The sequence below is a fragment of the Garra rufa genome, chromosome 21 (genome assembly GCF_049309525.1).
Source record: "Garra rufa chromosome 21, GarRuf1.0, whole genome shotgun sequence".
NCBI classification, from domain to species: domain Eukaryota; kingdom Metazoa; phylum Chordata; class Actinopteri; order Cypriniformes; family Cyprinidae; genus Garra; species Garra rufa.
In genome coordinates this window covers 3,778,179-3,837,122 of record NC_133381.1, presented here as the reverse complement: position 1 = coordinate 3,837,122, position 58,944 = coordinate 3,778,179, and the positions used below count along the sequence as shown (strand labels likewise).

The following is a 58,944-nucleotide window of genomic DNA, read 5'->3' as shown; positions in this document are numbered from 1 at the left end:
AAACTGTATGTCCTTTATCTTATTTTTTCGTTCTGTTAACCCAGCAACACAAAAAAAATCATTACTAGTTAAATCATGAGAACCACAAGTTTATAGTTTAACCATGGTATCTGTAGTTAAAAAAAAAACAATCAAATTATTCACAAACCCGTTCAAAGTTCCGATCTAAATCAAATGATTCACGATTCACACTCCATAGTTCTGATCTGAATCAATTAATTTGTGATCAAGCTCCAAAGTTCCAATCTGAATAATAATTCGCTATCCATCATTTTAGATTAGGACTCATGGATCGGCAATCATTTAATTCCCGAAATGATTTGCGAACCCGCTCCGAAGTTCGGATCCAAATCAAATGATTCGTGAACAAGTTCTAAAGTTCCAATCTGAATAATTATTTGTAAAACATCATTTCAGATTAGGAATTGAATTGAGAAAATGATTCACGAACCTGCTCCAAAGGTCCGATCTGAATAATGATTCGTGAGCCATCATTTCAGATTAGGCATCGGAGCGTGGATGGATCGGCAATATTTAATTCTCAAAAATGATTCTCAAACCCGCTCCAAAGTTCCGATCTAAATCAAATGATTCACGAACCCACTCCGAAGTTCCGATCTAAATCAAATGATTCATGAACCCGCACCGAAGTTCCGATCTAAATCAAATTATTCACAAACCCACTCCGAAGTTCCGATCTGAATCAAATTATTCACGAACCCACTCCGAAGTTCCGATTTAAATCAAATTATTCACAAACCCACTCCGAAGTTCCGATCTGAATCGAATGATTAATGAACCCGCACCGAAGTTCCGATCTAAATCAAATTATTCACAAACCCGCACCGAAGTTCCGATCTGAATCAAATGATTAATGAACCCGCACCGAAGTTCCGATCTAAATCAAATTATTCACAAACCCACTCCGAAGTTCCGATCTGAATCAAATGATTAATGAACCCACTCCGAAGTTCCGATCTGAATCAAATGATTAATGAACCCGCACCGAAGTTCCGATCTGAATCAAATGATTAATGAACCCGCACCGAAGTTCCGATCTAAATCAAATGATTCACGAACCTACTCCGAAGTTCCGATCTGAATCAAATGATTAATGAACCCGCAGCGAAGTTCCGATCTGAATCAAATGATTAATGAACCCACTCCGAAGTTCCGATCTGAATCAAATGATTAATGAACCCGCACCGAAGTTCCGATCTGAATCAAATGATTAATGAACCCACTCCGAAGTTCCGATCTGAATCAAATGATTAATGAACCCGCACCGAAGTTCCGATCTGAATCAAATGATTAATGAACCCGCACCGAAGTTCCGATCTGAATCAAATGATTAATGAACCCGCACCGAAGTTCCGATCTGAATCAAATGATTAATGAACCCGCACCGAAGTTCCGATCTAAATCAAATGATTCACGAACCCACTCCGAAGTTCCGATTTAAATCAAATGATTCACGAACCTACTCCGAAGTTCCGATCTGAATCAAATGATTCACAAACCCGCACCGAAGTTCCGATCTGAATTAAATGATTAATGAACCCGCACCGAAGTTCCGATCTAAATCAAATTATTCACAAACCCACTCCGAAGTTCCGATCTGAATCAAATGATTAATGAACCCGCACCGAAGTTCCGATCTAAATCAAATTATTCACAAACCCACTCCGAAGTTCCGATCTGAATCAAATGATTAATGAACCCGCACCGAAGTTCCGATCTGAATCAAATGATTAATGAACCCGCACCGAAGTTCCGATCTAAATCAAATTATTCACAAACCCACTCCGAAGTTCCGATCTGAATCAAATGATTAATGAACCCGCACCGAAGTTCCGATCTAAATCAAATTATTCACAAACCCACTCCGAAGTTCCGATCTGAATCAAATGATTAATGAACCCGCACCGAAGTTCCGATCTGAATCAAATGATTAATGAACCCGCACCGAAGTTCCGATCTAAATCAAATGATTCACGAACCTACTCCGAAGTTCCGATCTAAATCAAATGATTCACGAACCCACTCCGAAGTTCCGATATAAATCAAATTATTCACAAACCCACTCCGAAGTTCCGATCTGAATCAAATGATTAATGAACCCGCACCGAAGTTCCGATCTAAATCAAATGATTCACGAACCTACTCCGAAGTTCCGATCTAAATCAAATGATTCACGAACCCACTCCGAAGTTCCGATCTAAATCAAATGATTCACAAACCCACTCCGAAGTTCCGATCTGAATCAAATGATTAATGAACCCGCACCGAAGTTCCGATCTAAATCAAATTATTCACAAACCCACTCCGAAGTTCCGATCTAAATCAAATGATTAATGAACCCGCACCGAAGTTCCGATCTAAATCAAATGATTTGTGAACAAGCTCTAAAGTTCCATTCTGAATAATGATTCACGAACCATCATTTCAGATTAGGAATCGGAGTGTGGATCGGCAATCTTTAATTCCCAAAAAAATTCACGAACCAGCTCCAAAGATCCGATCTGAATAATGATTCGTGAACCATCATTTCAGATTAGGCATCGGAGCGTGGATGGATCGGCAATCTTTAATTCTCAAAAATGATTCTCAAACCAGCTCCAAAGTTCCGATTTAAATCAAACGATTAATGAACCCGCACCGAAGTTCCGATCTAAATCAAATGATACGTGAACAAGCTCCAAAGTTCCAATCTGAATGATTCACGAACCATCATTTTAGATTAGGACTCGAAGCATGGATCGCTCTGAAGTTCCGATCTAAATAAAGAGTCAAAATTAGAAAATTGATGTCTCTTTTAATATGATGTTTTTTCTAATGAATCAAATGATTGAAGTAACAAATCAATCGGAGCGGTTCCAGCATAAATGACTCACTCCATTGATTCGGTTTATCTATTCCTCTTTTCGCGTCTTCAGCCATGTTTACACAACACTGTCATTAGGCTACTCCTACTAGCTTAGCTTGCAAGTTTTATAACATTAACTCAAATAAGCGTAAAAGTACGATTTTTACAAATAGATATCAATATTTCCAATCAAACGATTACATCCAACACAAATCTAGGAACACATTCTTTGTTCAGACAACTGTCTTTACTAGTTGGTACAGCATTTGTGGTATTCAGTTGATCTAACATTGTTTTTTATGTAGTCTCAAATTAATCATCCATAGCATTTGTGACTATACTAGGAAAATTAGTTGCACTTTTTTCCCAGTCTGCATGACAGACTTTATCGTCCTAAAGAAGGGAAGCCTCATGAATTCTTGAGTTTGCACCGAACGGTTGGTCGCTTTGAACCTCTGAATCAATTTACACTGATCACAAAGCATCGAGATTCGAAGTCCAACGTCAAGCTCCCGCCAAACTGGACTAAGCGTTTGAAGCCAAGATGGTTTTCAGACTCGACGGGGAGTTCGTCTTTCACAGCCTAAAGTCTGACAGCACGAATGAACTTGAGCAAAGCCAGACAAAGACTGAAAAGAGGATGAAAAAGAATATCCTGCCAAATGGAACACCTATTAAAATGTGTTGAAGCGGATCCCCACCTAGTTCACTTCCTTTTATCAAAGCTCAGCTTTAATCCTGATTATCATTACATAAACGTTTGATTTGAGCAAAGCCTTTCCACTTCCATCAGGAGTAAGACTAAGTGAAACAGTGTTTCATTAGAAACATTCTCCTGCAGGAAACGGGCCTCAAGGACAGTGTGCGTGGTTTGTGGGCCACTACTTTTTATTTAAAGAGAACAACAGCAGGTTATTTTCCAAAATATATGAGATGAGGTGACTGGCTGCAGGAAAAAAAAAAAAAAAAACAGATTAACATTAATAGCACGTCAAATCCTTCATTTCTAAGCAATCAGGAGGCTGTTCGGGAAAACCAGCGGCTATGTGAAGGAGCTCACCTTAAATTCATCTTCCTGTGCTGTAATGGGAAGCTGTTCTGAGACTGACTTAACTTACAAGATAGTTAATTCAACAGTTCAACTGGAGTCGAGCTGCTGCTAACAAAATACACTGAAGCCTAGAAAAACTATGAAGAAGTACATTTAAAAAAAAAAGAACACAGTATGCAAGTATATACACTTAAAGGTACAGTTCACCCCAAAAATGAGTGTTATATGTTCTGCCCCATCTTTCTGTTTCAATAGGAAATATCAACACCTCAATAAACATATAGAAATAACATATTAACCATAGCCATTATTTATTTATTTATTTGTGCAATAACCTAGTCAAAGACAGTTTTTTTTGTTATTAATAAATAATCATACACTGAGTACAAAAAATGTAAACAAAAAATAATAAATAATAAAAATACTTTTTTACTTTTATTTTAGTAGAATTGAGATATTATTATAAGTTCTATTAAAATTGTGAACATTTTTTTTTATTTTCAGTTTACATTATTTTTTTTCTACAGTTTATATTTTTTATTTTTTATTCACCTTTAGCTTTAGTTATTTTAGTACATCAAAATGAAACTAAAATAAAATATGAAATGTGAACAGGCGGAAAGATTTATATTATGCATATATTTTATTATAAATAGTTAATGTTTATTTTAAGTAACAAATTTTTTTTTAATGGTTTTAGTTTCAGTTAAGTATTCAGTTAGGGATTCAAATTTGGACTCAATTTTTGTTTTTAGTTTTCAATTAAATTTGTTCTCCTTTAATTTCCTTTTAGTTTGTTATTTTTACTTTATTTGTACTTCAAGTGCAACTACAATAAAATGAGAAGTGTATTTTTATTTTAAGATCATGTTTATTTTATCTCAAGTAACAAAAAAGTTTTTAATTATTTTAGTTTCAGTTTTAGTTAAAAATAATACCCCAGATATAGATAGATATATATATATATATATATATATATATATATATAGATAGATAGTGTAAAAAAAAAACTACAGTAATAAGAAAAAAATAACCTGTTATTTTAGTACTATTGAAATATTAACATTTTAATAAATTATTTTAGTAACATTTAGTTTTTGTAGTACTACAAATGAAACTAAAATATAACTAAATACATATACTGTTTATTTATATTGAATAAATAATTGTACACAAAGTACAAACATTGTATTTAAAAATAATATTAAGAAAATTATATATGACAAGCATGTTCATGTTATTTTAGTACTACGGAGTTATTATTTTTAAAGTTTTATAAAAAATTTGGATTCAGTTTTTATTTTACTTTCTATAGTTTTTATTTTTAATTCAGTTTTAGTTATTTTAGTATATCAAGTGAAACTAAAATAAAATGGAGAAATGTTTTCTTGGCAACTAGCTCTTTTTTCTTTATATTTTATTTTATTTCAGTTAATGTTTATTTTATTTCAAGTAACAAAAAATTGTATTAATGGTTTTGGTTTTAGTTAACAATAATACTTAAATATATACAATATAATGTATAAATATATCTTTTTAATAACTAGTACTTTTATTCAGGAAGGACACATTAAAATTGACCAAAAATCACAATAAAGACATTTATAATGTAAAAAAAAGATTTTAATTTCCAATAAATACTGTTCGATGTGCGTTCTATTCATCAAAGAATACTGAAATAAATTACATATTCCAATAGAAAATATATTAAACTAATAATATTTCATAGTATTGCTGGTTTTTACTGCATTTGTCATTAAATAATGACCATCCTTCAAAAACATTCAAATAAATAAAACAATAAATGATTGATCTTAACTTTTGAGTATTTTTTAAGTTTGTTAACACATGCCGAAATTCAGACAAACTGATCCACTAGATTGCATTCTCTCCAATGTTATGAGAAAGACTAGTTTAATTGAGCGTGTTTGATAATTGACTCTGTGTGCACCAAACAATATTAAAAACACTGATGTAGTTCTATGCCGCTGTTAGTTGTGAAAAGTCAACAGTAGGCCTTTCTAGTTTTATTGAAAAATGCAGTAGGGTTAGTAATCACTACCTGCTGCTATTCCTCCCCAACCCTGCTTCTCTGTCCTGCTCATATCATGGCCAAACACGCCGGGGAGATTTGCTCATCTCTGCCACTGAGGGATGTGCTCCTTGCCTACAGAATGTGGAGCTGTTGGCTGCTAGAACATACAGAGCACTCGGGCCAAAGACTAGAAAGCCCATATGGCGCTCAGCACACACAGACAGAGGCTTCACAGCGCTTTCTGCCTAATGCAAATCCTCAGTGCTTATCAAACACAGGAGTGGGACTATTAGCAGTGATTGGGGTTTGTGTGCTGTGTGTTTTATCTGTATGGGCAGCCCAACACGTCCCGTTCCACTTCAGCTTCTGCCGAAGCACTTCAGTGGCTTCCTCCTTTTCACGCTCACTGTCCATTTGCAGCTTCGCGTTCGGCTTCCACCGGCCCAATTTTTTGCCCTGGTGAAAAAAATCAGCAGTTATGTGACCTGACCGAATCTCTGGTCGCTGCCGGGGGAAATGGACGGCACTTTTAACAGATTCACTGAAATGTTTGCTTGAAAGGTGAAGTGCATGATTTTAGCTCATCTTTTTTAGTGAATGGGCTCTGGGTTATTAACCAAAACCACATGCAAACATGGTAACACATGATAGTAAGGTTCCATTTGTTAACATCAGTTAATTACATTATATGAAAATAAACTAACAATAAAAATACCACTAAAGAAATTGATGTATTATTAAAAACAAAAGTTGTAAAGTTGTAAATAATATTAGCAAAGATATTTAAAAAACAAAACTTTAACTAAATAATTGATCATGGTTAGTTAATACTGTAAACTAATGGGACCTTATTGTAAAGTTTTACCAAAGATATGTTACTTAAAATAAGGTAAATGCCAAGTGCAATCAAATAAAATATTAACATTTAAACTTAATTTCAGCTATTGCCACTGAAACATTTCTCAACTAATACTACAATAACTAAAACTAAAACTGAAATAAAAATATAAAAAATAGGCATTTAAAAAGCATAACAAAATTAGTAAAAATTAAATTAATATTGTATAAGCTGGGAAAGGCTTGTATGCCAGCATGATATTTTGGGACTATTTAAACTAGTGTTCAGCATTAACTAGTTGAATGGGCACTCAAAGAAACTTAGTTTATGAACCTACATTTTTAGTCTGAACATGAAGTCTCCATATAAATGCAATGCTTTTGACCAGGTGAAGTGCATAGACTTCTAATCAACGTGAATGCATGTTCAAAACTACCCTGATTTAGCATTTTCGGAAGAAACTAAAGATCAAGTAATTTTAGAAAACCTGTCAAGAATGCATGAAAGTCATATTTCACTATAAAAAAAAAGTGTAAATAATATATATATTTTTTTCTTTTCAACACTATTTAAACCAGAGATCAACGCAACTAGTCAACTAGGCACTCTAAAAAGTTTATAAAGCTACATCTTTTGTTAAACCTGAGGTTTTCAGCCAAATGCAATGCTTTTGACTGGATGAGGTGCAAAGATCATAAATGCATGCTTGCATTTTGTATTCTCTTTAGAAAATTGAACCTACAGTGATAGATTCAGGTACCTACAGTGCTACATCCACCTACATCACTTCCAAGTCATATTTCACTACAAAACCATAATAAATCTCAAAACACTCTCACAATGATAATTTAAAAGAACAGTTCACCCAAAGATTAAAAAAAAAAAAAAAAAAAAGCTAAAAATGTACTCACCCTCAGGCCATCAGAGATGTAGATGAGTGTTACTTCATCAGATTTGGAGAAATTAGCATTACATCACTTGCTCACCAATGGATGTGAATGGGTGCCGTCAGAACGAGAGTCCAAACGGCTGATAAAAACATCAACAATCCACAAGTAATCCACACCATTCCAGTCCGTCAGCTAAAATCTTGAGAAGCCACAAGCTGCATGTTTATAAGAAATAAATCCATTCTCAACAAAATCCACCCAGATATTTGTTCAGAGCATTTGGCTTGTAAACACGCTTGATTTGTGCAGATTTCTCTCCTGATTCAGACCAGACCACATTTTCACTGGAGGAAGCATTATTATGAATTCATATTTTAGTTAAAAAACATCTTAATAATGGAGTTGCTTCTTACAAACATGCAGCTTTTGTCTTTTTAAGATGTTAATTGATAGACTGGAGGAGTGTGGATTACTTGTTTTTGTGCGATGTTTTTTTTTCAGCTGTTTGGATTCTCATTCTGACGGCACCTGTTCACTCCATTGGTAAGCAAGTTTCTCCAAATCTGATGAAGAAACAAACTCATCTACATCAGGGCAAGCACCAGTTTTCAACACTATTTAAACTACATTTTTAGTTTGAACCTGAAGCCTCCATCCAAATGCAATGCTTTAGACTGGATGAAGTGCAAAGATCATTAAATGCATGTTAGCATTTTGTATTTTCTGAAGAAACCCATCCGAACCTATCACTTCCCAGTCATATTTCACTGCAAAACCAAAATAAACGATTAACACTCTTACGAAATAAAGATTCCAAAAGTGTGTTTTCACAGTGCCTCCAAACAACCTTTCAGTAAAAGGGCATTTTATAATCTAAAGAAACATTTTGCACCATGTAGAATGGAAAGATTCAAAGGATGTTAAAAGTTCTAAATGATCCATAGATTTCAATAAAGAACTTGAAGTGTACATAAATAATTTACAAAAAAAAAAATGGACTCACATTAAGAAAGATTGAAAAGGTCTTGGTGACTTGCATCACCAAAGGATCTCAAAAGTTTAAGGAAGCTCAATTTATAGCATCTCCGAAAACCATGAAGTGCCCTGTTTCCATGGGAACTGCAAAGCAATCGAGATGAGGTTACCCACCTGACATTAGTGAGATCCCACAGCACCATCGCAGTCTGTAGGCAGGAACTTTAAACCTTATGACTCCTAAAACATAGACTTACAAATACACAACGCATCAGATCAAACACAACAAATGCAACTCATTACTGATTCATCACTTTGGCTGTGAATATTGCACTAATGCATTCATGAGGAAAGTTTGTTATATTGTGGATATTTTTTGTGACAAATCCCCAACTGCATTATGTACCAATCTATTACAATTCTGACCTAATTCAATACAGGCAAACCTTTCTCCTCCACGGAGCCTCTTCTGACATCAGAGTGTTTTCACAGGGAATTCTGTGTGGAACAAGTGAGCCGTGAAAACCCACCGCTGTGAATCTATTACTATTGTTACATTCACTGCAGTATTATTGATTAACTGCCTTCCATAACAATTAAAACCTTGAAGGGACTAAACCTAGGCTTTTCTCATTAGGTGAAAACACTTCCAGGTGGCATCTCGGCCCCAAATCTTCATTCTCAGAGGCACAGATCCATCCTCCATTCTCCTCATGCAGTTTACCTAATTTGCCGCGAGTCTAATTTCACAGTCGCTGTTGCGTGGCGGGAAGTTTCCACCTGACGTTGAGATTATTATCTCGTGTGTCAGACGAGGCATTTCAAAAGGAAACTTCAATAGGATTCTTGCCACGCAGTCACTGTCAATAAAAAAAAAAAAAAAAAAAAAACTCAAAACATTATTTAATTTGTATGTTAATGCTTGAATTCAATTTGAATAATGTGGAGGGGCTCGAATGGGTTTGTATTATGAAAAAAAAAAATACAGTAAAAACAATTGAGGATTACTTGAGAAAGATACTGCACAATGAAAGTCGTCTTACATTCATGTGTACGGTGTGAGCCGCATATAACGTAGAAAAGCCATGAATTATTTTATACGGGAGGTTTTGGAAGTGCTAATGAATACTGAAAACTGTCTTTCTCAAATAGAGGATAATAAAAATATCACACAATAGAACATATTCTAGTATTATTTCATCCCAAAATCAAAAAGGAAGGATAATAAAGAGTCTATTATGCATCATTAAAATGATCATTTAAAAGAACAGTGCACCCAAAAATTTTATTTAGCTGAAAATATACTCACCCTCAGGTTTTCCAAGATGTAAATGAGTTTGTTTCTTCATCAGATTTGGAGAAATGTAGCATTACATCATTCGCTCACCAATGGATGAGAATGGGTGCCGTCAGAATGAGAGTCTAAACAGCCGATAAAAACATCACAATAATCCACAAGTAATCCACACCACTCCAGTCCATCAGATAACATCTTGAGAAACCAAAAGCTGCTGTCCAAATTTGTTCAGAGCGGTTTTGGATTGTAAACGGGTGCTTGATGTGCGTAGATTTCTCTCCTGATTCAGACCAGACCACTTTTTTTTTAGTGGAGGAAGCATTATTATGGATTTATATTTTAGTTAAAAATGTCTTAACAATGAATTTGTTTCTTACAAACAAGTAGCTTTTGTCTGGACTGGAGTGGTGTGAATTACTTGTGGATTATTGTGATGTTTTTATCAGCTGTTTGGACTCTCACTCTGATGGCACCCATTCACTCCACTGGTGAGCAAGTGATGCAATGCTACATTTCTCTAAATCTGATGAAGAAACAAACTCATCTACATGTTGGATAGCCTGACGGAGAGTACACTGCAAATGTTTTGGGTGGACTGTTCTTTTAAAATGCCTTGCAGAAACTGATCTGATCCAGATGAAAAAAAACAAAAACACTCCCTGGTAAAAGAGAATAATTTCATTGCGTCAACTCTATGGTGTTGAGCCAAAAATACAGAGTCGAGCCCAGCAAACAAGCAGTCAGAAACCATGTCAGAGAGCTAATTAAAGGCCTGAAGTGTAAAGCGGCTAGTAATCCTGCTCACTTCTGCGTATCAGCATCAAACACTGCAGAAAACCTGGACTTTGCAAAGGTCAGTTGTGTCTAGCAGTGCAATGCATATTTATACAGTCATAGCAAATATATATTTATCCTTGGTCACATGAAAAAAATACTGGTTGAAAACATCTTAAAAACATTTGATTGATATTACTTGGAATTTAACGTTACTTCTAAATTGCGTTCAGAGATTTAGCAGGTTTGCTTGTTTCTATTGTGACAAAATCACAGGCAACTACTGTAGCTTTAATCAATAACGAACCACTTAAATGCTCAATAATCTGTATTAACGGCTGTGCAAGTATAGAAAATAACTTTGTTTATTCATCCAAATCATTCAGTACTAGGCAGAAATCAAGCTGCTTTGATTCCCCCATCAGCTCAGGCTCTTTTCTGCAGATTTTCTCAAGATATCTTCCCTGTGATCCTAACAAACATTGTCGCAGAGATTCAGAAGCCACAGAACAGCAGATGCAACTTAAACAAAACCTCCTTGTAAATGTGTTTTCTTGGGTTGTTTCTGCTTCTTGCATGCTATTTGGGAAGTTCAGTCTTTAGATACTCACAAAAACAGCATGGATTATAACCCAGCTATGACAAAAACGTGACACCTGAGGATATTAGACAGGGATTAGATGCTTCATCTAACAAACCGCATAATGTTTGTCACAATACATTTAGAAAGAGTCCATCATATGCGGCTGCCTGTGATTGAGGGATGCCTGAAAAATGTGATAAGCATTTATTATGCCGAAAAGTCCCTTTCATGTCAAAATAAATGTTCTACATGACAAGTTGAATTAATTTGATGTCAAAGCAAATTTATCTGATTTATCCAAGTCTAATATAAATGTGTGTGTGCGTATATATAATGTGAAAAAGTATTAAAAATCATCTATTAAATGTTATTTTATGTCCTTAAAAATAAAGCTGAATCTCTGCTGCTAAGAGAGGGTCTAATATCTTCACAGGGAACAAAATGTGCAGACATAGACATTGAAAAAAGGGAAAGACTACAGCGCTATCTGGTGGACATTTGGCAAATGACATATTGTTGTCAAAAATGGCCAGCTGGTAACCACTTCCATTTGTGAGTCCCCTAGACTTAATTTAAATGCGTATTTTAAAAAGCACTGTATATATATGCACAATATAGGGTGAATGTGGGTAAACTGAAACATATGCCTTGAAGATGACTGGGGGAAAAAAGTCCCAACTGTAAACTATTGAACATCCCAGCAACTGATCATCTGATAAATTCATGTGCATTTAGTTGAAAGCTTTAAAAACATAACTATAACAACATATTGACAAACTAAGTTTCATAGCATCTTTTTTCATACCTTTTCAATGTTCTGCTGATCCAGTGAGTCGCTGTCCGTGGTGCTGAATCTGAAATGGATCAGACAGCTGTCAATAATTGTACATTCACAAGACAACTTATATTGCATTCAATCATACATTTGATCAATTCAAAGCATGATCAAATCACCACCAACAAAAGAATTGCAATCATAAAAATGACTGGCATTTTAATTGCATCTATGTTAGGTAATAAATTATTAAAAAATTATAAATAAATCACCATGATTTTATTGAACGGAAAATACACCATACACATGACATTAATTTTAGTACAGTCTACATCTAATATTTAAAATGTTTTCTACAAATAATTGTTTTTATCCATTCAACTTCTCACAATAATTTGTCAGTAGTTGTCAAACCAACTCGCCAACTAACTTGATGTTATTAACTAATGATTTAATGATTTAAACTGTAAACCTTTGGACATTCCAGCAATTGACCATCTGATTAATTTATGTCCATTCAGTCAAAATCTTTAACTAGTAAGCAACAAATGTCTTTAGTACTCAAAATACTACTAGAAGCACAGTTGACCCAAAAATGGAAATTCTGTCATTTACCTTCAAGTCGTTCCACACCTGTATGACTTGCTTTTTTGTTTCATAAAATATGTTAAGCATAATGACAACCTCATTTTTATTGCATCTTTTTTCATACCATTTGTCATGCTGCTTTAACGTGTTGCTGTCCGTGGTACTGAATCTGAAATGGGTCAGATAGATGGCTGTCAATCACTTTACTTTAAGTTGGGTGAAAGTGGAATAGAAGTAGTGGGTTTTTTTTGTATAAAATATCAGTTTGTAGAAAACATTTTTTTTTAATATTGGATACAGTATTTAATTTCTTTGATTGCATGAGTGAAATTTTCCCAGGAGCATGTGAATTTATTCTGAAATAATTAAATTCAAATTTGGGTGAAAGTGCATCAAAGGTAGTTACTTAGGTTTAATAATAATGCGAATTATTTTACACTATTTCGAGAAAGCATAATTTCATTCAGGTCCTGGCTACAGTATTTCATTTCTGTGATTGCATGTGTAAATTTCGCCAGAAGCTTGTGAATTTTTATGCGCTCGGTTGTCGACATCTGCTGACAGGAGCTTCACCGAACACCACCACCACCACCATCCTTCTCATCATCCTCCACCCCACCCCTCAACCTCTCCCTGCGGGAACGACAATATCCAGCTCTTAACACTCCCAATTTGGAATTGCAAATCCACGCCAAAGGAGCCAGTTTGAACGGCATAAACCACATTCTTTCTTTAATGGCGTCAGAAACGCGTCTCACGCTCGCGTTATCGCACAGGAGGTATGGCGGCTAATCAGACGCTCTGTGAATCCGTATCAGTCAGATTTTCAATGCATGCGTTGTGAAACGATCATTTAAGCATATTACCGATCTTTATTAATCATTCAAATGATGCATATGCGCGCATACGGTGCACAAATCGCCTAATCAAATCGCAGGTGTTGTTGCAAACAGGATTAAGCGATGAAATTCAATTTCAAAATGCATGACGGAATGGACAGACTGATTTGAAAGCGCTGGTTGCGTTGGTGTGCGTTTGTAATTACTGGATGCTGAAGAGTCTGGGGAGAGTTTGAGGTGGTCCACACCCCGTCATTGTTCCAGACATGTCCCCTCCAGCATCCGCTGCGACAGCCAGTGAAAGCAGCACCACCACTGTGTTCGAGGACGATCCGGACGGCACTAGAGAGGAGGTACTCAATAACTGATGTGCTGTTTTCATTTTGCAGTCATGACGATGCGTGAACAGCGCGTGATACGCGAAACAAAAAATGTAAACATGAGCGTCGATGTTCACAACATGGAAGCATGCGGGTTCATGTGAACACCACTGCAGGGTGAATGCATGAGCAAAGATTGGCTTTATCAAATAGCATCCAGTTCGACAGTCTTTGCTATTGTAAACAATAGAGGTAAAATCCACTAATGCATGATACTACATAACATGTGGCACTTGGTATTATACCTGAAGTAATGCCAGAGCCAGTCATAAACAAATTGATTGATCACATATTCAAGCATTGATAGTGATGAACCAATATACTGGGCAGGCCACTTGACAGATTACTGTAAATGTAATGTAGTAGTGCATACTAAACCAATCTAAGATGGTTTGAATGGTAGCTATGCTGGTCTTAAAGGGTGAAAAATGTGCAAAAACCCTTTAAATAATATCTAACACTGAGCTGGAAGGCCAACAAACCAGTTTTGGCATGATTTATGTATGGTTAATGAACATTCTTAAATTATCAATTTATTTTAAATATTGCTCAAAATAAGTGTTTAATAAAAATAAAAGTAAAAAATAAACAGTAAAATAATTTGGGGAGACCTACAGTCAATGATCTAAGGAGAGGAAGGTTTTACTCTTAGAATATACCAAATATGCATAGGTGACAAGAATAAAAAAAAAAAAAAAAAAAAACAGTAATGAAAAAGGGGATTTTGTATTGTTTTAGTAAATGTCATCTAAAAAAAATAAATCAGAACACCAGATTAATTCAGATTTAGAAAAGAAAGTTCAAGATACATTGAAATATCAAAGAGATATACATGTATTCTTAAAAATAAAAGTGCTTCACGATGTCATAGAAGAACCTTTTTTTGTCTAAATTGTTCCATAAAGCACCTTTCTGTTTTACAAAATGTTTGTTGTGGTGAAGAAAAAAAAAAGTTCTTTAGATTATAAAAAGGCAAGAAAGAGATGGTTCTTCAAAGAACCTTTGACTGAATAGTTCTTTGTGGAATCAAAAATGGTTCTTCTATGACATTGCTGTGAAGAACCTTTTAAAGCACTCTTTTTTTTTATAAGAGTGTAGATTCTGGTTCGATGTATATTTAATACACCAATTTTTTATATTAAAATGATCAAAAAGTGGTTTGAAAGAATGATTCAATGATAAATGTATTTAACAGTTACTTGTTGCCACCTAGTAAGGAAACAATGCAATCAACACAAATGTTATTTGAAGTGCCAATTACTTTTTAAAAGATGACTTGCTCCATTTTGATCACTACCATAGACGTCAATGTTTATATTTGAACTATGACCTTTAATCCTAGTATTTCTGTGATAATATGATTGACTATAAGACAGAAATAATACTGGGTTTAAAAAGGTTTAATAGACACTGGCAATCATTGTCATTTAGTAATGAGATCTCGATCTTTTAACGATTAATCATGCAGCTCCAAGGTGCATAAAAAAATGCTAAAAAAAAGAGCCAATGATGGTACATCTAGCATGCATCTGACATAAACATTACATGAATTTACTATAATGTAATGTGTATGGCAGCATTATGTCATCCATCTCTAGATACTGAAAGAAATGTTGGTCAACAGCTAATAGCCATTAGAAATGTGCTGCTCTGTGATAATGATGGGATACTGCACAAACACTAACCAGTAAAAGGAATACATTTGTGCAAATCCGCATCTCACTTTGAGACATCATGCTTGACATTGCATTTTTATAATTAAAGGATTAGTTCACTTCCAGAAAAGATGTATAGATAATATACTCAGCCCCTCGTCACCCAAGATGTTCATGTCTTTCTTTCTTCAGCCATATAGTGGATTTATATGGTGTCCGTGAGTTTGAACTTCCAAAATGCAGTTTAAATGCAACTTTAAAGAGCTCTAAACGATCCCAGCTGAGGAAAAATTGTCTTATCAAGCAAAACGACTGCTCATTTTCATTAATAAATCAATATTTATACACCTTTTAACCACAAATGCTCATCTTGTCTAGTCCTGCGATGTGCATGCATTGAGTTCATCGCGGCAGAAGTACCAACCCAGTGTGAACACGCAAAGATGGTCAAATGCCCTTTGCAAAAAAAATAAAACAGTGATGTAGGACAATCTTGAAGTTGGAGGAGAAAATTAGATGGGAGTTGACATACCCTAACTGTCTTGACTGGACACATACGCATGGCAGAGCAACACATTTGTGGTTAAAAATTGTATAAATATTAATTTAAGAAAATGACTAATCACTTCACTAGATAGATCTTCCTCGGCTGGGATAATTTAGATCCATTTGAAGCTGCATTTTTGAAGTTCAAACTCGCAGGCACCATAGAAGTCCACTATATGGAGAACATTCTTAAAATGCTTTCCTCAAGAAACAAGTTCCTTACGACTGAAGAAAGAAAGGTATGAACATCTTGGATGACAAGGGGGTGAGTAAATTATCTGTACATTTTTGTTGAAAGTGAACTAATCCATTCACTCTGTTCACCATTTCCATGTCCTTTTTAACTCATCTGCATTCTCTTTGCTCTCTTCCGTGGTTGGTGAGCAGCAGAGGCCTGTGAAACAGTCGCTGAGCAAGTCCATGTGCAGAGAGGTGTTCTGGAAATGCCTGCTGCTGTCCATGCTCATGTACGGCTGCATGGGAGCCATGGTTTGGTGCCACGTCACCAAGGTCACCCGGCTGACCTTTGACAGTGCCTATAAAGGGAAGTCCATGATGTATCATGACAGTCCCTGCTCCGACGGCTACATCTACATCCCCCTGGCCTTCCTCATCATGCTTTATGTCGTCTACCTGGTGGAGTGCTGGCACTGCCATGCCAGAAACGAACTTCAGTACAAGGTGCACATGGAAGGGATTTATGAAAGAGTCCAGAGGATGCAGCAAGCGAAGCCTTGCATCTGGTGGAAGGCTATCAGTTATCACTATGTGCGGCGGACGCGGCAAGTCACGAGGTACCGCAACGGAGATGCGTACACAACCACACAGGTGTATCACGAGAGGGTGAACACGCACGTAGCCGAGGCAGAGTTCGACTACGGCCACTGTGGAGTTAAGGATGTCTCCAAGCAGCTAGCCGGACTGGAAAAGTCAGCCATCACCAAACTGAGGTTCACCAAGTGCTTTAGCTTTGCCAACGTGGAGTCCGAAAACTCCTATTTGACCCAACGGGCAAGGTTCTTCACTGACAACGAAGGATTAGACGATTACATGGAGGCTCGTGAAGGCATGCACCTGAAAAACGTAGACTTCAAAGAGTACATGATTGCCTTCTCCAACCCCGACCACCATCCTTGGTACGTCTCCAACTATGTCTTCTGGACAGCTGCCTTTCTTACCTTATCCTGGCCGTTACGGGTGCTGACGGAGTACCGCACGGCCTACGTCCACTTCCGTGTGGAAAAGCTCTTTGGTGCCGACTACATACCTGTGACGCCCTGCGACGAGAGACCTTACTGTAGACGCATCCCGAGGGTCAACACCATCGACAGCACCGAACTGGAGTGGCACATTCGCTCCAACCAGCAACTGGTTCCCAGCTACTCCGAAGCGGGTCTGATGGACCTAGCGCAACGTTCAGGAGGCGTTAGACAAAACTGCGAACGCTGCCATCGGGCCATTAGCAACTCCTCCGTGTTTTCCCGCAGCGCCCTCAGCATCTGCAATGGCAGTCCACGAATTCCCTTCAGCGGGAGTCGCTTCTCCTTGGGAAGGCTGTACGGTTCCCGACGCAGTTGCTTTTGGAGAAGCGGAAGCTTGGACGAACCCGAAAGTCCCAGTGAGAACACGCGATGCTTATCCGGACGGATCAACGTTGACGAGGAAGATCCACCTCCCTATCAGGATGCGCTGTACTTCCCGGTGCTCATCGTCCATTGCAGTGAGAGTTGCCCCAATCACCGCTCCTTCCATAGGAATAGCTCTTGCGTGGAGACATCTTTATGATAGACCTCTGATCACTGGAAGAATTTCAAAAGACGTGAGAGTTTGCAACAATGCAGAGAAATCTCAATACCAGACGTGTCCTGTTACTCAGGAATCATTCATTGGAATATTTATTGGCCCTCAACACTGTACGCTTACAACAATGGACGGAGCAATTGATACATATTTATAGCAATAATGCAAACAAAGCATTGGAGTGCAAGTAATAATTTTCACTAACTTGCTATCTAGGACAGCAAAAACGAACTGTTTTGTTCACACGTTCTTGACAGCTATAAAGAACAATGGCCACCGAGCAAAAACCAAGTCTTTTTTCTACAAGTATGAGCATTTTCACCTTTATGGACCTTTTTAAATGTTGCACTTGAAGATACATCTGTCAAATCATCTGTAAAAGAATGTTACTTTGTTTCTATCATGTAGTGGATTCCATTGGCCCATAAAATGTATGGTTTACATTCATATAAGAACTCTCCTTATGTACGTGAGAAAAAAAAAAAAACTTTGTACTTTTATTGTGATTTAACCGTATCAGGCAGAACTATATACGATTATGAACTACTATGGCGATGTTTGCAACACTATCTCAAACCACTTAGGAAACCATATGACACATTTCAGGCTATGCAACTATTAACCTCTGGTATGTTACGCCTTTAAAACGTATATACGATTTATAATGGAATGTATGACTGTTGAAGCTTTTCTATACATCGCTTATATAGTGTACAAAATGTTAGACAGACATGAACAGGTTTGACTATTAGTGAATGTTTTAGGGGTTTAATGGCTGGCGGCTGCTCTTGTTCTTAGCCAGAAATTGCAGTGGAACAGAGTAAATGCAAAGGATCAATTCAATAGCAAATAGGTTTCTTTATGCAGCTATATTTATTTACATTAACCACAACAAAGGTGCAGCTTCATGAAAGCTCCATTCAGCTTGGTTTTACCAATGATCCCTGAATGCTGAAAAATAGTATTGACCCTCAACAAAGGTCTAGAGTTTTCCAAAGACATTTTTTTTTTTATCTCGTTCATGCAGTCGATCAAGATATAGCTTATATATTTCTGGTCTGTTACCTGTTGTGTCTAAAGGTTGCAAAAGCATTTATCAACATTGTGTCATATCACTTTTATACTGCCTAGATATTGTATAACATAACATATCTTGAAAAAGTAAAAACGCCATCTCTATGCTGCCTTCATGTAGCACACATTAAACATTATGTTAAATGGACATAAACTCACTGAATAAACTGCTTGTGGATACACAGAAATGTGTAAATGGGACTAAAAGGCAAAGTTAGGTCATTCCAGTTCTGTTTTTAGTTTGATTTAAGGAAGTATTTCTATAAAAGAGTTTATAAGTCTGCTCTGGTCAAACTTTTATCTTGATTATTGACAAAATGTCAAGAAAACAAACAGTACGTTTGTTAAGGTCATAAAGTTAAATGATTTTAATGTTTATCTTAGCAAACTGATTTAATATGATGAATGTTTTAGACAAAAACAGACCAACTGACACCACGAAACATTCCAAGATTACATCAAATATTACTTGCATATATTTTCAGTTGATTTTAGACCAAAATGATAACATTTCCTGGAGGAACAATAAGAAAAGGCAGAGTGCAGGTTACTTTTTCATTGTGCACTTTCGAAAACACACCTCTAGATGGCAATAAAGAATGTCAAATAAAATATCATCATAAGTAATTCTGCTGTATAAGCAAGCTATATATTTGTTGTCTAACTGCAAATAACTAAACTAAACAGTAACAATAACCAATTGGTTCGGATGGCTCCACACACTGATGATAGGAGACTTGGTGAGCTTCTGAAACAACATGCGTTTATGAAGTTCCTGTGTGTTTACACTTGTTTTATGTCTAAATCAAAGAAAAAATTAAACAGCTTGAATAACTGGTTGAAATCACACAGAAAAGACTGGAGTAAAGGTACACGTATTGAAATGTCTGTTTGGACACAAATGGTTCAGTCATGGTGATCTCAAATAACCTTGTGAACTATTGATGGACGTTGACACAATGCTTTTGTTATCAGTCATGTCCCACCCTAAGTATATACACAGAGACGAGGAAAGCCTGCTTCTGTCTACAACAGGCAAAACAAAACAGGTAATCATTTACAAATCCTGTCGGGATGAAGGAAAGGTACAATTCCAAAGGTTTAGAAACCTTTATAATTTACCTCTTTTGCTGACCATACTAATGCATTTGGGGGTCAAAGACGAAGGTGTTTAAGCATAAAAACAAGAAACAAGGCTTTTCCAAACAAATATTAAGAAGTAAATGTTTCCTTTTTATTTTAAAAGCATTTGTGTTTATTTCCCTAATTTACAGAAGACACCCACTAAAATGTCATTCAGTGCAACAATCCTGTCAGGCATATTTACAACAAAAATCAATTTACTACATATTTAAAGACAAATAACTTTCACCTCAAATAGTAATTAGTTGTCATTCTACGTTTTTAAAATTTGCCACCATCCTTGGTTTTGCCCATTTGTCAGTATAAACTTTTTAAAACTTTTTTTTTTTTAAACGTAGTAAAATGTAAAATACTCCCTTATTCTTTTATATACTTTAATATGTACAAGTCAGAATAAGCATGTTCTTTGAATATTTACATAAATATTGTTACACTGAATGACAAAGTAACATTATTTCAACCAAATTTTGACATTTTTTTCTACAAAAACATATTTGAAGCTTTAAAAGTAGACACTTTACTTAAATTCAACGTGCTTTCTCTGGACATAAAATCACTTTTGTAAATTTCTTTTGATGTGGACATCTTAACGTCTTTGACCCTTGGATAATAAAAATAAAAAAGTCTGCTAAATGCAAAGCTTTCTTAAGAATAACTGTAGACAATATTTTCAACCCAAGACATTATTTTCATGTTAATTGCAAATACTTCCCTATAGAAACACATTGCCACCATGTAATGTTAAAAAATAGGGGAGTTAAAACTGTTTTATTGTTTAATCTCACAGTTCAGATTTTTTGGAGAATTGTCAGAATTGTGAAATATTGACTCAAAAAAAAAAAAAAATTATTCAGAATTTTGAACTGTAGAGCACAATTAACTTTTTTTTAATCTTTGAAACAGATTAGTTAGATGTACACGATAAGGGATGAGGGGAAAAGTCTGAATTGCATCTAAATTGTGAAACAAAAAGTCACAATGACCCTCTTTTTTAAAATTCATAACCACATTTAGGACTTTTTTTAAATCAACAAAAGTAAAAAAAACTGCATTACTATAATGAAGGCGAATGAATTTGACCTGGATATTCATGAGATTCACTCAGCAAAGGGAAATATGTAAATATGACAATGGATGATGTCTTTCATGGTAAAAGAAGAGTTAAACATTGCATTACTCAATCTTTAAAATACAAAAATTACTGACTGGAACGGTAACCGGAAGATTGCAGGTTCAAATATTTTACAACCAGAAAACACTTCTAAAAGGACCATAGTATTACCATGTTTCTAGACATTTAACATAGTATTTTAAGTACCTTGGAGTAGACTAGGTAAAAACCATAGGCTACTAAATAGAAATGATACAACCACAGGGTCAAACAGGTAGCTCTTAAAGGCCTTGAATTTACTTAGTTTTACTATACTCATCTTAAGATGATTTCAGAAATGTTACACTTTAATAAGTGTATTTTAAATAACACAGTAATGTTGACTAGGCTACTCAACATACCAGTAAGAGTTGTTTGTTTATTAGCTTTTGAGGCTAGTTTTGTTTGGCGGAACTGAATCTTGGAACGTGAAAACGTTCGCTATAATAAACTTACCCGTGACATTTGGATATATAACGAAATTCTTACCGATTTTTTAACAAGTTACCCAGCTTTTTGGTTGGCTTCGTGTGCCAACCGCTTAAATCCATTTATACAAAGCTTGTTATCCTTTTAACGATGTCGCGAAAAACTAACAAATGTTGCGCTAATGAATATTTATTAGATCATACTGACGTTATTTGCCTTGATTTGTTAAGGTCACGTTTTTAATTAATTTTAATAAGTCAAGTTCATTGTATTCGAATTTGTTCATTCGCCAGCTGTTTAGCGCGCGCCTGACGCTCAGCGAATCAGTGAGCGCTATTTGGTGAACGTCACGGTATCTAATTACTATTCATGAGCTAAGCTTTTACTGTAGTAGGATTCATGAATTTGAGTCTTAAGTTTATTTATTCGACTTCTTTATGGCGTTATATGAAATAAAAAAACTATTTTAAAGTGTCAAAAACATATAAGCATGATAAAACTGAATTCTGAGGTATATTGATTTATTGGTTGTAAAAAGTATGTTCATCTTGTTAAAGGTGCTATTGAAGCTCTCTCCACAAAAAACACAATACAATCAAGTGGCATATGCACAATCAAACAAATTGCAGCCTTCATTATGCAAAATGTTGCATTTAATTCTTAGATTTGTGTATTTTATTGCTGTATGTAGGCATCTGTCCAGGATCCATTTTCTTAGTCTCATCTGGATCATGAGTACATGGTGAGATGCATCCACTACAACAACAAAGCATTGGTTAATCAACTGTTATAGATTTTTTTTAAATAATCTTTCTATACATTCTGCTTAATTAAATATTTGAATAAAAACTTTACTTCATTTTCTCCCAGCATCATGTTTGGCCCTCCAGTAGAGAGTCTCTTGAATGTTTCTGGTGATGATAATATGAATTAATAGTGAGTGTACATAATAAAGCAATTAACATAAATCATCCAGACATGACGAGAAAATAATGTGCAGTCATTTAATATGAATCATGCATTACAAATGATTAAAATTACAATCTAATTTATCTATCTTAGATGAGATATCTAATTTTTTTTTTAGGATTTTTATTGTACACAATATTCTGAACTGTAATGTAGTGCAACACAGTTAGTCTACAGTTTAAGACTCACTGGCCATGCAATCCATGCGTAGGACGAGCACAATAAAGTTTTCCAGTGTAATTTCACCATTGGAGGCACCATACCGCAGAGCCATGAGATTCAGCATACTGTCACTCAATATAAACCCTTGAAATCATCCAAAATATGAGCATATTTGAGCAAGTTGAGAACATACTTAAGAGAAATATGTCTTTACTTAAAGGAAAAGTAAAGTTACCTGCGACCCTAAGAGCATTTTGGAGTTCATTCAGAGACAGACTTCCAGTGTGCGACACATCCTTGGCATAAAAGATGTCCTGAGAAACAGACCAGATTATTGCAATCTGTTTCTACTTTAATAATATGCACTTTAAAAATAGAATATGTAATAATAAAAGTTTAGAAATGTGAACTTTTACCTTTAGAAACACCGCTCGGTTCCACAAACGGAGGCATTCAAATTCACTCAGCCTTCCAGTGACGCTGAGCTGTGTTTGTTGTTAAAGAGTATCATGAAACTTGTAAAATGTAACGAATGTGATTTTTTTGTTCTATAATTTAAAAACATGCACAAAGTGACTGAAACACAGATTTCTGAGAATATTCTCTGATTCTTCATATTCGAGGATACATCCATCAGTGCCACCATGCTCTTACACAAATCCAAACTGAATCCTCTTGTCTTTTGTGAATGTCCTGAAAGATCAGACCAAAAACATATGCAGAAACAAAGATGACTGGAAGCAAAACAGCAATATGAGAAATATGAAAAAAATATGAGGTCTCTAGAAGAGTCACCTGCATAAAGATTCTCATTCAGAAGTTTTTGAAGGCCCTCAGCGTCCACTTCTCCATACTTACATAAACAGACAATTATGATATGATTTTACATACATAATATCAGGAAATATATCAAGTGCTACATAACTTCCTGTTTGTTTTTAATATCTGGGTTATTTTTGTTACTTTCAGTTGCTTTTTCAGTCAATTTCTAATCATAGTCACATTTCCTGTAAAAAAGTCACATGTACCTTATCAGCATACTTTGAAAAGAGCTGGAAGGATTCGTCATTATCCCTGGGAATAATCTGAGAAAAATAGAGATTGTTTGAAAATATATGTACTTTGTAAACATATATGCAAATAGTCCAAGATGTGCTATATACCTTTGTTCTTGTAATGCCGTATCCAGAAGTGTCTCTGAAGACACAACATCAAAATCTTTAATAATGTTGTCCAATAATACTATATTACACTACAAATAGTTTCTCACATGCCAAATCATGCATAAAATCTTACTCAATGGAAGCTTTTGTCTTTGAGTAGACTGTCAAGAGGAAAGATGCAGCTTCGTTTGGCTGGAAAGTTGAAGGAACGATAAGGTATTCGCCTGCTTTAAATGGGAAAAGCTCCATGATTTCCCGAGCATTGATGTAAGATTCGTTTCTTCCAACGAGACGGGCGTTTCTGAAGAACGAGGCAGGGAATTTTTCCCTTTGGTCCTTTAACTGGCGAATAAGAAACTGTATTGATTATTCTGTCTTTGCAAAACAAGCCCAAATTCAAGTGTTTCAGGAATTTTTAAATACATACATGAGTTGGCACCTGCAGGAGTAAGAGAAAACAACTATAAATGTTCATTCAACTAAAGAAAGTCTTTTGCAAATTCAGAAGTTGCCAGAATGCATTTGTACAAACCTCATAAATATTAAAACCAATGTGGAAATTGGTTGCCAGGTGCCTGTTTCTCTTGTGAGATTTCTGCATGAGAGACACAAGGAGATTTGTAGAGCTTTCTTCTCTGGGGTTTTCACCAGTCTCCTTGAGAGTCACACGAAACTGGGGATTTCTTGAAAAACTGTCTATAAATGCAAAAAAAGAGAGACAGACTGGGATATGGTGATGTAAAAAGAATGATATGGGAGAAAAAATGGCATTCATTGCTTTTGCATCTTTTTGGCTCCCCGTGAAAGTTTAGTGAGCAAATGCAAACATTTTACAACCAAAACCCAAAGCACTGAAATGTATTTTTTCCTCTCATCTCACCATCTCCATAGACTCTACAGCCTTAAACCAAAGGAGATCATATATCTTCTGAGTTTGCTGTCTGAACTGAATGTTATGACATCAAAAGACTGTGAAATAATGGCAAGTCTTTCTATTGAGTTGTCCTCTTGAGCTGAATGCAATAACATAAAAGCAAATGACTCTTTTGAGCCAGTTCTTTTAATGAACTGTTCAGATTCAGAATAGCTCACAATCTCAGATGTTGTAACGGTCTGGGTGTCTGTCCCTTTAAGGCTTGGGTTTCAGGGAATTTCCCTTGCATGGCACTCAAATGTATATGTGGGAGGAATCCTCCTCCTAATCGTTCTTTTGTTGTTTCTTCCTTTTTAATAATAACCCTTTTTGTTAATGGTGACCGGCTTCGTGTGGTTATTAACGCACAGTAGGTTACAATGTGAACAGTTTGAATCAGTCGAATAAATATTTTACTGATTACTTATTAACCTCATATTAAATCTTTCTGATCAGGTATTGAAAAAACATCTGAATCATTCTCTAAACTAAAGTTACTATCACTTTCAGTCTCAAAATCAATAATATAAAGCGGTTGGACTACCTATATCATTTGAGCAACCTCCTGCTGTTGTTCCAGTCACCCACTGGCCTTTGTGCACTTCAGTTTCCCAGGAGGAAGAATGAGATCCAGCAAGAACATTCACATCCGAACAACATATATCCAAATCTGAATAATTCTTGCAGAAGTCCTCCATTGACATCCTGCAGAGACAGAAAACCTGCTGTAAATATAGTGACCCTGGACCACAAAACCAGTCATAAGATAAAACTTTATCATATAAATAAGCTTTCTATTGATGTATTGATTGTTAGGATAGGACAATATTTGGCTGAGACACATCTATTTGAAAATCTGGAATCTGAGGGTGCAAAAATACTGAGAAAATCACCTTTAAAGTTCTTAACAATGCATATTACTTATCAAAAATTACATTTTGATATATTTATAGTATGAATTTTACAAAAAATATTCATGGAACATGATCTTTACTTAACTTCCTAATGATTTTTGGCATAAAAGAAAAACCTATCATTTTGACCCATTCAATGTATTTTTGGCTATTACTACAAATATACCCCAGCGCCTTAAGACTGGTTTTGTGGTCCAGGGTCACATATTGTGATGTATATATAAACATCGAAATAAAATAACTTTAGAGACTTCTGATGTTTATTTCTGCTCACCAGAATTCTCCATTGTCAAGCACAACTTTGTATTTTTGGTCCTCAGGCCGTACATGTTCCCACAAAGGGGATCTAAAGAGAGCAGATTAACAAGATGTCAGATGGACTGATATATAGAGGAATTATATAGAAATTAATTAATTCAAACAGAAAGATTCAGACTTGTCGCTCCAGTCTCTGTTCCACTCTCCGTGACCCCAAGGGTTAAAGATCCTCACCAGCTTCACTGGACGACCTTTACATACAACCTGTGAGAAAACACCTCATTAGATCACAGGAAACATATACTTAATCAACTTAATTGAGGCAATAGACACTAAACACCAAAAAACTGTAAACTAAATTAATTCTCACCTCTGCAACTCCTGTGACTGTGTATGCATGCATTTCCACAAGACCATTGGGCAACACGTTATTTTGCAGTAGACCTGCTTCCTAAAGGAATGAAGTGATTTTAGGACTTTTCTGATCATGTTTATATGGTTTTAACAGTTAAGCTGGTCTGTTCTCAATGCAGGGAAAAACAATTAAATGATAAAATACAAAGAGTCTCAAAATTGCGACATAAAAAACTAAATTTCAAGATATACAGGAAACTATTCAGATAATAATTTCATTCTTTTATAATGATATTAAAGATTCGATCTTTACCCCTCCACGAGTACCACATCCCATCAGGGATTCTGATTGGCTGGCTCGTCTCATGATGTCCCACAGCTTTTCTGATGGTTCACTGAGTTTAATGGTCATGTGTGGTCCACCGGTGAAGTCCATAAGAGCTTCAGATATGTTTCCTGCATCCATATCCGCATACGAGCCACACACTCTAAAAAAATGTAGAAGATAATAATAAGAAGACAATTTTTATGATTCATGAACCAAACTAACCAGCTCTGATAGACATACAGTGGTGTGAAAAAGTGTTGGAATTATTTTTTTGCATGTTTGTCACACTTTAATGTTTCAGATTATCAAAAAAATTTAAACATTAACACACCCGAGTTCAGTTTCTCTAACCACACTTAATCACTTAAATAGGAACTGCCTGACAAGTAGACCAAAAGATCCTCAAAAGCTACACATCATGTTGAGATCCAAAGAAATTCAGGAACAAACGAGAAAGAAAGTAATTGAGGTCTATCAGTCTGGAAAAGGCTGGCTGTTTCTAAGCTTTGGGACTCCAGCGAACCACAGAGAGAGCCATTATCCACAAATGGCAAAAACATGGAACAGTGGTGAACCTTCCCAGGAGTGGCCGGACAAAAAAAATTACCTCATGAACGCAGCGACGACTCATCCAAGAGCTCACAAAAGACCCCACAACAACATCTAAAGAACTGCAGGCCTCTCTTGCCTCAGTTAAGGTCAGTGTTCATGACTCCACCATAAGAAAGAGACTGGGCAAAAATGGCCTGCATGGCAGAGCTCCAAGACGAAAACTGCTGCTGAGCAAAAAGAACATAAAGGCTCGTCTCAGTTTTGCCAGAACACATTTGATGATCCCCAAAACTTTTGGGAAAATGTGAACTGACAAGACAAAAGTTGAAAATTTTGAAAGGTGTGTGTCCCATTACATCTGGCGTAAAAGTAACACAGCATTTCAGAAAAAGAATGTCATACCAACAGTAAAATATAGTGGTGGTAGTGTGATGGTCTGGGGCTGTTTTGCCGCTTCTGGTCCTGGAAGACTTGCTGTTATAAATGGAACCATGAATTCTGCTGTCTACCAAAAAATCCTGAAGGACAATGTCTGGCCATCTGTTTGTGACCTCAAGCTGAAGCGAATTGGGTTCTGCAGCAGGACAATGATCCAAAACACACCAGCAAATCCACCTCTGAGGCTGGAGAAAAACTAAATGAAGACTTTGGAGTGGCCTAGTCAAAGTCCTGACCTGAATCCTATTGAGATGCTGTGGCATGACCTTATAAAGGCAGTTCATACTTGAAAACCCTCCATTGTGGCTGAATTACAACAATTCTGCTAAGATGAGTGGCCAAAATTCCTGCACAGCGCTGTAACAGACTCATTGCAAGATATCGCAAACGCTTGATTGCAGTTGTTGCTGTTAAGTGTGGCCCAACCAGTTATTAAGTTTAGGGGGCAAACACTTTTTCACACAAGGCCATGTGGGTTTGGATTGTTTCCCCTTCATAATAAAAACTCAATTCAAAAGTGCAACAAACATGCAAAAAACAGAAAATCAGGAAGGGGACCAACACTTTTTCACAACACTGTATTACATAATTTAAAGCAGAAAGTATATAAAAAACCAAAGGTAAAAGACTGTTCATTTAAATTCTTTATGAGTAAATGAACTGAAACATACTTGGCATAAGCTTTCTCTAGCAAAGCAGGCCAGAATTCATTCGGTGTTTTAGACTGAACAAAAATGAGTTGGCCATCAATTGTTGGTAGTTTGTCATCAATAATGACATCCACCCATGATCCAAACCTCCAGAACTGAAAACAAACAATATCAATTTAGCTATTAGAGAAAATACAGGACGCTTAAAATTAGTTTGTCCAAAAATAATTTAAACTTTTACCTTAAAGTGAAATATTCCTGCATAATCCTCAGAGAAACTCTGTTCTTCATGGATAACTTGCTTCATGAATTGTCTTTGAAAAGTAAGAGCTCCAACAGATGCCAGAAACCAGCAGTTACCTTAAACACACATACATGGAATGTATATTTATGTGTGTGTCAAAAACATTAGAACTCCATAAAATGGAAAGCAGCTTATTAAACTCTACTTTAAGTAGCAACTTTTTTATTTGACCCAATGACTGAGTTTCTTTTTTTTTTTTAATGTCTCTGTTTATTTACATTGTCTGTTTATATTAATATTGTGCATACAGTACCACACCTATTTGACCGATTTATTGCTTTATTGCACTGCTGTTTTATCTATTAAGTGGTTGAGACCGGCGACCTTTGAAATTTTCGTCATCTCTAAATGATGTTTCAGTTTTGCTCCAGTTTGCTGTATTGATGTATTTATAATTTCTTATAAAGCATACACTTTCTTATGTGTGCTTAAAGGACAATTTTGGTATTAATATTGGTGGGACTTACATTTATATTAAATGGAATACAATTATGAGCTTCACCTACATTTTAGCTCGTAATCATACAATATATATCTAGTATCAAACCTACCTAATCGACCCTGGAGGAAATCAAACCTTGAAGCTCCTTGGACAATGTAAACAGGGTTCTGCACCAGTTCCTGAAGGAAACAAATGATTAATTTCACACTTTACAACAGATCACAAGGGTACAAATGACTATACAACAGCAGAAAACCTACATTTTTAATTGTAGTCTAAAAATACAAACAAAACCAAATAGCATACAATTCCTTTGTTGTGGATATTATGCTTCACAACAACTCACGCCCTAAAGTCAACATCAACTAGGCACTGGTCAAGAAAAACCTTCGTGATTTGCATTAGCATTTACATTTTGCAACTACATTAGATTTCCCGTGCAAGGCTGTCATGATCAACAAGTTCATTTCTGAGAGTTTCAGATCAGTTTAGTTGATAACTTTTGTGTATAAAGGTGTTTACATACATGCGGTCTTTTCCACACGACTCTCCAGAGGTCATCACGCCTTAAGGGACCAAAACCGATCGATTTCATCTCTGGTGGAAACAAGCTGTCTGTGAATCTCAGTCTTTCCTTCAGGCACAACTGCTTATATCGTTGAAAGTCCTGATCCAGAAACTTCTCAGGATTGTTGAGAGAACCCTGTCCATCTTTGAGGTTACGCTCTTTTAAGATGTTTAAACACACACCAGGTGCTGGCATTGTGGCTCAGATCTGTTGAATAGACAGGCATTTATGGTGAACAAAAGTTTCAAATAGCTTTTATTTCTGCCTTTGGATCATTCATATATCTGCATGCAAATGACTAAACAACAAATTCATTTCCACGCCAGTTGATAGTTTCTTTCTCATGCATGGATATTGTAAATGTAAAAAGAGGAGTTTCAAAACATACCTGTTGTCTCTTACTGTAGCTGGAAGGTTATTCCGTCCTTTTCAACGCAAAGAGCAGGATAAAGTTTCAGGAAAAGCCTTTTAAAGTCTGACTCCACCCACTCAGGAGTGACATAATATTCAGGTCAATATTTAATAGCAAAGTGTCTACAACATATAAGGATGATGACACAGAATGGTAAGATAACAGTTGATTTATTGATTGTAAAGAATCATAGGGCACAGGGGAGAGAGTTTGCAAACAGTATTCAAACTGAAAAAAAATGTAAAGTAGATTGTCTCTCCACATAATTCTATAAAATCCAATCAAACACAATATGCACAATTAAATAAATTGTAGTTAGCAAGCTGTCATTATGCAAAGTGTATCAAATATGAAAGTAAAGTGTATTTTATTGCTTTGTGTTATCAGTTGGGTTTCAGACGTCTATCCGGAATCCATTTTCTCAGTCTCATCTGGATTACGAGTACATGGTGAGATGCATCCACTGAAACAACAGAGCACTGGTTAATTCTACTGTTACGGATTATGATTTGTATTAATTGTTCTATGAATTTTGATGAATTAAATATTTATATCAAAAACATTACTTCATTTTCTCCCAGCATCATGTTCGGCCCTCCATCGGCGAGTCTCTTGAATATTTCTGGTAATAATAATAATATGAGTTTACATACAAGTGAGTGCATTAGGTTAGGACTGGATGTTATTCAGTCATTTCTTTATCTTTATCTAACATGCATCCCTTATTGGGTTAATTTCTACCTTATCTATTGACCTTTGATGAGAGACAAATTTAACAGGCTGCATTCACAATTTGTTTTGTCATGTGTGTTGTTTAGTCTTGCATTTTCACAGAAAAATAGCTCACTTCCATGTTGCAAAATAACCTTTATAAATGTGATGTTCCTTGTACACAATAATTGTAAACTGGACTAGTTTTATAGTACAACACAATTAGGTTAAAGATTCAGACTCACTGGCCATGCAATCCATGCGCAGGACGAGCACAATAAAGTTTTCCAGTGTAATTTCACCACTGAAGTCGCCGTATCGAAGAGCCATGAGATTCAGCATACTGTCACTCAATATGAACCCTTGACAACATACAAAATGTCAGCATATTGATGTTGTTTTAAACATTAGGCAATTAAATGTTGTGAGAGAAAATAAACTTACCTGTGACTTCAAGAGCATTTCTGAGCTCGTTTAGAGACAGACTTCCAGTGCGCGAAACATCCATCTTATAGAAAATATCCTGAAACAAACAAACAAGAGCAATCGCAAACCATTTTAATGTGCATTTTTGAAATGGAATATTTAATGACAAAAAAATTAAGAAGATGTTGGAGTTGAATGAATATTTACCCTGTGAAAAACAACTCGTTTCCACAAACGAAGGCATTCAAATTCACATAGTCTTCCAGTGACACTCAGCTGTATTTTTGCGTTAAAGAACATCATGAAACAATTTATGCGATTTTTTGTTCTATAATTTCCAAACATCATGCAAAAGAGTCACACAGATTTCTGAAAGTGGAGGATACATCCATGAGCGCCACCACGCTCTTACACAAATCCAAGCTGAATCCTGTTGTCTTCTTTGAATGTCCTGAAAGATCAGATCAAAAACATACTCAGAAACACTGGAAACAGGAATATGTGATTAAATACGAGTTTATGTTGTGACTCTTCTCTAGAAGCGTCACCTGCATCAAGATTCTCATTCAGAAGTCTTCGAAGTCCCTCAGCATCCACTTCTCCATACTTGCATAGACAGAAAATTATCAGATAATGTTCATTTTAAGCATTTTAAGCATTTTGATTTCTTTCAGCTGCAACTTTAGTACATTTCTGATCAAAATCAGTCACATTTCCTCACAATTCAGAACTTTTGGAGAGTCACATGTACCTCATCAGCATATTTTGAAAAAAGCTGGAAGGATTCATCATTATCCCTGGGAATAACCTGAGAGAAATGAAGACAATTTGAACATATATACAGTATGTACATATATACATGCACACACACACACTTTCAAAACACCTATATATGAAACATGTAAAAAAACAAACACTCTTTACCTTTGTTCTTGTTATGCCATATCCAGAATTGTCTCTGAAGACACAACATCAAAATCTTTAATACTTTTGGTTCAAATACACTGTTTTAATAAGTTTTTTCTCTTTCTTTTTCTTTTTGCAGTGGTGCCACAAAAGTATAAATAAAAATTCCACATTAAGAACCTTTCTTTTCAAGTGTGTAGTTGCTTATATTCTAGTTTAATATGCAGAAATAGCATTAACATAAATGTTTCTTTGAGCATCTAGTCCATCTCTTTCAGTATGCTCTAATGTTAATAATCCAAGCACTTACTCAATGATGGCCTCTGTCTTTGAATAGACTGTCAAGAGGAAGGATGCCGCTTCGTTTGGCTGAAAAGTTGAAGGAACGATAAGGTATTCGCCTGCTTTGAATCGGAAAAACTCCATGACTTCCCGAGCATTGAGGAAGCTCTTGGTTTTTCCAATGGGATTGGTTTTGAAGAATGACGCAGGGAATTTTTCCCTCCGCTCCTTTAACTGGTGAATAAGCGAAAACATTATTTTGTCCTTGCAAAACAAACTAAGAATTGCTTATGTATCAGGAGGAATATATTCAATACGTACGTGAGCTGGCACCTGCAAGACAATAAATAATAATAATAATAATAAATATTTGAGAATGCAAATATGCAATGCAAACACAAAATAGATGCAAAATGCATTTGTACACGTATTGTTGGACATGTATTCCTAAGGACAATTTAGTAATCGCTAGATATTGGTAGAGACATGTCCCTAGCATCCCTACGAAATTCTACGATCTTGAAAAATCTTAACAAGCAATGTCCGACTTTGGAAACTATAGCTTAAATATAATTTAAACTATAGATAAACTATAAATTTAAACACCATGGTAACCAGAAATTACTCAAGGTTTTACTACATTATAGTTTAACTATGGTATTTGTAGCAAAGCTGTGGTTATACAAAAATAAATAAATAAATGAACATGATTACAATATTTTTACTTTAATAAAACCGTGATTTATTAATTTGCTTAACAGATTTGTATTTAAGTATACTTTCTTTTTTATTTGTTTAGTTTTTACATTTACATTATAATTCTACTGTTTCATTAAAAAAAAAAAAAAATTATTTTAAAATTTAAAAATGTAAAAATTCAAAAAGATTTGCGATACGCCTCCGAAGTTCCGATCTAAATCAAATAATTTGTGATCCATGCTTCTGATCTAAATCAAAAGATTCACGAAAGTGTTCCGAAGTTCCCATCTAAATGAAAACATTTAAGAACCCGCCCCGAAGTTCTGTTTTAAATCAAATGATTGGCGATCCGCACTCTGAAGTTCTGACCTGAATCACATGATTTGCGATTCGTTAAGTCCTGATATGAATCAAATGATTCGCGAACCATCTCCAAAGCCCCAAAGTAAAATGATTTGCGATACGTGATATGAAGTCTCGATATGAATCAAATGATCGAACCAAATCAAATGAATCAAGTGATTCACAATGCACAATCCAATTAGAGCGCTTCGGAACAGTGAATCATTTTGCGACGCAATGGTTAAAACTGATTCGGAGTTTCGAAAAGCTCAGTTTTAGGACATTATTACAAGCGATGTCGAAAATCAAAAATAAATGGGTTTTAATCTGGTTTTTGCTAGTGAATCGTTTGAACACTCCTCTTAAATACACACCTCATAAATGTTAAAGCCAATGTGGAAATTGGTTGCCAAGTGCCTGTTTCTCTTCTGAGATTTCTGAATGAGAGACACGAGTAGATTCGGAGAGCTTTCATCTCTGGGGTCTTCAGCAGTTTCCTTAAGAGTCACACGGAATTGGGGATTTCTTGTAAAACTGTCTATAGATGCAAAAAAATGAGAAACTTCTGAATCTGATCATCAAGCTGAGCTGTTAAAACATTTGAGGAATTGATTTAACAAAAAACTAAGTCTTGAGATGATTATTTCACAAGAATAATCACAACTTTGTAAAACTTGGAACATCTTGTCACTTAGTGACTTATAGTGTGTCAATGTTGTATTCTGATCTCTACAGCAGGAGCAAAAATACCTGTAATAGGAATAATAAGAGTTCGATTACCTATGTTATTTGAGCATCCTCCTGCTGTTGTTCCAGTCACCCACTGGCCTTTGTGTACTTCAGTTTTCCAGGCAGAAGACTGAGATCCAGCCAGAAAGTTCACGTCCAAACAACATATATCCAATTCTGAAAAATTCTTGCAGAAATCCTCCATTGACATCCTGCCAAGACAGAAAACCCGAGGTAAATATAGTGATTTATAATGCAACTATGCATTATATGTACAAAAACCATGAAAAATCAAGTGATATAAAACATTTGACCCTTTGGATACTCATCTCTACTCACCAGAATTCTCCATTGTCATTTACATCGTTGTATTTTTGGTCCTCGGGACGCACAAATTCCCATAAAGGAGATCTAAAGAGACCAGATTAATAAAATGTCAGACTCCTAACTGATATATAGAGGATTATTAATGAAGACAGAAAGATTCAGACCTGTCGCTCCAGTCTCTGTTCCACTCTCCGTGACCCCAAGGGTTAAAGACCCTCACCAGCTTCACTGAACGACCTTTACATACAACCTGTGAGAGAACACCTCTTTAGATCACAGGAAACATTTACTTATCAAAAGATACTAAACACCTCAAAACTGTAAACCAAATTAGATTTTACCTCAGCGACTCCTGTGACTGTGTACGCATGCTTTTCCACAAGACCGTTGGGCAACACTTTATTTTGATGTTGACCTGTATGCTAAAGCAACAAAGTGATTTTAGGACTTCCACATAAATTGTGCATGGTATGATTGGGTCTTCACAGACTGGTCTGTCCTGAATGTCATGGTTGATATCCAACAAGCTTTGATCTAATGGAAGAGGTTCAGCTTCTAATGGAAGTTTAAGGTTATAGCGACACATAGTGGTCAAGTGTAGTAATTACCCTGTGGCCCTGGCTGTGAAAAATATTTCTAATCTGGATTAATAGTCATTCTGTCATTTAAACAAATCACCACCAGCACCAACTCTTCTTGCTTTAAAAGTGCATTGTTTTATAATGATATTAACCCTTGTGCATTCAAAAAAAAGTTACACATAGGTGCAAAATGGACAAAAATGTCTCTGTCATAAAAATATGATTTATTAATACTTTTTTCCACTTTTACTGATGTCGATTTTGTAACCAGCAACTGTTCTATCAATAGATACCAAACATTCATTAATTTTCAGAATTGTAACCCTTTAAATGCTGGTTTGTTCACATAATGCCACAGGCATTTTTTTTTTTTTTTTTTTTAATGAAAACATGAAAAATAGTAGTTAATTTCCATATACTAAATGCTAAGCAGATTTATTTTCTTTGCTTATTAGATTCTTGGGTGTGTCAGTGAAGAACAACAACATTAATTCTGAGGCATTTATATTTGTTATGTAGTGTTAGATTAAAAAAAAAAAAAAATGACACAATCTAGTAAAAAAATGGTGGAAATTAAAAATTTGAAGCCTTGCTGATAGAATGAATGCATATTAGCAAATATTGGATCATTTTATAGTCAAACAGACCTGGGTTAAAAATTTAAGTTTTAATGGGTTTCAATGTGGACATTTTTGTCCTTAAGGTCCTAAGTGAGTATTTTTTGTACGGAGGGTAAAATTGATTTTTTTTTTATTGAAATGAGGGTGAAATATAAAAATTTCAATAAAAATAAACACCTGTAATTGATGCAGTTGGCATTAACACAGGCACACTTATAACAAAAACAAAACTGAAATGGACAGAAATGTCCATAAGGTCACACAAGGGTTAAAGAGTCGATCTTTACCCCTCCAGGAGTGCCGCATCCCATCAGGGATTCTGATTGGCTGACTCGTGCCATGATGTCCCACAGCTTTCCCGATGCTTCACTGAGTTTAATGGTCATGTGTGGTCCACCGGTGAAGTCCATGAGAGCTTCAGATATGCTTCCAACGTTCATATCTGCATAAGAGCCACACACTCTGGAAAAATGTAGAGGACGATGATCAGGACATGATTTCCAGAAGTATTTTCTGTTATTAAAGTGGAACATACTTAGCATAAGCTTTCTCTAACAAAGCAGGCCAGAATTCATTTGGATGTTTGGAGTGAACAAAGATAAGTCGGTCGTCAATGGTTGGTAGTTTGTCATCAATAACGACATCCACCCATGATCCAAACCTCCAGAACTGAAAACAAATGAGTTTAGCTATTAGAGAAAATATATGTGCTAACTCCTGAAATATTTAAAGAAATATTTAAAAATTGTTTAAATTAACCTTTTAATAATGATCTTAGCTCGAAAGTGGCAAAACACTTACTTTAAAGTGAAATATTCCTGCATAATCCACAGAGAAATCTTGTTCATCATGGATAACCTGCTTCATGATTTGTTTTCGAAATGTAAGAGCTCCAACAGACGCCAGAAACCAGCAGTTACCTTAAACACACACGCACATTATATACTGAACAATATATAGTAAAACTTTTATTCTCACTCTAAAATGGTCATCCAAGATGTAGATGAGTTTGTTTCTTTATTGGAAAAATGTAGCACTCCATTATTTGCTCACCAGTGGACCCTCTGCAGTGAATGGGTGCCGTCAAAATGAGAGTTCAAACAGCTGATAAAAACATCCCAATAATCTACAAGTAATCCGCAACACTCCAGTCTATCAAGTAACAAAAGCAGCATGTTTGTAAGAGTCCATAATCCATAATAACACTTCCTCCAGTGAAAAAGTGGCATGGTTTGAATGAGGACAGAAATCTGCACAGATCAAGCACCGTTTACAAGCCAAAACAGTTTTAAACAAATATGCGGGTGGATTTTGATTCAAGAGACAATAGGAGATGGACGCATATTTTAACTGAAATCAACAGTTTGACGTTAAAAGCTGTTTGGACTCTCATTCTGACGGCACCCATTCACATCCACTGGTGAGCAAGTGACATTTCAGATCTGAAGAACGCTACATTTCTCCAGATCTGATGAGGAAACAAACTCATCTACATGTTTAATGTCCTGAGGGGGAGAACATGTTTAGCTGATTTCCGTTATCAGGAAACAATTTCTTTAAAGTGTCTCTATGTACTTTTTAAATTGAGATTTATACATTGTCTGAAAGCTGGATAAATAAGCTTTCCACTGATGTATGGTTTGTTAGGAAAAGGTCAATATTTAGCTGAGATACAACAAAATCTGGAATCTGAGGGTGCAAAAAAAAAAAAAAAAAAAAAAATATTGAGAAAATCGTGTTGTAAAGTTGTCCAAATGAAGTTCTCAGCAATGCATATTACTAATCACAAATGAAGTTTTGATACATTTACGGTAGGAAACGTACAAAATATATTCATCTTCACTTAATACCCTAATGATTTTTGACATAAAATAAAAAAATCAATAAATTTGACCCATGTAATATATTTTTGGCTATTGCTAAATATTCCTTCTGTATTCACCAAATACATGCCTGTTTGACGGATTTATTGCACTATTTTCACTTCATCTCTTGTCTTGCTCTGGAAACTTGTGGGATTTTCACGTTTACAAAGTTTATAAGCTGCTAATGATACAGAGCACAGCAGACCTACCCAAAACACCTTGTATGATATCAAACCTTGAAGTTCCTTGTACCATGTAAACAGGGTTTGGGACCAGTTCCTGAAAGAAAAAGGAATGAATTATTTCACAGGTTAAGTAAAAGCACGGTAGTTTGCATGTGAAGATGTTCACTTACGTGTGGTCTCCTCCACACCACTCTCGGGAGGTCTTCACGCGCCAGGGATCCCATACCGATCGATTTCATCTCTGGCGGGAACAAGTTGTCTATGAATCTCATTCTTTCCTTCAGGCAGAACTGCTTGAGCCGCTGGAAGTCCTGATCCAGGTACTTCTCAGGATTGTTAAGAGACCCCTGTCCATCTTTGAGGTTACGCTCCGCTAAGATGTTTAAACACACGCCGGGTGCTGGCATTGCGGCTCAAATCTGTTGAATATTCAGCATTAGATTGCATTAAACTTTGTTGTGGATAGTACATATATAAAGCTATTAAAATATACAATGCAATATTATTTAACAGTAAACTTTTTTGGGTTAAGTTTAACTAAATTTGCATGTGCAATTCTTTCATATGCATGGTATGTAAAAACCGAAATAAAAACATACCTTTTCTCACTAGCAGTTGGCAAAATATTCAGTCTTTTCTGAGCATGCAAGTCTCAGAGGACACCTTTAAATGTCTGGCTCTGCCCCTCATCCAGGTGTGATGTAACTTTATAACTCTCAGGTCAATATTTAAATAGAGCTCAGTAGAGAACAAAGATCAGAACGGTATTATACTTCTTCACATGACGGGTCATCATATGCGTCTGTAGCTCGTAAAATGATTGAAGATAAAGTAAATTATCTAGAAAAGGAAAATGATGCTCGTAAACAAACACAATTTCAATGCAATGAAGAGGTTACAACGAATTACAAAGGTCATATTGATCAAGGTCATGAATCAATAAAGGAGGAAAAGGGAGGTGGAATCTTATATACTGAAAGGGTAACTTTGTCTTTGTAAAGCTACACCAAAAACTACAATTATGTATTTATTAATATGTCACTCTAACTATTTCAGACTGAAAACTGTCAAACTTACAATTTTAAAACTTTTTAACCTTTTTTGTAACTTTTTAAACTTTTAAAACTTTTTTTTTTTTACTTTCTGGTCTGGCTTTCTCAAGCCAACTTAAAGACGGACTTTTTTTTATCCAGCTTTGTCTTTGTAAAGCTCTGTACACCAAAAACTACAATTATGCATTTATGAATATGTACTAAGGACAGATCCATGATTCAACAGGTTTAGACCTGCTGAGTTTCTCCAAGATTAGTTTAAAATGAGTTATATTTAACTGAAACTAAAACAACTAAAGGACATTTTCATTAGTCTAAATAAAATGTACAAAAACATTTTTTTAGCTAGTTTGGCAAGACATTTCTCATTTAGTTTCACTTGATGTACTAAATCAACTATTGTAAGAATGGATGAATGAATGAATGAATGAACAACTAAATAAGAAATATTTAACAAAGTAATAAAAATGACAAATACACTCAACGAGATTACCAAATATTTAACAAACTAAAATTAAAATTAATAATATAAAATGAAAACATTTAAAATATAAAAAACTACATATGTACAGTTACAGTCAAAAGTTTACATACACCTTGAAGAATCAGCAAAATGTTAATTATTTTACCAAAATAAGAGAGATCGTACAAGATGCATGTTATTTTTTAGTTAGTATTGCCCTGAATAAGATATTTCACATAATAGATGTTTACATATAGTCCACAAGAGAAAAGAATAGTTACATTTATAAAAATGACCCAGTTTAACATTAGACATTGATTCCTAATACTGTGTTGGACAGCTGTGTGTGTGTGTGTGTGTGTGTGTGTGTGTGTGTGTGTGTGTGTGTGTGTGTGTGTGTGTGTGTGTGTGTGTGTGTATATTATTTTTTTATTTTTTATTTTATTTTTAATGATAGCATGTTTGTCCTGAACACTTAAACTGCCTAATGTTCTTCAGAAAAATGCTTTTATATTTTGTATTTTTAGGTGAAATATCTTATTCAGGTCAGTACTAATTAAAAATAGCATGCATTTTATATAGCATGCATTTTTGCATGTAAGGTGCTAAACTTGACTGCATTCGACTGTGTGTACTATAATATATATATATTGGTCAGTAGGTGGCACTGTGCACAAATGCATAAAACAGCCCACTGTACAAAGTCAAGAATCCATGAACAATTGATCTGTCCTCTGATTATGGTATACAATAATGTGCTGATTATTTCAATTTACCTTTTATTTTGTCTTTTATCAGATGACTGCAGGTAAACAGTCATCTTTTCCCATCTTACATCATATTTGACTAGTTTGTTTCATTCATTCTTAATGAAGTATTTTCTGAAGTTTTTGTACGGCACTTATGATCCAGATCAGAATGGTTTCACTGCTCTGTGTGAATTATTTAGCGCTGTGTTCCCTTCTTTTCTTTAGAGAGAAGAGCTGAAATCAACGTCTGCTTGTTCACAGCTCTGAAAAACCCACAGCACTGCAACTGAACCCTATTCATTATTATTTGATTTTATTATACTTTGGGACAGCTGTGGTTACACAAAGAACCACAAACCACAAAGATTCCATTGATTGTGGGAAGTTAATGTGATTATGAATATTGATAGCATTCATAAGTGCTTGTTTTACTGAAATCTTATGAGATGCAGTTAAGTGTAAATACACATAATTGTTTACTGCGTAATAGTGTCAGATTATATGACATATTGCCATTAACTGTTTAATAAATGTATTAAAAATACAATTCACACAGATAATTACATGAGCAAACCTGTTGTATGATGTAATTAAGATGTCAATTCCTCAATTAAAATTCACAATTATATTTTTTGTGGCATTTAAATGTCTAGGTCATACCATATCTAATTAAAAAGGCTGAAATTCTAAGATGTTATTATCTTATAATTCATTTATTTATTTTTTAGGACTGCAAGTCTCTGAAAAACAACAAATAATTGAATCTTTTTATGATAAATCCAGATTGTCAATCTGGTCCTGATGAAAGCTAAAAAAATTTATTTATATTAGATTTTAATGCAGACATTTAATTCATTTTTAAAGTGAAAGTGTTAAATAAATAAGTGTACATTAATTTTTACATTTAAAAAATATATAATGAATTATTATTCATATAAATGTATTTTTATACGATTAATCTATTGTAAATAATGTATTAATAATATAGCATTTGTGTAAAATGTTGTAATTCAATGCATTTACTTTAAATTATTAATAAAAGTGTTGAAGTAATGAGTGAGACGAATAGGCCTACTTGAGTTTGCAAAGTAAAAGATGCAACTTAAAAAAATGAAAATATAAATAAAACTGTTATAATATCACATGCCCTTCAAGCCATTCCCAATAAATCCAAATAAACTCATTTTTGTGTGCTCGTTTTCAAAGCATCACTGCCATAACAGGAAGAGACTAATAGATCTGCTTTTTATTATTTATATTTCCCATGCTGATATAATACTGTATCTTCAGGAGTGTTATTTAATAAAATACTGTATCTTCAGGAGTGACATTTATTAGTTGAGCGACTGACTCTCCTTCACCAGTGTACAGCTGACATTTCCGCTGAGCTGCGCCGCAATTAGCCCGAATGTCATCAGGCATCAGCGCACCGCTCTTCTCATGGCTGTATTTATTCATTAAACTCACACGTGAGAACACACACGTCAACTAACACACTCAGTCAGTCTGAAGACCCTCATGCAAGTCACAGTATGTCTGAGACACCTGTCACCACTACATCTCAGGCGTTGAACGCAGGGGTTCATTTGCTGGAGAATGTGCAAACACACACAAATGCACATGCACACACACACACTCTAACACACACGTTTACCTAGCTATATAAATGCACACGGAATTCCATGGTTTTATATAAAGCTAATCATAAGTAAAACCATGAAACAAAAACAAAACATTGAGAACATTCCTAGATGTTGTCAAAAAAGCTTTAGCAACTCCCTAGCAACTACCCCGGACACCTTAACATCTGCAAAACTACCTCAAAAGATCTTTATTCACCTTTAAACACTGACAAATGTTAAAAGGAAGTATAAAAAAACACCTTGGCAACTCCCTTACAACCTCAAAAGACACTGTTGTAACCGCATTAGTACCTTCAAAAGAGATTTACTTACATTTAAATGGTACAATATTTTATTAAACACCTTAAAACACCTTAGCAACTCCCTAACAACCATTCAAGACACCTTAGCAGCCACATTACTGCCTCAGAAAATTATTTACATTGAAATGGTGGGCAATGTTGAAAAGATGTGGAAAAAAACACCTTAGCAACTTCTGAGCAACCACCCAGGACACCTTAGCAACCCCCTCAGCACCTCAAAATGTAATTATTTACATTTAAATGGTGAAAATGTTGAAAGGTAGTGAAAAACTAGTGAAAAGCCATGGCAACTCCCAACATTAGCATATCCCTAGCAACCACCCAGGACACCTTAGCAACTCCCTAATAACCACCCAGGACCCCTTATCAACCACCTCAGCACCTCAAAATATAATTATATACATTTAAATTGGGAAAATGTAAAAAAGAAATTAAAAACACCATGGCAACTCCCTAGCAACCACCAAGGACATCTTAGCAACTCACTAACAATTATCCAGGACACATTAGCAACTCCCTAGCAACCACCCAGGACACCTTATCAATCACCTCAGCACCTCAAAAGATAACTATTTACATTTAAAAGGTGAAATGTTGAAAAGCAGTGAAAAACACCTTGGCAACTCCCTAGCAACTACCCAGGACACATTAGCAACTCCCTAGCAACCACCCAGGACACCTTATCAATCACCTCAGCACCTCAAAAGATAACTATTTACATTTAAAAGGTGAAATGTTGAAAAGCAGTGAAAAACACCATGGCAACTCCCTAGCAACCACCAAGGACATCTTAGCAACTCACTAACAATTATCCAGGACACATTAGCAACTCCATAACAACCAAACAGGACACCTTATCAATCACCTCAGCACCTCAAAAGATAACTATTTACATTTAAAAGGTGAAATGTTGAAAAGCAGTGAAAAACACCTTGGCAACTCTCTAGCAACTACCCAGGACACATTAGCAACTCCATAGCAACCACCCTGAACACCTTAACAACTACCTAACAACCACACAGAATACCACACCAATCATCTCCCTAGCAACTACCCAGGACACATTAGCAACTCCCTAACAATTACCTAAGACACGTTATCAACCACCTCAGCACCTAAAAAGATAATTACATTTTAATGGTGGAAAAAATCCAGGACACATTATTAAGACCCTTAGCACTTTAAAAGATAATTATTTACATTCAATTGGTGAAAATGTTGAAAAGAAGTGAAAACACCTTTGCAACTACCAAAGACACCTTAGCAATCAGCACCTCAAAAGATCATCATTTAGATTCAAATGGTAAAAAAAAAACTTGAAAAGAGGTAAAAAGCACCACCCAGGACACCTTAGCAACTGCATAATTATCTATATAATTGGAAATTAATAATTGATTTATTAAGCATCAAATAATGTTTTAAACTTACTCTTAGCTGCTCTCACTGCTCCAAAGAAAATGTTAGTCAGTCACTGGATTCCTCCGCATTTAATGTCTAGACGGGTATGGGCCTTATCTTTGCTCGACATTGTCTCTTTGGAATTATCAACAGCTCGCATTCATGGAGCAAAGACAAAAACTTTGAAGACCTGGAGTGCTACTTTCGATACTGTTAAATGTTTTGTTACTTCATTTTGATGTTCAGTTTATTTTGTATTTATGTATAGTTTTTATTTTTCTTGTGATTAAGTATTACACTCTGTACCATTCTACACTGCAATATCTTGTATTTCCTCAGCACTGAATAAGTCTACCTGGTGGGTGGGTTAGTGGGCGGGGGGTATGGCTACAGTCTAAATAATATGTTGTATTTTGTACAATTCTGAAATGACAATAAAAATAATTGTTAACAAAAAAAAGCATCAAATAATGTTTTCATATTGTGCTCGCCGTGACATAAAGGCCTTAGCAGTTTGATTAAATGAACTACAGGTGTGAAATTGCTGGAAATGTCATCACATAGAAATCACATCTGATACTAAATGAAGAACAGAAGCTACCGTCCTTTCTTGAGAAGAATTCGTTTTCTTTTAACAATACAGTTAATGTCAGGTTGCATAACAACGGTTTGTAAATGTTGAAGGTCCTTCATGATGTGCTTCTTTACAAGCCATTCATGAAATATGAAAGCAATTTCATATTTGTCTGTGTGACTAACTTATTCCTGCGAAGCCTGTCTGTGTGAATATGAGTTCTTTTGAACGGCTTTTATTCATTTATTGGTCACATGCTCAACAAACTGAAAGTAAAAGGTTTTTCAAATGTGAAATTTAACATTCTCAAGAAAACCCTCTGGTTTCTAGCTCAGTCAAGGGAAAATTAACATAAAATAATACATTTTGTAATAATTTATTCAGATTTAAATGTGACTCTGGACCACAAAACCAGTAATGAGGTTACATTTTACAAAACTGAGATATATATATATATATATCAATACAATATTTGGCCGAGATACAACTATTTGAAAATCTGGAATCTGAGGTTGCAAAAAAATCTAAGTACTGAGAAAATCACCTTTAAAGTTGTCCAAATTAAGTTCTTAAAAATGCATATTACTAATCAAAAATTACATTTTGATATATTTACAGTAGGAATTTTACAAAAAATCTTCATGGAACATGATCTTTACTTAATTTTCTAATGATTTTTGGCATAAAAAAAATCAATAATTTTGACCCATGCAATGTATTTTTGGCAATTGCTACAAATATACCCGTGCAACTTAAGACTGGTTTTGTGGTCCAGGGTCACATGTGGGTTAATAAATGTTACATGTTATAAATTAATAAATATATATTTTATGTTTTTATAAATATTCTTGACATAATTCTTCTTTATACACAAAAACTCTATAGCAACTACCCAGGACAACTTAGCAACTCCCTAGCAACCACCCAGGACACCTTAGTGACTCCTTAACAACCATCCAGGACACCTTATCAACCACCTCAGCACCTCAAAAGATAATTATTTACATTTAAATGCTGAAAATGTTTAAAAGAAGTGAAAAAAAAAACATTAGCAACTCCCTAGCAACCACCCAGGACACCTTAGTGACTCCTTAACAACCACCCAGTAAACTTTAGCAACTGCATCAGCACCTCAAATATCATTATTTATTTATTTATTTATTATTTTGATTCAAAGGTAAAAAGTCTTGAAATGTGGTGAAAAACACCACCCAGGACACCTTACCAACTCCCAAGAAACTACCCAGGACACCTTAGTAACTCCATAGCAACCATCTAGGACACCTTATCAACCACCTCAACACCAACATTTTTTACATTTAAATGCTGAAAATGTTGAAAATAATTGAAAAACACATTAGCGACTCCCTAGCAACCATTCAGGACACCTAAGCAACTCCCTAAAAACCATCCATGAAACCTTAGCAACTGCATCAGCACCTCAAAAGATCATTATTTAGATTCAAATGGTGAAAGTGTTTGAAAAGAGGTAAAAAAACACCACCCAGGACCCCTTAGCAACTGCATAATTCTCTATATAACTGGAAATTTGTAATTGATCTATTAAGCATCATTTACAGTTTTTTACAGACGCTAGGACACATTTCTCAATACTTAGGTCACTTTTGCAAAACTCTTCACACAATTCTCCTAACCGACTTTCAGCTTGGCAAAGCAGTTCATTTCACATTCAAAATGCACTACAACTACCAAAACACTTTATTCAGGTCTCAAATAAACTCATTCTTCCAGAACACTAGCAAAGGTTGACAGCCGACAAACACACTTTGTCACCCACAAAACAATGAGCTAAAAAACACTAACAACATGTAGCATTACACATTGTTTTCTTATGTAAAACAAGGACATCTCTGTTTATAATTGCAATATATATTGTTTATAACTGCAATATATGTTACTGGGATGAATCAGACATGATGCAGAATTCATCAATATTTTATGTTGTTTATTTATTTAAATTTTTTTGCACTAAGTAATTCCAAAATACAAGAATTTGTATACACACCATCCACTGATACAGATACAATAGTAATGCTAATCTACTGCATTTTTAGATTTGAAATATGTTTCAATAAAATATTGCTGTTGAATTTTGCTGTCTTATTCAGTTTTGCATTATGTTATTGTTTTGAACATAAGTTTAACAGTTTTGAAAACAGTATGTAAGCATGTGCAAAATGTCCTGTACGTACAAAGATTTTTGGCAGTTGTTGTGTCTGAGTGAGAAAAGAATTCATGAAATTTGAGAGATGTAGTCATTGAATGCATTTTGTGCCAAAACAATGATAATTGATCCTCAGTTTAGCCCACATAGACTTCTGTTGTGCTCACTGTGTGAAGAGTTTTGCAAAAGTGACCTAAGTATTGAGAAATGTGTCCTAGCGTCTGTAAAAAACTGTAATTTTTTCATATTATGAAAGTTACAAAGTGCTCACAATGTTATAAATGACATGTAGGCCTATTAATCAGTTGGATTTAGTAATGAACTGCAGGTGTGAAAAGCGCTGGAAATGTCATCACAGAGAAATCACATCTGATACTAAATCAAAAAACAGAAGCCATCGACCTTTCCTCAGAAGAATTCATTTTCTTTTAACGATACAGTTAATGTCAGGTTGCAAAATAGCGTTTGATATGTAAATGCTGAAGGTCCTTCATGATGTGTTTTATAGCACATTAACCTTTTACACATGAGACGGACAAACATTCTTCTTTACAAGCCATTCATGAAATATAACAAAAGAGAATATCAATTCCCGAGAAGCTCGTATATCGTATATCAGGTGCTCTTTTCTGTGTGAATATGAGTTCTCTTGAAGCGCTTTTATTCATTTATTGGTCACATGCTCAACAGAATGAAAGTAAAAGTTTTTTCTAATGTGAAAGTCAACATTATAAATGCAACCTTCTAGTTTCTACACTGTAAAAAGTTTTCACCAGTTTCCTTAAAAATTTAAGTTTAGCAGCTGCCTTGAGATTTTAAGTTAAATCAACTTAAGTCATTTAAACTCACAAGTTATATCAACTCATTTTTATTGTAATAAGTTAAAATGACTTGTCGTTTTAAGCTGATTTAACTGAAAACTTAAGGCAGCTGATGAACTTAGGTTTTTAAGTTGAATCTGGTGAAAACTTTTTACAGTGTAGCTCAGTCAAGGAAAAAAATGATATGCAAATTTATATTTTATATAAATATTCCTGATGTAATTTTTCATATAACATCGGTGACAACAAAAGTTGTGGATATGTGATGTTTCATTAACAAATTTCAGGAGGAGCTCGCGCAGATAATTAACACGGCCAATTCATCATCAGCAATCACTCCCTATCCAATCACTCTCCCTATCCCATTACTACAGTCCCTTTAAATAACCAAGCAGTCCTACCTTCAGCTATCTCTGATTCCAGCATTGGCACTCCCAATCGCCGCAACATGTCCGAGATTCACTCGTCCTCCGAGGATTATTCCTCTGATACAGACAAACCTGCAGCTCATCCGGCCTTCATCCAGGTCGCCGTTCAGGCCACCAGCGCTCCACAGGATCCACTAATCGAGCCCGCCGCTGCATCACGGAGCCGCAGGCCCTCACGCACCGCTGCTGCTCGCACTCCGAGCAGTGTTGTTTTAGTTTTAGTCAACGATGGCGAAATCATTTCGTTGACGCCACTTTTCATGAGGATAACGAGCCGATGACGAGATAAAAATGGCTCGTTGATGACTAAAACATGACGAGACGTGCGTGAGTTTTCGTTGATGAGACGGGTGGTCCGTCAGACGTTTAAAATGCATGACATTTCTGCTTATCGTGCATGCCAATCAAAACCTTAAACGTTTTGATGCCGCTATGGCAAGCCGTTTTAGCATTAAATACTCTTTGCCATACTAGCATGGCAAGCCGTTTTAGCATTCCATCCTTGTTTGTCTTATGTTTTAAAACATTCCTTATTGCAATTATTGGTGAAAATAGTCGATCCGGAAGCTCACATTGTGTTGAACTAGATCTGCTATTTTCAGAACTTACAAGTGACACTACCCAACAGCAAAATACTTACCGACCTACATTAATTTGTTAAAAGACTTTTTCCCCTTTTTAGACTAAAACCTTTTTGGCTTTCGTCGACTAAAATTGGACTAAAACTAACAAGCATTTTAGTCCATAAAGACTAAATCTAAGATGGTTGTCAAAAAACAACACTGCTCCGAGACGCCAGCTTACGCTTATGCAGAGCCCCCTACTCCACGTCAGGACGCAGCAGAAGGCCGTCACCGAGCTTGGGCCACGCCCCGGACACCGCAGTCTCCAGCCACGCCCATCCCGCTCGATCCTCGAAGCGGGAGCCCGCCGCTCATGCTGTCAGAGAGCCGGCCATCGCCTCCACAAGCCGCCGCAGCAGCACGAGCTCGCCCACTCCAGCAGCCGATTCCCGTCCGCAACCCTTGCCCCTCCTATCTCTCGCCTTCTCATGGCCCGCAGCACCGCCTTCCGCTCATAGCACGAGCATTCCCCCGCTCATGCCACAAGCACCGGCGCTCCCCATTTCCCCTCTCTTCCCTTCTGTTTCCTCCACCCCAGGAGCCGTCCCCAGCGTGAGCATGCCTCTATCCTCGCAGGCTCCGACGCACGCCATTCCCCCTCTCTTTCCCCCCTTCTTTTCCGTCCCAGGAGACGGCCGCAGCTCAGGTTTACCGCCACTACCGGTCCCGGTAGCCACTTTCCCTCCTCCTCAGGCCCGTCCTCCCTTCTCATTGGCCTCAGCCACACCCCTTCCAGCCCCGCCAAACGCTTTAGCGCAGGAACCTCCCCCAGTTTCCAACTCCATCAGGACCCAGATACTAGCAGTTCTCACACATGGATTCCACCCCGGCGTCCTGAGCCTCCCCTCCCAAAACCTCATCTGCCCAAATCTCCACTCCGCTCTCACCGAACCCGAAATAGTGGACGGCCTAATTAAAAAGAAATAGACTCAAATTTCATGATAGGCCCCTTTTCTGTTCCTCCCTTTAGCATCTATCGAGTCAGCCCCATCGGTGTTGCCACCAGAAAATTCTCAGGCAAAAACGCCTCATAATTGATCTTTTATCTCCGCATAATTCCCCATTCCTTAGCATTAACAGCCTCATTCCACTCGAAGAGTTTTCTCTTCACTATCACGACGTCGACCAAGCCACTACCTTGATTAAAGCAGGTCGCGGCGCTTGGTTGGCCAAAGTCAATATTACTTCTGCTTTCAAAGTTATGCCCATCCACCCAGATTTCTGGCACTTATTTGGCATTTGCTGGAAAAACGAATTCTATTTCGCCGTCCGCCTCACATTTGGTTGCAAAGCAATCCAAAAAATCTTCGACACGCCGTCAGAGGCAATTTGCTGGATCCTCTCCAACAATTACAGTTTACCCTATCTGATTCATCTTTTAGACGATTTCTTAATCATCTCACCCCCAGATTCCGTCCCAGCCGCACACCTCTTGACATCCCAAAGCTTTTCTCAGAGCTCGGGATTCCCCTCGCCCAAGACAAAACCGAGGGTCCTAGCACTTCCATCGAATTTTTGGGCATCAATTTAGATTCCCAAAAATTCCTGGCTTCCCTGCCCAAAGAACAGATTGACAGAACAATTCTAGTAGCTTCCACTTTGTTAACAAACTGTTGTTGTACAAAACGCGAGCTGCTATCCATTCTGGGTCATCTAAATACCGCGATGCACATCATCCCACAAGGCCGCCCCTTTATCTCCCATCTCCTCTCCCTCTCCTCCTCCGCCCACACCCTTGAGGACCGCATTTCCATAACTGATTCTTGCCGCAAGGAGCTCAGCTTATGGATTTCCTTCCTTAAACAGTGGAACAGCTATCGTTCTTTTACAGCAATTTGGTTTCTTCCCCAATTGTTATCGAATTATATACCGACGCCGCCCTCTCCGTCGGCTTTGGAGGTTTCCTCCGGGGCCGCTGGTTCGCTTCTACCTGGCCCCCAGAGTTGGCAAATTTACCCCTCCAGCTATCATCCTCAGCACTATTCGAGCTTTACCCATTAGTGGCCGCAGCTTCCCTATGGGGCAAAGAATGGTCCGCCACCAGCATCGTCGTCCAATACGACAACGCAGCTACCGTGCACTGCATTAACAAAGGCCGTTCCCACTCCCCCGTACTCATGCCTTTGCTCAGATGTTTGATTTGGATTTCAGCTCGTGACCAATTTATCATAACTGCAAAACACATCCCCGGGTCAAAGAATCAAATCGCTGACTCTCTCTCTCGTTTTGTTTTTCAGAAATTCAGATCGCCGGCTCCAGAAGCGGACCCGCTCCCAACCCCAGTCCCTCCTTATTCAGAACTGATATTCCCATAACCCTCCCCCTAAGGCCTCTTCTCGAAGCATCCATCGACTCCATTCTCCAAGCAGTCTCCCTCAGGACTCTCCAATCCTACCTCACAGCGTGGAAATGCTTTAAAACTTTCCACGCCACCTACAGCTTACCTTTCCCCGTTTTATCCCTGCTCACTGTCACCTCATTTATCTCCCACCTCAATTCCCATAAAAACCTTCAAGCTAGCTCCATCAAAGCATACCTTAGCGGTATTCAGTTTTTTCATAAACTGTGTCACGGCTCGCCTTCCCCTCATATATCTAATTCCCAGACCTCCCTTCTCATCAAAGGCATCCAAAAAACCCAGCCCAACCGCCCAGACCCCAGACAACCTATCACTTTAAATATTTTGACCAAATGCATCTCCTCCCTCCGCAAAGGCTACCATTCCATCCACACTGCCCACACACTGGACGCCATGTTCATCCTGGCTTTTTCGGTTTCCTCAGATGCTCTGAGCTCGCCATTACATCCAGTTTTAACCCAGCCATTCACCCCACCATCTCCGACCTAACCGTGCTAGACGGCGATACCATCTCTTACTTTATTAAATAAAGCAAGACAGACCAAATAAAGAAGGGCCATTTCATTTATATTTTTAACCTCCAAACTCCCCTCCAACCATTCCAAACCCTCCTAGCCTTCCTTTGCCACAGGAAATCCCAATCCTCCCTCCCCTCTGACCCCCTCTTTACTGATGATGCCAACCGCCCTGCCACACGCTTCTGGCTCCAAAAGCACCTGAAGTCTGTCTTGCTTCTCTCTGGTACCCCAGCAGACAACTTCTCCAGCCATTCATTTCGCATAGGCGCAGCAACTACAGCCGCCCAAAAAGGTCTCTCCCAACAGCAGATCCAAGCGCTCGGCCGCTGGTCATCTGAAGCTTTCAAGAGCTACATTCGAGCAGATCGCTCTTTTATCAGGGAAACACACCAAACCCTAATCGGCCAACCCGTTCTACCACCAGCCCACCCCCGTCCACGCCATCTCTAGCCGCTTCAACCACCCCCTCGGCGTCCCTTTTCCTTGGGACATCCTGCCTTCGTTAAAACCCCAGCTTATTCCCCTACGCGCAGCAATGCGCGCCCCCGCTGGAGCCCCCCTTACGCACAACAGTGCTCGCCCCGCTTTTCCCGTCACGCTCAACATCGCATGGCTCCTGTTCAAGCCCCCGCTTATCCCCTATACGCGCAGCAATGCACGCCCCCGCTGGAGCCCCCCTTACGCACAGCAGTGCTCGCCCCGCTTTTCCCGTCACGCTCAACATCGCATGGCTCCTGTTCAAGCCCCCGCTTATCCCCCTATATGCGCAGCAATGCACGCCCCCGCTGGAGCCCCCCTTACGCACAGCAGTGCTCGCCCCGCTTTTCCCATCACGCTCGACATCGCATGGCTCCTGTTCAAGCCCCCGCTTATCCCCTATACACGCAGCAATGCGCGCCCCCGCTGGAGCCCCCCTGACGCACAGCAGTGCTCGCCCCGCTTTTCCCGTCACGCTCAACATCGCATGGCTCCTGTTCAAGCCCCCGCTTATTCCCCTTACAGAACAGCAACGCCCGCTCATGCTAAAGCCACCCCGCTCGCTCCCCCCATGCCGCAGCAACGCCTGCTCATTCTAGAACGCCCCACTCATTCCCTTTACGCACTGCAATGCCCGCTCTCACCATAACCCCTGCTCGTTTCCCCACGCCGCTGCATTGCCCGCTCTCGCTAGAGCGCCCCGCTTATTCCCCCATGCCACAGCAATGCCCGCTCTTGCTAAGAGCGCCCCGCTTATTCCCCCATGCCACAGCAGTGCCCGCACGCACCGCAATGACCGCACTCGCCGCAGCCCCTGCTTACTTTCCCACGCTGCAGCAATGCCCGCTCTGACTAGAGCTCCCCGCTTATTTCCCCATGCCGCAGCAATGCCCGCTCTGACTAGAGCGCCCCGCTTATTTCCCCTTTCACGCAGCAATGCCCGCTCACACTAGAACGCCCTGCTTATTTCCCCATGCCGCAACAATGCCCGCTCTGTCTAGAGCGCCCCGCTTATTCCCCCTTTCACGCGGCAGCCCCCGCTCAGTCCCCTTTAGCGCAGCAAAGCCCACACATCCTAGAGCACCTAGCATGTTTCCCCTACGCCACAGCAGTACCCACCCCCAAGAAAACGCCATTCTTCATTCCCCCTAATTGCCACCCCACATAAGGTTCTCTTTGCTTTTCCTTCCCTAGCAGTGCCCGCAGCAGCTCCTCCCGCGCTTCCCCGCCGCTAATCGTCCAGCATCCCTCCAGCTCAAGTTAAGCTTTTTGGGGGGCCACCTGGCTGCTGTCCTGCAGTTATTTTGCACTTTGGGGGAGCGCTATTGGGTTCGGGCCAAAGGCCGAGCTCGGACCCCTCTCCCTGGGCAGGGGGAGTGCCCCGGGCTCGGGAATGACTACCGAGCTCGGAGCCCTCTCCCGGACAGCATGCCAAACACGCTTAACTTTACGCTGTTTATTATATGCAAAAGCGAACTAGTGAAGTGATGTTTCATTAACAAATTTCAGGAGGAGCTCGCGCAGATAATTAACACGGCCAATTCATCATCAGCAATCACTCCCTATCCAATCACTCTCCCTATCCCATTACTACAGTCCCTTTAAATAACCAAGCAGTCCTACCTTCAGCTATCTCTGATTCCAGCATCCCTCCCACCCCCCCTGTTTATTTTCTCCTCACCTCCAGCCAGGGGGGGAGCGCTATTGGGTTCGGGCCAAAGGCCGAGCTCGGACCCCTCTCCCTGGGCAGGGGGAGTGCCCCGGGCTCGGGAATGACTACCGAGCTCGGAGCCCTCTCCCGGACAGCATGCCAAACACGCTTAACTTTACGCTGTTTATTATATGCAAAAGCGAACTAGTGAATTAACAGTATGACTAGCTCTCCAGCAGTCAAACCTCTAAGTGAACCAAAATATACCCTATATAATCTCAGAGGTTTTCTTCCCTGAGGAACTGGTCAAATAAATCCACGCAGCAGGTATGAAAGCGCCGTGAGGAAGCGTGTCACTTCAGCAATAACAAGAGCTTGTTCTGGAGTCATTAATACTGCGCATTCATTAGTTCATCATTACTGTGTTCCTGGAGCTCTGAAATAATGGGTGTCAAGGACTCGCTCTTTAACTGAAACCATGCAATAATGTTTTCCTGCGGAGCAGCGTTTTTACATTTCTCTTATTTCCCGGCGCCGCTGACCCCTCAGAATACAACACCTCCAGGAAACAGCGCTGACACTCGTGCAACACGACCAGACTTCAAAACCCTGCCATTAGGTGCCATACTTGATTTGAGATGCAGTAATTGCCTATGATGTTAAATTAGCAGAAAGCTCATAACATTCATCGCCTAAGACTGGATTGGATTGATGAAAGATGAGCCTGACCACATTAGCTGGAGGTCACATTTGATTAAAGCAGCGGGTCACCACTAGGGGGTGTCCGATTTAATTTCACATTAATGAAAAGTATTTAAAAACCCTGTTAAATCAAAATTGGAATTTTGTGGCATTTAGTCCATGCATATTAGCATTGAGGCCATTATGCATTCATCCAAAGTGACTTACATTGCATTCCAAGTTTACATTTTATCAGTTCACGCACATGCACAGTTCAAAATCGAACCTAGGACCTAGTTTGCAGGTGCTATTGCACTACTGCTTGCGATACATGAAGATACTGACTTGGCAAAATCACTATGTGCACCTTTAAAGTGTCATATTAAAAGTGTTATTTCAGTATTTGAATTTTAATTATTTTTGACTTTTTGATAATTATTATTGAGTCTTCATTATTATATTTTTATTGAGTTTTCATTTTAATAAAAACATATTTATAAATATGTCTATGGTAATTTTCACTTCAATTTTAGCGTTATTTTTGTACTACATTATGTTAAATTAAATAAAAATGAGAAATGTTGCTCTGGAAAGTAGATTTAAATTTTTTTTTTTTTATTGTTACATTTTCTGTTTTCATTTTAATTTTAGTTCAAATTTTAGCAGTTTTGTTGAATGTGTTTTTTTTTTTTTTTTTTTTTTTTGAGGAAATATTTTCATAGTTTTTAGTTTATATTATCAAGTTATATTATTACATCAAATACAATTTTATATATCTGTTTTCATTTTAAATTAAGTATTTTTGTTGTTTTTGTAATTTTTAACAGTTGTTTGTTCATACTTTTTTATTAATTTTATTTCAGTTTGAGTTATTTTAGTACAATAAGTTTTATTTTTATATTTTCTGTTTTCATTTACATTTTTATTTAGATAAACGAGTTAACCTATTTATGTAAATGAACCGATGATATCTTCACATTTGCTTTCAGCTACTTTTGCTTTCTTCTCCCTGGTCTTTCATCATGTCAAGGCTGTTTCCTCTTTGCATTTTTGCTGCGGTTCTGCAATATACGTCGCCTTTCTATAAAGCAATTTCCAATAAAGTCAGCTTTGTTCTGGAGTCGGCAACACCATCTGCCTTTGTGTCAAAATAAATGCAAAGAGCTTTTTAACTGCTCTCCACTCGGGCTTTAATGACACCGGAAAAATGGTGAACACGACAAAATCCAGGCAGCGGTAATTTGAAGGAGCACAGCACACTTATTATTTTTATCCTCATTGATTTATTACAAACCCTTTTTTTCTCAAGCCTGACATGTAATATTGACGTTATTAGATATAATGTAGTGTTCTCGCCTCAGCCTTCTTTTGTGTTTTGTCTGTCAGCAAATTAGGACGCATGTGTGAGGGTTTGCATCCATGTGCTTTGAAAGAGTGCTTGCATACTGCACAGTATACACTCAATACAGCATATATATTTAAAAAATATATAAAATCTGAAGGATTATGCAACTTTGCTAAATTTGTTTCTTCATCAGATTTGGAGAAATGAAGCATTCCATCACTTGCTCACCAATGGATGTGAATGGGTGCCATCAAAATGAGAGTCCAAACAGCTGATAAAACATCACAATAATACACAAGTAATCCACACCACTCTAGTCTGTCAAATATTGTCTTAAAAAAATTTCTCTCCTGATTCAGGCCAGACCTTTTTTCAGTGGAGGAAGGTTTTATTATGGATTAAGAACTTGTATTTTAGTTAAAAATGTCTTAATGATTAAATTTGTTTTTGTTTTTACAAACATGCAGCTTTTGTCTTCTTAAGACATTAATTGTTGAACTGGAGTGGTGTGGAATACTTGTGGATTATTGGGATGTTTTTATCAGCTGTTTGGACTCTCATTCTGACGGCACCCATTCACATCCATTGGTGAGCAAGTGATGGAATGCAACATTTCTCCAAACCCACATACATCTTTGATGACTTGAGGGTGAGCACATTTTAATTTATGGCTATATATATATATATATATATATATATATATATATATATATATATATATATATATATATATATATATAACATCTGACGTATTATGCAATTTTTCCACATTTATGCAAAATTTACTCATCCTCAAGCCATGGAATTTGTTGCTTCATCAGATTTGGAGAAATGTAGCATTCCATCACTTGCCACTTGCTCACCAATAGATGTGAATGGGTGCCATCAGAATGAGAGTTCAAACAGCTGATAGAAACATTACAATAATCCACAAATAATCCACACCGCTCCAGTCCATCAGTTAATGTCTTGAGAAGCCAAAAACTGTGTGTTTGTAAAAAAAAACAAAAAACAAATCAATCATTAAGATGTTTTAACTAAAATACAAGTCCATAATCCATAATAAAACCTTCCTCCACTGAAAAAAGGTCTGGTCTGAATTAGGAGAGAAATCTGCACAGATCAAGCTCTGTTTACAGTCTAAAACGGTTCTAAACATATGTGGGTCGATTTTAATGTGGAATATTTCATTGGTGGAAGCATTATTATGGATTTTGGACTCATAGTTAAAAACATTTTAATGATGGATTTTTTTCTTACAAACATGCAGCTTTTGTCTTCTCAAGACATTAATTGATGGACTGGAGTGGTGTGGAATACCTGTGGATTATTGTGATGTTTTTATCAGCTGTTTGGACTCTTATTCTGACGGCACCCATTCACATCCATTAGTGAGCAAGTGATAGAATGCTACATTTCTCCAAATCTGTTGAAGAAACAAGACCACGTACATTTACAGAACGAGAGTCCAAACAGCTGATAAAAACATCACAATAATCCACAAGCAATCCAAACCCAACCAGGTCATCAATTAATGTCTTGAGAAGCCAAAAACTGCGTGTTTGTATAAAAAAAAAAAAAAAAAAAAAATCAATCATTAAGACGTTTTAACTTAAATACAAGTCCATAATCCATAATGAAACCTTCCTCCACTGAAAAAAAGGTCTGGTCTGAATTAGGAGAGAAATCTGCACAGATCAAGCTCTGTTTACAGTCTAAAACGGTTCTAAACATATATGTGGGAGGATTTTAATGTGGAATATTTCATTGGTGGAAGCGTTATTATGGATTTTGGACTCATAGTTAAAAACGTTTTAATGATGGATTTGTTAAAAACACACAGCTTTTGTCTTTTCAAGACATGAATTGATGAACTGGATTACTTGTGTATTATTGTTTTTATCAACTGTTTTATCAACTGTCATTCTGACGGCACCCATTCACACCCATTGGTGAGCAAGTGATGGAATGATACATTTCTCCAAATCTGAGGAAGAAACAAACCCACATACATCTTTGATGACTTGAGGGTCCTCTAAACATCCATAATGTTTCCATGAAAGACTGATTGTGAGAGTTAGTCCAATGTAAAGGTGAGCAGTTATGACTTTGCCCTCTATGTGACTCTCAATTTAGCACCTTTGTGTTTTTTACAGTGTCACGCCAGCATCAATTAGCATTACGCTGTTAAACGCTCTGGATAAGGCAGTCAAGCAGAGCTGAAGCCGTTAATGTGAGTCTTACTGAGAATTAAAACAATGACCTTTTGCATAATCCATTTCAAGTGCTGCAGATCATGTGGCATTTGATTCAACACAACCAGATTGTGTTTTCAATATAAATCAATATAAAAGACCAGCACATTGTTAACACAACTATGAAATTTACAATTTAAATAGCATTTTATTTGCATTTATCTTTTTTAACTCTTGTGCATCATCAAAACTTGAAGCTTAAGTTTGGTCTCATTTTAAAGAAGACCCTTGACAGATTATTGTTGAAGTTAAAAGTTATAGAGGTTTGAGTTTATGAAAATTATTTATGAGCAATATTTGGATAAAAAATATAATTTATAAAACATTTAAAACTCAAAAATTAGTAGACAATTAAAGCTAAATCTAACAAGTTTTGTTCCAAATTTGAGGTTGATATCTCAAAAAATTAGCTTTTAGTAAGATTTTGTTTTGGTGCAATACCGAACATTTCCCATTAGATTCCAGCAAAGATTTGTGATTCGCAGTACATTATAATTTCTCTCTATAATCTCTATAATTTTATTTAGGACACAGATACAAACCACACTCTGGCATACATACCAACATATCCACACATATCCAATTGACTATTATATAATAGACTATAAAATGCATAAGCAGAAAACAGAAATAAAGCAAGTATTTGACAAACTTGAAAAAATGGCAGTCTAGTAATCTAGTAAAAAATAGACAAAGTTCAACAGGATGAAAGCCTATTGACAAATATTGCATCATTTTATAGTTAAATGGCCCTGGGATTAAAAATTGCAGTTTTAATGGGTTTCAATGGGGACATTTTTTCCTTAAGGTCCTGAGAGGAACTATTTTTTATACCTATTGTACAACAGATTTATTAAAGGAAATGAGGCTGAAAAATTAAAGTTCCAATAAAAAATACACACCTGTGCCAAAATGTATGCAGTTAGAAGCACAATAAGTGCAAAATGGAAGCAAATTAGCCTTAATCTCCATGCATCATTTTCAGTTTATTTGTGCTAAAATCATGCTTTTTGTACCAGTCAGTGTTTAATTCACTTTTGGCTCAAAGCGATAATTAGGATGCATGCAAATCTTGTAACTACAAATGCTTTATCAAAGTGACTGGATCTTGGCAAAGCATCTGGATTTATTCTGTGTGTGATCCAAAGTAAATCCTGGTGAACAGAAGTAAATGAAGAGTATCTGGAGCACATCAGCACAGGTTAAGCTGGTGTGTTTTAATGTGCTGTGGTGTCCAAATGCTGTGCTGGGTCAGACGACGGCCGTTCTGGTCAGCGATCCTGCGCTCAGAACTGCAGCCAGTGGCTTTCTGACGTGATTAATGAACATTGATTTCTAACTAAAACCACAAAAACAGCACCTACTGCTCATCATGTCGCAGTTTACAGACCCGACCTGGAGAACCTGCTCAGCAGACGACCGGTAGATGAATCTTTTCTCCATTTTGGCAATTACTCACAAACCAGCTGATGAAAGAACTGAGAAAAAGTTCAAAGTTAAAGTTCTGCATAGTTACAACTTCATTTACAGACGTTTAGGTTAAGGACTGTTGTGCAATAAAACAAGAGTTTGAAGGACATGGACTGAATTTTTTTTTTTTTTTACAACAATAATCTCAGCTTTATTTACAAC

At 36.9% G+C, this 58,944-nt stretch overlaps 3 protein-coding genes across 3 annotated transcripts; 1 reads left to right on the top strand and 2 right to left on the bottom strand.

Annotated features, from left to right (window-relative positions):
• Positions 1 to 13,255: 13,255 nt before the first annotated feature.
• Positions 13,256 to 22,045, top strand: tmem151bb (transmembrane protein 151Bb). Its single transcript, XM_073826827.1, has 2 exons — positions 13,256 to 13,864; positions 16,480 to 22,045. The coding sequence occupies exons 1-2, from the start codon at positions 13,778 to 13,780 to the stop codon at positions 17,875 to 17,877; spliced, it is 1,485 nt and encodes a 494-aa protein (XP_073682928.1). The 5' UTR covers positions 13,256 to 13,777; the 3' UTR covers positions 17,878 to 22,045.
• Positions 22,046 to 22,192: 147 nt separating this feature from the next.
• On the bottom strand, positions 22,193 to 30,224 carry LOC141295591 (calpain-1 catalytic subunit-like). The gene is made up of 22 exons (XM_073826826.1): positions 30,092 to 30,224; positions 29,662 to 29,910; positions 29,245 to 29,314; positions 28,631 to 28,749; positions 28,411 to 28,544; positions 26,735 to 26,909; positions 26,438 to 26,518; positions 26,246 to 26,331; positions 26,084 to 26,155; positions 25,440 to 25,600; positions 24,515 to 24,678; positions 24,410 to 24,421; positions 24,116 to 24,324; positions 23,983 to 24,016; positions 23,848 to 23,904; positions 23,615 to 23,672; positions 23,448 to 23,512; positions 23,236 to 23,304; positions 23,055 to 23,133; positions 22,847 to 22,963; positions 22,544 to 22,599; positions 22,193 to 22,444 (listed from the first exon to the last, which is right to left on the bottom strand). The coding sequence occupies exons 2-22, from the start codon at positions 29,896 to 29,898 to the stop codon at positions 22,418 to 22,420; spliced, it is 2,082 nt and encodes a 693-aa protein (XP_073682927.1). The 5' UTR covers positions 29,899 to 29,910; positions 30,092 to 30,224; the 3' UTR covers positions 22,193 to 22,417.
• A 44-nt stretch (positions 30,225 to 30,268) lies between these two features.
• Positions 30,269 to 38,466, bottom strand: LOC141295594 (calpain-14-like). Its single transcript, XM_073826828.1, has 22 exons — positions 38,388 to 38,466; positions 37,959 to 38,207; positions 37,813 to 37,882; positions 36,540 to 36,658; positions 36,274 to 36,407; positions 36,026 to 36,200; positions 34,879 to 34,959; positions 34,702 to 34,787; positions 34,550 to 34,621; positions 34,262 to 34,422; positions 33,856 to 34,019; positions 32,762 to 32,773; positions 32,469 to 32,674; positions 32,177 to 32,210; positions 32,004 to 32,060; positions 31,801 to 31,858; positions 31,639 to 31,703; positions 31,460 to 31,528; positions 31,271 to 31,349; positions 31,072 to 31,188; positions 30,682 to 30,737; positions 30,269 to 30,578 (listed from the first exon to the last, which is right to left on the bottom strand). Exons 2-22 carry the CDS (start codon positions 38,193 to 38,195, stop codon positions 30,552 to 30,554), a joined length of 2,079 nt encoding a protein of 692 aa, XP_073682929.1. The 5' UTR covers positions 38,196 to 38,207; positions 38,388 to 38,466; the 3' UTR covers positions 30,269 to 30,551.
• Positions 38,467 to 58,944: the final 20,478 nt, after the last annotated feature.

Bases quoted from the DNA above. Each gene is read 5' to 3' on its own strand.
- tmem151bb (XM_073826827.1), top strand. From the start codon at position 13,778: ATGTCCCCTCCAGCATCCGCTGCGACAGCCAGTGAAAGCAGCACCACC. The intron at 13,865-16,479 runs GTACTCAATAAC...GTTGGTGAGCAG, and splicing joins CGGACGGCACTAGAGAGGAG to CAGAGGCCTGTGAAACAGTC.
- LOC141295591 (XM_073826826.1), bottom strand. From the start codon at position 29,898: ATGCCAGCACCTGGTGTGTGTTTAAACATCTTAAAAGAGCGTAACCTC. The intron at 23,673-23,847 runs GTACATGTGACT...TGTTTATGTAAG, and splicing joins TTTCAAAGTATGCTGATAAG to TATGGAGAAGTGGACGCTGA. The intron at 22,445-22,543 runs GTAAAGTTTTTA...TTGTTGTTGTAG, and splicing joins TGATGCTGGGAGAAAATGAA to TGGATGCATCTCACCATGTA.
- LOC141295594 (XM_073826828.1), bottom strand. From the start codon at position 38,195: ATGCCAGCACCCGGCGTGTGTTTAAACATCTTAGCGGAGCGTAACCTC. The intron at 34,423-34,549 runs GTGAGTAGAGAT...CTGTCTTGGCAG, and splicing joins AATGACAATGGAGAATTCTG to GATGTCAATGGAGGATTTCT. The intron at 30,738-31,071 runs GTGAGTCTGAAT...TATTATTACCAG, and splicing joins GCGCATGGATTGCATGGCCA to AAATATTCAAGAGACTCGCC.